The following is a 72,089-nucleotide window of genomic DNA, read 5'->3' as shown; positions in this document are numbered from 1 at the left end:
CTTATCTCTCAGAACTTACTATGTGGAAAGAATTTCTTTCATCTAAAACAAAGGGAATGGGTTGCAGGATAAACTTTTATTCTGGTTTCTCAGTGTGTTTCCTAGTGCCGGTTTGATGTTTCTGCAATTTTCACTGTAAAAATGAGTTGGAGCTAGTACCTCCCCATATATATGTATGAAGTGTTGTTTGCAACTGAAAAGAAACTTTGTGTTCCGAACAAGCTAGGTGAAGGAAGGCTTTCACACACACTTATCACTCGGAACACAGCATGTGGAGACAAGTTCGTTCATCTAGCACAAATGGAAATGGATGCAGGAGAAACTTTTACTCTGGCTTCTCAGTATGTTTCATAGTGTCGACTTGAAGTTCGTGCCGTTTTCACTATAAAACCGAGTTGGAGCAAGTACCACACCTTATATATGTATGGAGTGTAATTTGCAACTTAAAAGAAACTATGTGTTCCCAACAAGCTAGGTGAAGGACGGCTTTCACACACACATAACTCTCAGAACTGAGCATGTGGAGAGACGTTCTTTAATCTAGCAAAAAGGGAATGGGTTGCAGGAGAAACTCTTACTCTGGTTTCTCAGTCTGTTTCCTACTGACGGTTTGAAATTCCTGCTGTTATCACAGTAAAACGGTTTTAGAGCTAGTACCTACCCATATATATGTATGGGGTGTAGTTTGCAACTGAAAAGAAACTTTTTGTTCCCAACAAGCTAGGTGAAGGATGGCTTTCACACACACTTATTTCTCAGAACTGAGCATGTGGAGAGACGTTCGTTCATCTAGCACAAAGGGAACGGGTTGCAGGAGAAACTCTTTCTCTAGTTTCTCAGTCTGTTTCCTAGTGCCGGTTTGAAGTTCATGCAATTTTCAGTGTAACACCGAGTTGGAGCAACTAACAACCCATATATATATATAGGGGGCAGTTTGCAAATTAAAATAATTTTTGTGTTTCCTACAAGCTAGATGAAGGACGGCTTTCACACACACTCATTTCTTAGAACTGAGCATGTGGAGTGACGTTCGTTCATCTAGCACAAATGAAAAGGTTTGCTGGGGAAAATTTTACACTGGTTTCTCAGTCTGTTTCCTAGTGCCGGAAGGAATTTCCTGCAGTTTTCACAGTAAAAACGTGTTGGATCTAGAACATCCCCATGTAAATGTATGGAGTGTAGTTTGCAAATGAAAAGAAACTTTGTGTTCACAAAAAGCTATGTGAACGAAGGCTTTCATACACAATTATCACTCAGAACTGAGCATGTAGAGAGACGTTCATTCATCTAGCAGAAAGAAAACGGGTTGTAGGAGAAAATTTACTCTGGTTCCTCAGTCTGTTTCCTAGTGCCGGTTTGAAGTTTATGCTGATTTCACTGTAAAACCGAGTTGGAGCTAGTACTTCCCCATATATATGTAAGGAGAATAGATTGCTACTGAAAAGAAACTATGTGTTCCCTACAAGCTAGGTGAAGGACGGCTTCCACACAATATTATCTCTAAGAAATGAGCATGTGGAGAGACGTTCGTTCAACTAGCACAAAGTGAAGCGGTTGCATGAGAAACTTTTACTCTCGTTTCTCAGTCTGTTTCCTACTGCCGGTTTGATGTTCCTGCATTTTTCCCTTTAAATCCTTGTTGGAGCTAGTACTTCTCCTTATATATGTATGGATTCTAGTTAGCAACTTAAAAGAAACTTTGTGTTCCCAACAAGCTAGGTGAAGGATGGTATTAACACACAATTATCACTCAGAACTGAGCATGTGGAGAGACATTCCTTCATCTAGAACAAATGGAATGAGTTGCAGGAAACCCTTATTCTTGTTTCTCAGTATTTTTCCTAGTGCCGGTTCGTAATTCCTGCATTTATCACTGTAAAAACGAATTGGAGCTAGTAACTCCCCATATATATTTACGGAGTGTAGTTTGCAAATGAAAAGAAACTTTTTGTTCCTAACAAGCTAGGTAAAGAATGGCTTTAACACACATATCTCTCAGAACGAAGCATGTGGAGAGACGTTCGTTCATCTAGCACAAATGGAATGGGTTGCTGGGGAAAATATTACTGTGGTTTCTCATTCTGTTTCCTTGTGCAGTTTTGAAGTTCCTGCATATTTTTTCAAAACCGAGTTGGAGATTGTACCTCCCCATATATACGTATGGATTGTAGTTTGCAACTGAAAAGAAACTTTGTGTTCTAAACAAGCAAGGTGAAGGAAGGCTTTCACATACACTTATCTCTCAGAACTGAGCATGTGGAGAGACGTTCATTCATGTAGCCTAAACTGAACCGGTTACAGGAGAAACTTTTACTCTGGTTTCTGTGTGTTTCCTAGTGCCGGTTTCAAGTCCCTACAGTTATCACTGTAAAATCTAGTTGGAGCTATTTCCTCCCCATATATACATATGGAGATTAGTTTGCAACTGAAAAGAAACTATGTGTTCGTAACAAGCAAGATGAAGGAAGGCTTTCACACACACTTATCTCTCAGAACTTACTATGTGGAAAGAATTTCTTTCATCTAAACAAAGGGAATGGGTTGCAGGATAAACTTTTATTCTGGTTTCTCAGTGTGTTTCCTAGTGCCGGTTTGATGTTTCTGCAATTTTCACTGTAAAAATGAGTTGGAGCTAGTACCTCCCCATATATATGTATGAAGTGTTGTTTGTAACTGAAAAGAAACTTTGTGTTCCGAACAAGCTAGGTGAAGGAAGGCTTTCACACACACTTATCACTCGGAACACAGCATGTGGAGACAAGTTCGTTCATCTAGCACAAATGGAAATGGATGCAGGAGAAACTTTTACTCTGGCTTCTCAGTATGTTTCATAGTGTCGACTTGAAGTTCGTGCCGTTTTCACTATAAAACCGATTTGGAGCAAGTACCACGCCATATATATGTATGGAGTTTAATTTGCAACTTAAAAGATACTATGTGTTCCCAACCAGCTAGGTGAAGGACGGCTTTCACACACACATAACTCTCAGAACTGAGCATGTGGAGAGACGTTCTTTAATCTAGCAAAAAGGGAATGGGTTGCAGGAGAAACTCTTACTCTGGTTTCTCAGTCTGTTTCCTACTGACGGTTTGAAATTCCTGCTGTTATCACAGTAAAACGGTTTTAGAGCTAGTACCTACCCATATATATGTATGGGGTGTAGTTTGCAACTGAAAAGAAACTTTTTGTTCCCAACAAGCTAGGTGAAGGACGGCTTTCACACACACTTATTTCTCAGAACTGAGCATGTGGAGAGACGTTCGTTCATCTAGCACAAAGGGAACGGGTTGCAGGGTAAACTCTTTCTCTAGTTTCTCAGTCTGTTTCCTAGTGCCGGTTTGAAGTTCATGCAATTTTCAGTGTATTACCGAGTTGGAGCAACTAACAACCCATATATATATATAGGGGGCAGTTTGCAAATTAAAATAATTTTTGTGTTCCCTACAAGCTCGTTGAAGGACGGCTTACACACACTCATTTCTTAGAACTGAGCATGTGGAGTGACGTTCGTTCATCTAGCACAAATGAAAAGGTTTGCTGGGGAAAATTTTACACTGGTTTCTCAGTCTGTTTCCTAGTGCCGGATGGAATTTCCTGCAGTTTTCACAGTAAAAAGGTGTTGGATCTAGAACCTCCCCATGTAAATGTATGGAGTGTAGTTTGCAAATGAAAAGAAACTTTGTGTTCACAAAAAGCTATGTGAACGAAGGCTTTCATACACAATTATCACTCAGAACTGAGCATGTAGGGAGACGTTCATTCATCTAGCAGAAAGAAAACTGGTTGTAGGAGAAACTTTTACTCTGGTTTCTCAGTCTGTTTCCTAGTGCCGGTTTGAAGTTTATGCTGATTTCACTGTAAAACCGAGTTGGAGCTAGTACTTCCCCATATATATGTATGGAGAATAGATTGCTACTGAAAAGAAACTATGTGTTCCCAACAAGCTAGGTGAATGAAGGCTTCCACACAATATTATCTCTAAGAAATGAGCTTGTGGAGAGACGTTCGTTCATCTAGCAAAAAGTGAAGCGGTTGCAGGAGAAACATTTACTCTGGTTTCTCAGTCTGTTTCCTACTGCCAGTTTGATGTTCCTGCATTTTTCTCTTTAAATCATAGTTGGGGCTAGTACTTCTCCTTATTTATGTATGGATTGTAGTTAGCAACTTAAAAGAAACTTTGTGTTCCCAACAAGCTAGGTGAAGGATGGTATTAACACACAATTATCACTCAGAACTGAGCATGTGGAGAGACGTTCCTTCATCTAGAACAAATGGAATGAGTTGCAGGGAAACTCTTATACTTGTTTCTCAGTCTTTTTCCTAGTGCCGGTTTGAAATTCCTGCATTTATCACTGTAAAAACGAATTGGAACTAGTAACTCCCCATATATATTTACGGAGTGTAGTTTGCAAATGAAAAGTAACTTTTTGTTCCTAACAAGCTAGGTAAAGAATGGCTTTAACACACATATCTCTCAGAACGAAGCATGTGGAGAGACGTTCGTTCATCTAGCACAAAGGGAACGGTTTGCAGGGGAAATCAATTCTGGTTTCTCAGTCTGTTTCCTAGTGCCAGTGTAGATCCTGCAGTTTTCACTGTAAAACAGATTTGGAGCCAGTACCTCCCCATATAAATATATGGAGTGTAATTTGCAACTGAAAAGGAACTTTGGGTTCCCAAGAAGCAAGGTGAAGTACGGCTTTCACACACACATATCTCTCAGAACAGATCATGTGGAGAGATGTTCGTTTATCTAGCACAAAGGGAACGGGTGGCAGGGTAAACTTGTACTCTGGTATATCATTCTGTTTCCTAGTGCCGTTTTGAAGTTCCTGCAGTTTTCATTGTAAAACAGATTTGGGGCTTGTACCTCCCAATATATATTTATGGAGTGTTGTTTGCAAATGAAAAAAAACTTTGTGTTCCACACAAGATACGTGTAGGACGGCTTTCACACACACTTATCTCTCAGAACAGAGCATGTGGATACACGTTCGTTCATCTAGCACAAAGGGGACGGTTTTCAGGGGAAACTCTTACTCTCATTTCTCAGTCTATTTCCTAGTGCCGGTGGATGTTCCTTCAGTTTTCACTGTAATACCGAGTTGGAGATAGTACTTCCCCATATATATGTATGCAGTGTAGTTGGCAACTGAAAAGAAACTTTGTGTTCCAAACAAGATATGTGAAATACGTCTTCACACTCACTTATATCTCAGAACTGAGCATGTGGAGAGACGTTCGTTCATCTAGCACAAAGGGAACGGTTTGCAGGAGAAATTTTACTCTGGATTCTCAGTCTCTTTCCTAGTGTTGGTTGAAGTTCCTCCAGTTTTCATTGTAAACCCAGTTGGAGCTAGTACTTCCCCATATATATTTATGGAGTGTAGTTAGCAACTGAAAAGAAACTTTGTGTTCCCAACAACCTAGGTGAAGTACGACTTTCACACACACTTACCTCTCTGAAATGAGCATGTGGAGAGACGTTCGTTCATCTATCACAAATGACACGGGTGGCAGGGGGAAACATTTACTCTGGTTTCTTACTCTGTTTCGTAGTGACAGTTTGAAGTTCCTGCAGTTTTCACTGTAAAAACAAGTTGGAGCTAGAACCTCCCCATATATATGTATGGAGTGTAATTTGCTACTGAATAGAAACTTTGTTTTCCCAACAAGATAGGTGAAGGTCGGCTTTCACACACACTTATCTCTCAGAACTGAGCATGTGGAGAGACGTTCATTCATCTTGCACAAAGAGAACGGTTTGCAGGAGAAACTATTTTTCTGGTTTCTCAGTCTGTTTACTAGTGCGGTATTATGTTAACACAGTTTTCACTTTAAAAACGATTTGGAGCTATTATTTCAACATATATATTTATGGAGTGTAGTTTGCAACTGAAAAGAAATTTTGTGTTCCCAACAAGCTAGGTGAAGGACGGCTTTCACACACAATCATTTCTCAGAACTGAGCATGTGGAGTGACGTTCGTTCATCTAGCAAAAATGAAAATTTTGCTGGAGAAACTTTTACTCTGGTTTCTCAGTCTGTTTCCTAGTGCCTGATGGAATTTCCTGCAGTTTTCACAGTAAAAACTTGTTGGATCTTGAACTTAACCATGTAAATTTATGGAGTGTAGTTGGCAAATGAAAAGAAACTTTGTGTTCCCAACAAGCTAGGTGAAGGATGGTATTAACACACAATTATCACTCAGAACTGAGCATGTGGAGAGACGTTCCTTCATCTAGAACAAATGGAATGAGTTGCAGGGAAACTCTTATATTTGTTTCTCAGTCTTTTTCCTAGTGCCGGTTTGAAATTCCTGCATTTATCTCTGTAAAAACGAATTGGAACTAGTAACTCCCCATATATATTTACGGAGTGTAGTTTGCAAATGAAAAGTAACTTTTTGTTCCTAACAAGCTAGGTAAAGAATGGCTTTAACACACATATCTCTCAGAACGAAGCATGTGGAGAGACGTTCGTTCATCTAGCACAAAGGGAACGGTTTGCAGGGGAAATCAATTCTGGTTTCTCAGTCTGTTTCCTAGTGCCAGTGTAGATCCTGCAGTTTTCACTGTAAAACGGATTTGGAGCCAGTACCTCCCCATATAAATATATGGAGTGCAATTTGCAACTGAAAAGGAACTTTGTGTTCCCAAGAAGCAAGGTGAAGTACGGCTTTCACACACACATATCTCTCAGAACAGATCATGTGGAGAGATGTTCGTTTATCTAGCACAAAGGGAACGGGTGGCAGGGTAAACTTGTACTCTGGTATATCATTCTGTTTCCTAGTGCCGTTTTGAAGTTCCTGCAGTTTTCATTGTAAAACAGATTTGGGGCTTGTACCTCCCAATATATATTTATGGAGTGTTGTTTGCAAATGAAAAAAAACTTTGTGTTCCACACAAGATACGTGTAGGACGGCTTTCACACACACTTATCTCTCAGAACAGAGCATGTGGATACACGTTCGTTCATCTAGCACAAAGGGGACGGTTTTCAGGGGAAACTCTTACTCTCATTTCTCAGTCTATTTCCTAGTGCCGGTGGATGTTCCTTCAGTTTTCACTGTAATACCGAGTTGGAGATAGTACTTCCCCATATATATGTATGCAGTGTAGTCGGCAACTGAAAAGAAACTTTGTGTTCCAAACAAGATATGTGAAATACGTCTTCACACTCACTTATATCTCAGAACTGAGCATGTGGAGAGACGTTCGTTCATCTAGCACAAAGGGAACGGTTTGCAGGAGAAATTTTACTCTGGATTCTCAGTCTCTTTCCTAGTGTTGGTTGAAGTTCCTCCAGTTTTCATTGTAAACCCAGTTGGAGCTAGTACTTCCCCATATATATTTATGGAGTGTAGTTTGCAACTGAAAAGAAATTTTGTGTTCCCAACAAGCTAGGTGAAGGACGGCTTTCACACACAAACATTTCTCAGAACTGAGCATGTGGAGTGACGTTCGTTCATCTAGCAAAAATGAAAATTTTGCTGGAGAAACTTTTACTCTGGTTTCTCAGTCTGTTTCCTAGTGCCTGATGGAATTTCCTGCAGTTTTCACAGTAAAAACTTGTTGGATCTTGAACTTAACCATGTAAATTTATGGAGTGTAGTTGGCAAATGAAAAGAAACTTTGTGTTCACAAAAAGCTATGTGAACGACGGCTTTCATACACAATTATCACTCAGAACTGAGTATGTGGAGAGACGTTCCTTCATCTAGCAGAAAGGAAACGGGTTGTAGGAGAAAGTTTTACTCTGGTTTCTCAGTCTGTTTCCTAGTGCCGGTTTCAAGTTTCTGCTGATTTCACTGTAAACCCGTTTTGGAGCTAGTACTTTCCCTTATAGATGTGTGCAGAGTAGATTGCTACTGAAAAGAAACTATGTGTTCCCAACAAGCTAGGTGAAGACGGCTTCAAAACAATATTATCTCTAAGAAATGACCTTGTGGAGAGACGTTCGTTCATCTAGCACAAAGTGAAGCGGTTGCAGGAGAAACATTTACTCTCGTTTCTCACTCTGTTTCCTACTGCCGGTTTGATGTTCCTGCATTTTTCACTGTAAAACCGAGTAGGAGTTAGTACCTCTACTTATATACGTATGGATTGTATTTAGCAACTGAAAAGAAACTATGTGTTCCCAACAAGCTAGGAGAAGGACGGCTTTAACACACAATTATCACTCAGAACTGAGCATGTGGAGAGACGTTCCTTCATCTAGAACAAATGGAATGCGTTGCAGGAGAAACTCTCATTCTGGTTTCAGTGTTTTTCCTAGTGCCGGTTTGAAGATCCTGCAGTTATCACTGTAAAAACGAATTGGAGCCAAGTAATTCCCATATATATTACGTAGTGTAGTTTGCAAATGAAAAGAAACTTTGTGTTCAAAAAAGCTAGTTGAAGGCGGCTTTCACACACACTTATCCCTCAGAACTGAGCATGTGGAGAGACGTTCATTCATCTAGCACAAAGGGAACGGTTTGCTGGGGAAACTCTTACTCTAGTTTCTCAGTCTGTTTCCTAGTACCGGTTTGAAGTTCCTGCAGATTTCATTGTAAAACGAGTTGGAGCTTGTACATCCCCATATATATTTATGGAGTGTAGTTTGCATCTGAAAAGAAACTTTGTGTTCCCAACAAGCAAGTTGGAGAACGGCTTTCACACACAATTATCTCTCAGAACTGAGCATGTGGAGGGACGTTCGTTCATCTAGCACAAAGGGAACCGGTTGCAGGATAAACTATTTCTCTGGTTTCTCAGTCTGTTTCCTACTGCCTGTTTGAAGTTTCTGCTGATTTCACTGTAAACCCGATTTGGAGCTAGTACTTTCCCTTATATATGTATGGAGAGTAGATTGCTACTGAAAAGAAACTATGTGTTCCCAAAAAGCTAGGTGATGGACGGCTTCCACACAATATTATCTCTAAGAAATGAGCTTGTGGAGAGACGTTCGTTCATCTAGCAAAAAGTGAACCGGTTGCAGGGAAACTTTTACTCTCGTTTATCAGTCTGTTTCCTACTGCCGGTTTGATGTTCCTGCATTTTTCACTGTAAAACCGAGTTGGAGATAGTACCTCTACTTATATATGTATGGATTTTAGTTAGCAACTTAAAAGAAACTTTGTGTTCCCAACAAGCTAGGTGAAGGACGGCTTTAACACACAATTATCACTCAGAACTGAGCATGTAGAGAGACGTTCCTTCAACTAGAACAAATGGAATGAGTTGAAGGGAAACTCTTATTCTGGTTTCTCAGACTTTTTCCTAGTGCCTGTTTGAAGTTCCTGCATTTATCACTGTAAAAACGAATTGGAGCTAGTAACTCCCCATATATATTTACAGAGTGTAGTTTGCAAATGAAAAGAAACTTTGTGTTCCTAACAAGCTAGGTGAAAGATGGCTTTCACACCCACATATCTCTCAGAAGTAAGCATGTGGAGAGACGTTCGTTCATCTAGAACAAATGGAACGGGTTTTAGGGGAAAATATTACTCTGGTTTCTCATTCTGTTCCCTAGTGCAGGTTTAAAGTTCCTGCATATTTTTTCAAACCCGAGTTGGAGATTGTACCTCCCCATATAAACGTATGGATTGTAGTTTGCAACTGAAAAGAAACTTTGTGTTCTAAACAAGCAAGGTGAAGGACGGCTTTCACATACAATTATCTCTCAGAACTGAGCATGTGGAGAGACGTTCATTCATGTAGCAAAAACTGAACCGGTTACAGGAGAAACTTTTACTCTAGTTTCTGTGTGTTTCCTAGTGCCGGTTTGAAGTCCCTGCAGTTTTCACTGTAAAATCAAGTTGGAGCTATTACCTCCCCATATATATATATGGAGATTAGTTTGCAAGTGAAAAGAAACTATGTGTTCGTAACAAGCAAGATGAAGGAAGGCTTTCACACACACTTATCTCTCAGAACTGAGCATGTGGAAAGAATTTCTTTCATCTAAAACAAATGGAATGGGTTGCAGGATAAACTTTTACTCTGGTTTCTCAGTGTGTTTCCTAGTGCCGGTTTGAAGTTCCTGCAGTTTTCACTGTAAAAATGAGTTGGAGCTAGTACCTCCCCATATATATGTATGGAGTGTTGTTTGCAACTGAAAAGAAACTTTGTGTTCCGAACAACCTAGGTGAAGGAAGGCTTTCACACACACTTATCACTCGGAACACAGCATGTGGAGACAAGTTCGTTCATCTAGCACAAAGGGAAAGGGTTGCAGGAGAAACTATTACTCTGGTTTCTCAGTAATTTTCATAGTGTCGACTTGAAGTTCATGCCGTTTTCACTGTAAAACCGAGTTGGAGCTTGTACACCACGCCATATACATGTATGGAGTGTAATTTGCAACTTAAAAGAAACTATGTGTTCCCAACAAGCTAGGTGAAGGACGGCTTCCAAACAATATTATCTCTAAGAAATGAGCTTGTGGAGAGACGTTCGTTCATCTAGCACAAAGTGAAGCGGTTGCAGGAGAAACTTTTACTCTCGTTTCTCAGTCTGTTTCCTACTGCCGATTTGATGTTCCTGCATTTTTCACTGTAAAACTGAGTAGGAGTTAGTACCTCTACTTATATACGTATGGATTGTATTTAGCAACTGAAAAGAAACTATGTGTTCCCAACAAGCTAGGAGAAGGACGGCTTTAACACACAATTATCACTCAGAACTGAGCATGTGGAGAGACGTTCCTTCATCTAGAACAAATGGAATGCGTTGCAGGAGAAACTCTTATTCTGGTTTCTCAGTGTTTTTCCTAGTGCCGGTTTGAAGATCCTGCAGTTATCACTGTAAAAACGAATTGGAGCCAAGTAATTCCCATATATATTACGTAGTGTAGTTTGCAAATGAAAAGAAACTTTGTGTTCCAAAAAAGCTAGTTGAAGGCGGCTTTCACACACACTTATCCCTCAGAACTGAGCATGTGGAGAGACGTTCATTCATCTAGCACAAAGGGAACGGTTTGCTGGGGAAACTCTTACTCTAGTTTCTCAGTCTGTTTCCTAGTACCGATTTGAAGTTCCTGCAGATTTCATTGTAAAACGAGTTGGAGCTTGTACATCCCCATATATATTTATGGAGTGTAGTTTGCATCTGAAAAGAAACTTTGTGTTCCCAACAAGCAAGTTGGAGAACGGCTTTCACACACAATTATCTCTCAGAACTGAGCATGTGGAGAGACTTTCGTTCATCTAGCACAAAGGGAACCGGTTGCAAGTAAACTATTTCTCTGGTTTCTCAGTCTGTTTCCTACTGCCGGTTTGAAGTTTCTGCTGATTTCACTGTAAACCCGATTTGGAGCTAGTACTTTCCCTTATATATGTATGGAGAGTAGATTGCTACTGAAAAGAAACTATGTGTTCCCAACAAGCTAGGTGATGGACGGCTTCCACACAATATTATCTCTAAGAAATGAGCTTGTGGAGAGACGTTCGTTCATCTAGCAAAAAGTGAACCGGTTGCAGGGAAACTTTTACTCTCATTTATCAGTCTGTTTCCTACTGCCGGTTTGATGTTCCTGCATTTTTCACTGTAAAACCGAGTTGGAGATAGTACCTCTACTTATATATGTATGGATTTTAGTTAGCAACTTAAAAGAAACTTTGTGTTCCCAACAAGCTAGGTGAAGGACGGCTTTAACACACAATTATCACTCAGAACTGAGCATGTAGAGAGACGTTCCTTCAACTAGAACAAATGGAATGAGTTGAAGGGAAACTCTTATTCTGGTTTCTCAGTCTTTTTCCTAGTGCCTGTTTGAAGTTCCTGCATTTATCACTGTAAAAACGAATTGGAACTAGTAACTCCCCATATATATTTACGGAGTGTAGTTTGCAAATGAAAAGTAACTTTTTGTTCCTAACAAGCTAGGTAAAGAATGGCTTTAACACACATATCTCTCAGAACGAAGCATGTGGAGAGACGTTCGTTCATCTAGCACAAAGGGAACGGTTTGCAGGGGAAATCAATTCTGGTTTCTCAGTCTGTTTCCTAGTGCCAGTGTAGATCCTGCAGTTTTCACTGTAAAACAGATTTGGAGCCAGTACCTCCCCATATAAATATATGGAGTGTAGTTTGCAACTGAAAAGGAACTTTGTGTTCCCAAGAAGCAAGGTGAAGTACGGCTTTCACACACACATATCTCTCAGAACAGATCATGTGGAGAGATGTTCGTTTATCTAGCACAAAGGGAACGGGTGGCAGGGGAAACTTGTACTCTGGTATATCATTCTGTTTCCTAGTGCCGTTTTGAAGTTCCTGCAGTTTTCATTGTAAAACAGATTTGGGGCTTGTACCTCCCAATATATATTTATGGAGTGTTGTTTGCAAATGAAAAAAAACTTTGTGTTCCACACAAGATACGTGTAGGACGGCTTTCACACACACTTATCTCTCAGAACAGAGCATGTGGATACACGTTCGTTCATCTAGCACAAAGGGGACGGTTTTCAGGGGAAACTCTTACTCTCATTTCTCAGTCTATTTCCTAGTGCCGGTGGATGTTCCTTCAGTTTTCACTGTAATACCGAGTTGGAGATAGTACTTCCCCATATATATGTATGCAGTGTAGTTGGCAACTGAAAAGAAACTTTGTGTTCCAAACAAGATATGTGAAATACGTCTTCACACTCACTTATATCTCAGAACTGAGCATGTGGAGAGACGTTCGTTCATCTAGCACAAAGGGAACGGTTTGCAGGAGAAATTTTACTCTGGATTCTCAGTCTCTTTCCTAGTGTTGGTTGAAGTTCCTCCAGTTTTCATTGTAAACCCAGTTGGAGCTAGTACTTCCCCATATATATTTATGGAGTGTAGTTAGCAACTGAAAAGAAACTTTGTGTTCCCAACAACCTAGGTGAAGTACGACTTTCACACACACTTACCTCTCTGAAATGAGCATGTGGAGAGACGTTCGTTCATCTATCACAAATGACACGGGTGGCAGGGGAAACATTTACTCTGGTTTCTTACTCTGTTTCGTAGTGACAGTTTGAAGTTCCTGCAGTTTTCACTGTAAAAACAAGTTGGAGCTAGAACCTCCCCATATATATGTATGGAGTGTAATTTGCTACTGAATAGAAACTTTGTTTTCCCAACAAGATAGGTGAAGGTCGGCTTTCACACACACTTATCTCTCAGAACTGAGCATGTGGAGAGACGTTCATTCATCTTGCACAAAGAGAACGGTTTGCAGGAGAAACTATTTTTCTGGTTTCTCAGTCTGTTTACTAGTGCGGTATTATGTTAACACAGTTTTCACTTTAAAAACGATTTGGAGCTATTATTTCCCCATATATATTTATGGAGTGTAGTTTGCAACTGAAAAGAAATTTTGTGTTCCCAACAAGCTAGGTGAAGGACGGCTTTCACACACAATCATTTCTCAGAACTGAGCATGTGGAGTGACGTTCGTTCATCTAGCAAAAATGAAAATTTTGCTGGAGAAACTTTTACTCTGGTTTCTCAGTCTGTTTCCTAGTGCCTGATGGAATTTCCTGCAGTTTTCACAGTAAAAACTTGTTGGATCTTGAACTTAACCATGTAAATTTATGGAGTGTAGTTGGCAAATGAAAAGAAACTTTGTGTTCACAAAAAGCTATGTGAACGACGGCTTTCATACACAATTATCACTCAGAACTGAGTATGTGGAGAGACGTTCCTTCATCTAGCAGAAAGGAAACGGGTTGTAGGAGAAAGTTTTACTCTGGTTTCTCAGTCTGTTTCCTAGTGCCGGTTTCAAGTTTCTGCTGATTTCACTGTAAACCCGTTTTGGAGCTAGTACTTTCCCTTATAGATGTGTGCAGAGTAGATTGCTACTGAAAAGAAACTATGTGTTCCCAACAAGCTAGGTGAAGACGGCTTCCAAACAATATTATCTCTAAGAAATGACCTTGTGGAGAGACGTTCGTTCATCTAGCACAAAGTGAAGCGGTTGCAGGAGAAACATTTACTCTCGTTTCTCACTCTGTTTCCTACTGCCGGTTTGATGTTCCTGCATTTTTCACTGTAAAACCGAGTAGGAGTTAGTACCTCTACTTATATACGTATGGATTGTATTTAGCAACTGAAAAGAAACTATGTGTTCCCAACAAGCTAGGAGAAGGACGGCTTTAACACACAATTATCACTCAGAACTGAGCATGTGGAGAGACGTTCCTTCATCTAGAACAAATGGAATGCATTGCAGGAGAAACTCTCATTCTGGTTTCAGTGTTTTTCCTAGTGCCGGTTTGAAGATCCTGCAGTTATCACTGTAAAAACGAATTGGAGCCAAGTAATTCCCATATATATTACGTAGTGTAGTTTGCAAATGAAAAGAAACTTTGTGTTCAAAAAAGCTAGTTGAAGGCGGCTTTCACACACACTTATCCCTCAGAACTGAGCATGTGGAGAGACGTTCATTCATCTAGCACAAAGGGAACGGTTTGCTGGGGAAACTCTTACTCTAGTTTCTCAGTCTGTTTCCTAGTACCGTTTTGAAGTTCCTGCAGATTTCATTGTAAAACGAGTTGGAGCTTGTACATCCCCATATATATTTATGGAGTGTAGTTTGCATCTGAAAAGAAACTTTGTGTTCCCAACAAGCAAGTTGGAGAACGGCTTTCACACACAATTATCTCTCAGAACTGAGCATGTGGAGGGACGTTCGTTCATCTAGCACAAAGGGAACCGGTTGCAGGATAAACTATTTCTCTGGTTTCTCAGTCTGTTTCCTACTGCCGGTTTGAAGTTTCTGCTGATTTCACTGTAAACCCGATTTGGAGCTAGTACTTTCCCTTATATATGTATGGAGAGTAGATTGCTACTGAAAAGAAACTATGTGTTCCCAACAAGCTAGGTGATGGACGGCTTCCACACAATATTATCTCTAAGAAATGAGCTTGTGGAGAGACGTTCGTTCATCTAGCAAAAAGTGAACCGGTTGCAGGGAAAATTTTACTCTCGTTTATCAGTCTGTTTCCTACTGCCGGTTTGATGTTCCTGCATTTTTCACTGTAAAACCGAGTTGGAGATAGTACCTCTACTTATATATGTATGGATTTTAGTTAGCAACTTAAAAGAAACTTTGTGTTCCCAACAAGCTAGGTGAAGGATGGTATTAACACACAATTATCACTCAGAACTGAGCATGTGGAGAGACGTTCCTTCATCTAGAACAAATGGAATGAGTTGCAGGGAAACTCTTATACTTTTTTCTCAGTCTTTTTCCTAGTGCCGGTTTGAAATTCCTGCATTTATCACTGTAAAAACGAATTGGAACTAGTAACTCCCCATATATATTTACGGAGTGTAGTTTGCAAATGAAAAGTAACTTTTTGTTCCTAACAAGCTAGGTAAAGAATGGCTTTAACACACATATCTCTCAGAACGAAGCATGTGGAGAGACGTTCGTTCATCTAGCACAAAGGGAACGGTTTGCAGGGGAAATCAATTCTGGTTTCTCAGTCTGTTTCCTAGTGCCAGTGTAGATCCTGCAGTTTTCACTGTAAAACAGATTTGGAGCCAGTACCTCCCCATATAAATATATGGAGTGTAGTTTGCAACTGAAAAGGAACTTTGTGTTCCCAAGAAGCAAGGTGAAGTACGGCTTTCACACACACATATCTCTCAGAACAGATCATGTGGAGAGATGTTCGTTTATCTAGCACAAAGGGAACGGGTGGCAGGGGAAACTTGTACTCTGGTATATCATTCTGTTTCCTAGTGCCGTTTTGAAGTTCCTGCAGTTTTCATTGTAAAACAGATTTGGGGCTTGTACCTCCCAATATATATTTATGGAGTGTTGTTTGCAAATGAAAAAAAACTTTGTGTTCCACACAAGATACGTGTAGGACGGCTTTCACACACACTTATCTCTCAGAACAGAGCATGTGGATACACGTTCGTTCATCTAGCACAAAGGGGACGGTTTTCAGGGGAAACTCTTACTCTCATTTCTCAGTCTATTTCCTAGTGCCGGTGGATGTTCCTTCAGTTTTCACTGTAATACCGAGTTGGAGATAGTACTTCCCCATATATATGTATGCAGTGTAGTTGGCAACTGAAAAGAAACTTTGTGTTCCAAACAAGATATGTGAAATACGTCTTCACACTCACTTATATCTCAGAACTGAGCATGTGGAGAGACGTTCGTTCATCTAGCACAAAGGGAACGGTTTGCAGGAGAAATTTTACTCTGGATTCTCAGTCTCTTTCCTAGTGTTGGTTGAAGTTCCTCCAGTTTTCATTGTAAACCCAGTTGGAGCTAGTACTTCCCCATATATATTTATGGAGTGTAGTTAGCAACTGAAAAGAAACTTTGTGTTCCCAACAACCTAGGTGAAGTACGACTTTCACACACACTTACCTCTCTGAAATGAGCATGTGGAGAGACGTTCGTTCATCTATCACAAATGACACGGGTGGCAGGGGAAACATTTACTCTGGTTTCTTACTCTGTTTCGTAGTGACAGTTTGAAGTTCCTGCAGTTTTCACTGTAAAAACAAGTTGGAGCTAGAACCTCCCCATATATATGTATGGAGTGTAATTTGCTACTGAATAGAAACTTTGTTTTCCCAACAAGATAGGTGAAGGTCGGCTTTCACACACACTTATCTCTCAGAACTGAGCATGTGGAGAGACGTTCATTCATCTTGCACAAAGAGAACGGTTTGCAGGAGAAACTATTTTTCTGGTTTCTCAGTCTGTTTACTAGTGCGGTATTATGTTAACACAGTTTTCACTTTAAAAACGATTTGGAGCTATTATTTCCCCATATATATTTATGGAGTGTAGTTTGCAACTGAAAAGAAATTTTGTGTTCCCAACAAGCTAGGTGAAGGACGGCTTTCACACACAATCATTTCTCAGAACTGAGCATGTGGAGTGACGTTCGTTCATCTAGCAAAAATGAAAATTTTGCTGGAGAAACTTTTACTCTGGTTTCTCAGTCTGTTTCCTAGTGCCTGATGGAATTTCCTGCAGTTTTCACAGTAAAAACTTGTTGGATCTTGAACTTAACCATGTAAATTTATGGAGTGTAGTTGGCAAATGAAAAGAAACTTTGTGTTCACAAAAAGCTATGTGAACGACGGCTTTCATACACAATTATCACTCAGAACTGAGTATGTGGAGAGACGTTCCTTCATCTAGCAGAAAGGAAACGGGTTGTAGGAGAAAGTTTTACTCTGGTTTCTCAGTCTGTTTCCTAGTGCCGGTTTCAAGTTTCTGCTGATTTCACTGTAAACCCGTTTTGGAGCTAGTACTTTCCCTTATAGATGTGTGCAGAGTAGATTGCTACTGAAAAGAAACTATGTGTTCCCAACAAGCTAGGTGAAGACGGCTTCCAAACAATATTATCTCTAAGAAATGACCTTGTGGAGAGACGTTCGTTCATCTAGCACAAAGTGAAGCGGTTGCAGGAGAAACATTTACTCTCGTTTCTCACTCTGTTTCCTACTGCCGGTTTGATGTTCCTGCATTTTTCACTGTAAAACCGAGTAGGAGTTAGTACCTCTACTTATATACGTATGGATTGTATTTAGCAACTGAAAAGAAACTATGTGTTCCCAACAAGCTAGGAGAAGGACGGCTTTAACACACAATTATCACTCAGAACTGAGCATGTGGAGAGACGTTCCTTCATCTAGAACAAATGGAATGCATTGCAGGAGAAACTCTCATTCTGGTTTCAGTGTTTTTCCTAGTGCCGGTTTGAAGATCCTGCAGTTATCACTGTAAAAACGAATTGGAGCCAAGTAATTCCCATATATATTACGTAGTGTAGTTTGCAAATGAAAAGAAACTTTGTGTTCAAAAAAGCTAGTTGAAGGCGGCTTTCACACACACTTATCCCTCAGAACTGAGCATGTGGAGAGACGTTCATTCATCTAGCACAAAGGGAACGGTTTGCTGGGGAAACTCTTACTCTAGTTTCTCAGTCTGTTTCCTAGTACCGTTTTGAAGTTCCTGCAGATTTCATTGTAAAACGAGTTGGAGCTTGTACATCCCCATATATATTTATGGAGTGTAGTTTGCATCTGAAAAGAAACTTTGTGTTCCCAACAAGCAAGTTGGAGAACGGCTTTCACACACAATTATCTCTCAGAACTGAGCATGTGGAGGGACGTTCGTTCATCTAGCACAAAGGGAACCGGTTGCAGGATAAACTATTTCTCTGGTTTCTCAGTCTGTTTCCTACTGCCGGTTTGAAGTTTCTGCTGATTTCACTGTAAACCCGATTTGGAGCTAGTACTTTCCCTTATATATGTATGGAGAGTAGATTGCTACTGAAAAGAAACTATGTGTTCCCAACAAGCTAGGTGATGGACGGCTTCCACACAATATTATCTCTAAGAAATGAGCTTGTGGAGAGACGTTCGTTCATCTAGCAAAAAGTGAACCGGTTGCAGGGAAACTTTTACTCTCGTTTATCAGTCTGTTTCCTACTGCCGGTTTGATGTTCCTGCATTTTTCACTGTAAAACCGAGTTGGAGATAGTACCTCTACTTATATATGTATGGATTTTAGTTAGCAACTTAAAAGAAACTTTGTGTTCCCAACAAGCTAGGTGAAGGACGGCTTTAACACACAATTATCACTCAGAACTGAGCATGTAGAGAGACGTTCCTTCAACTAGAACAAATGGAATGAGTTGAAGGGAAACTCTTATTCTGGTTTCTCAGACTTTTTCCTAGTGCCTGTTTGAAGTTCCTGCATTTATCACTGTAAAAACGAATTGGAGCTAGTAAATCCCCATATATATTTACAGAGTGTAGTTTGCAAATGAAAAGAAACTTTGTGTTCCTAACAAGCTAGGTGAAAGATGGCTTTCACACCCACATATCTTTCAGAAGTAAGCATGTGGAGAGACGTTCGTTCATCTAGAACAAATGGAACGGGTTGTAGGGGAAAATATTTCTCTGGTTTCTCATTCTGTTCCTAGTGCAGGTTTAAAGTTCCTGCATATTTTTTCAAACCCGAGTTGGAGATTGTACCTCCCCATATAAACGTATGGATTGTAGTTTGCAACTGAAAAGAAACTTTGTGTTCTAAACAAGCAAGGTGAAGGACGGCTTTCACATACAATTATCTCTCAGAACTGAGCATGTGGAGAGACGTTCATTCATGTAGCAAAAACTGAACCGGTTACAGGAGAAACTTTTACTCTAGTTTCTGTGTGTTTCCTAGTGCCGGTTTGAAGTCCCTGCAGTTTTCACTGTAAAATCAAGTTGGAGCTATTACCTCCCCATATATATATATGGAGATTAGTTTGCAAGTGAAAAGAAACTATGTGTTCGTAACAAGCAAGATGAAGGAAGGCTTTCACACACACTTATCTCTCAGAACTGAGCATGTGGAAAGAATTTCTTTCATCTAAAACAAATGGAATGGGTTGCAGGATAAACTTTTACTCTGGTTTCTCAGTGTGTTTCCTAGTGCCGGTTTGAAGTTCCTGCAGTTTTCACTGTAAAAATGAGTTGGAGCTAGTACCTCCCCATATATATGTATGGAGTGTTGTTTGCAACTGAAAAGAAACTTTGTGTTCCGAACAACCTAGGTGAAGGAAGGCTTTCACACACACTTATCACTCGGAACACAGCATGTGGAGACAAGTTCGTTCATCTAGCACAAAGGGAAAGGGTTGCAGGAGAAACAATTACTCTGGTTTCTCAGTAATTTTCATAGTGTCGACTTGAAGTTCATGCCGTTTTCACTATAAAACCGAGTTGGAGCTTGTACACCACGCCATATACATGTATGGAGTGTAATTTGCAACTTAAAAGAAACTATGTGTTCCCAACAAGCTAGGTGAAGGACGGCTTCCAAACAATATTATCTCTAAGAAATGAGCTTGTGGAGAGACGTTCGTTCATCTAGCACAAAGTGAAGCGGTTGCAGGAGAAACTTTTACTCTCGTTTATCAGTCTGTTTCCTACTGCCGGTTTGATGTTCCTGCATTTTTCACTGTAAAACCGAGTTGGAGATAGTACCTCTACTTATATATGTATGGATTTTAGTTAGCAACTTAAAAGAAACTTTGTGTTCCCAACAAGCTAGGTGAAGGACGGCTTTAACACACAATTATCACTCAGAACTGAGCATGTAGAGAGACGTTCCTTCAACTAGAACAAATGGAATGAGTTGAAGGGAAACTCTTATTCTGGTTTCTCAGTCTTTTTCCTAGTGCCTGTTTGAAGTTCCTGCATTTATCACTGTAAAAACGAATTGGAACTAGTAACTCCCCATATATATTTACGGAGTGTAGTTTGCAAATGAAAAGTAACTTTTTGTTCCTAACAAGCTAGGTAAAGAATGGCTTTAACACACATATCTCTCAGAACGAAGCATGTGGAGAGACGTTCGTTCATCTAGCACAAAGGGAACGGTTTGCAGGGGAAATCAATTCTGGTTTCTCAGTCTGTTTCCTAGTGCCAGTGTAGATCCTGCAGTTTTCACTGTAAAACAGATTTGGAGCCAGTACCTCCCCATATAAATATATGGAGTGTAGTTTGCAACTGAAAAGGAACTTTGTGTTCCCAAGAAGCAAGGTGAAGTACGGCTTTCACACACACATATCTCTCAGAACAGATCATGTGGAGAGATGTTCGTTTATCTAGCACAAAGGGAACGGGTGGCAGGGGAAACATGTACTCTGGTATATCATTCTGTTTCCTAGTGCCGTTTTGAAGTTCCTGCAGTTTTCATTGTAAAACAGATTTGGGGCTTGTACCTCCCAATATATATTTATGGAGTGTTGTTTGCAAATGAAAAAAAACTTTGTGTTCCACACAAGATACGTGTAGGACGGCTTTCACACACACTTATCTCTCAGAACAGAGCATGTGGATACACGTTCGTTCATCTAGCACAAAGGGGACGGTTTTCAGGGGAAACTCTTACTCTCATTTCTCAGTCTATTTCCTAGTGCCGGTGGATGTTCCTTCAGTTTTCACTGTAATACCGAGTTGGAGATAGTACTTCCCCATATATATGTATGCAGTGTAGTTGGCAACTGAAAAGAAACTTTGTGTTCCAAACAAGATATGTGAAATACGTCTTCACACTCACTTATATCTCAGAACTGAGCATGTGGAGAGACGTTCGTTCATCTAGCACAAAGGGAACGGTTTGCAGGAGAAATTTTACTCTGGATTCTCAGTCTCTTTCCTAGTGTTGGTTGAAGTTCCTCCAGTTTTCATTGTAAACCCAGTTGGAGCTAGTACTTCCCCATATATATTTATGGAGTGTAGTTAGCAACTGAAAAGAAACTTTGTGTTCCCAACAACCTAGGTGAAGTACGACTTTCACACACACTTACCTCTCTGAAATGAGCATGTGGAGAGACGTTCGTTCATCTATCACAAATGACACGGGTGGCAGGGGAAACATTTACTCTGGTTTCTTACTCTGTTTCGTAGTGACAGTTTGAAGTTCCTGCAGTTTTCACTGTAAAAACAAGTTGGAGCTAGAACCTCCCCATATATATGTATGGAGTGTAATTTGCTACTGAATAGAAACTTTGTTTTCCCAACAAGATAGGTGAAGGTCGGCTTTCACACACACTTATCTCTCAGAACTGAGCATGTGGAGAGACGTTCATTCATCTTGCACAAAGAGAACGGTTTGCAGGAGAAACTATTTTTCTGGTTTCTCAGTCTGTTTACTAGTGCGGTATTATGTTAACACAGTTTTCACTTTAAAAACGATTTGGAGCTATTATTTCCCCATATATATTTATGGAGTGTAGTTTGCAACTGAAAAGAAATTTTGTGTTCCCAACAAGCTAGGTGAAGGACGGCTTTCACACACAATCATTTCTCAGAACTGAGCATGTGGAGTGACGTTCGTTCATCTAGCAAAAATGAAAATTTTGCTGGAGAAACTTTTACTCTGGTTTCTCAGTCTGTTTCCTAGTGCCTGATGGAATTTCCTGCAGTTTTCACAGTAAAAACTTGTTGGATCTTGAACTTAACCATGTAAATTTATGGAGTGTAGTTGGCAAATGAAAAGAAACTTTGTGTTCACAAAAAGCTATGTGAACGACGGCTTTCATACACAATTATCACTCAGAACTGAGTATGTGGAGAGACGTTCCTTCATCTAGCAGAAAGGAAACGGGTTGTAGGAGAAAGTTTTACTCTGGTTTCTCAGTCTGTTTCCTAGTGCCGGTTTCAAGTTTCTGCTGATTTCACTGTAAACCCGTTTTGGAGCTAGTACTTTCCCTTATAGATGTGTGCAGAGTAGATTGCTACTGAAAAGAAACTATGTGTTCCCAACAAGCTAGGTGAAGACGGCTTCCAAACAATATTATCTCTAAGAAATGACCTTGTGGAGAGACGTTCGTTCATCTAGCACAAAGTGAAGCGGTTGCAGGAGAAACATTTACTCTCGTTTCTCACTCTGTTTCCTACTGCCGGTTTGATGTTCCTGCATTTTTCACTGTAAAACCGAGTAGGAGTTAGTACCTCTACTTATATACGTATGGATTGTATTTAGCAACTGAAAAGAAACTATGTGTTCCCAACAAGCTAGGAGAAGGACGGCTTTAACACACAATTATCACTCCGAACTGAGCATGTGGAGAGACGTTCCTTCATCTAGAACAAATGGAATGCGTTGCAGGAGAAACTCTCATTCTGGTTTCAGTGTTTTTCCTAGTGCCGGTTTGAAGATCCTGCAGTTATCACTGTAAAAACGAATTGGAGCCAAGTAATTCCCATATATATTACGTAGTGTAGTTTGCAAATGAAAAGAAACTTTGTGTTCCAAAAAAGCTAGTTGAAGGCGGCTTTCACACACACTTATCCCTCAGAACTGAGCATGTGGAGAGACGTTCATTCATCTAGCACAAAGGGAACGGTTTGCTGGGGAAACTCTTACTCTAGTTTCTCAGTCTGTTTCCTAGTACCGGTTTGAAGTTCCTGCAGATTTCATTGTAAAACGAGTTGGAGCTTGTACATCCCCATATATATTTATGGAGTGTAGTTTGCATCTGAAAAGAAACTTTGTGTTCCCAACAAGCAAGTTGGAGAACGGCTTTCACACACAATTATCTCTCAGAACTGAGCATGTGGAGAGACGTTCGTTCATCTAGCACAAAGGGAACCGGTTGCAGGTAAACTATTTCTCTGGTTTCTCAGTCTGTTTCCTACTGCCGGTTTGAAGTTTCTGCTGATTTCACTGTAAACCCGATTTGGAGCTAGTACTTTCCCTTATATATGTATGGAGAGTAGATTGCTACTGAAAAGAAACTATGTGTTCCCAACAAGCTAGGTGATGGACGGCTTCCACACAATATTATCTCTAAGAAATGAGCTTGTGGAGAGACGTTCGTTCATCTAGCAAAAAGTGAACCGGTTGCAGGGAAACTTTTACTCTCGTTTATCAGTCTGTTTCCTACTGCCGGTTTGATGTTCCTGCATTTTTCACTGTAAAACCGAGTTGGAGATAGTACCTCTACTTATATATGTATGGATTTTAGTTAGCAACTTAAAAGAAACTTTGTGTTCCCAACAAGCTAGGTGAAGGACGGCTTTAACACACAATTATCACTCAGAACTGAGCATGTAGAGAGACGTTCCTTCAACTAGAACAAATGGAATGAGTTGAAGGGAAACTCTTATTCTGGTTTCTCAGTCTTTTTCCTAGTGCCTGTTTGAAGTTCCTGCATTTATCACTGTAAAAACGAATTGGAACTAGTAACTCCCCATATATATTTACGGAGTGTAGTTTGCAAATGAAAAGTAACTTTTTGTTCCTAACAAGCTAGGTAAAGAATGGCTTTAACACACATATCTCTCAGAACGAAGCATGTGGAGAGACGTTCGTTCATCTAGCACAAAGGGAACGGTTTGCAGGGGAAATCAATTCTGGTTTCTCAGTCTGTTTCCTAGTGCCAGTGTAGATCCTGCAGTTTTCACTGTAAAACAGATTTGGAGCCAGTACCTCCCCATATAAATATATGGAGTGTAGTTTGCAACTGAAAAGGAACTTTGTGTTCCCAAGAAGCAAGGTGAAGTACGGCTTTCACACACACATATCTCTCAGAACAGATCATGTGGAGAGATGTTCGTTTATCTAGCACAAAGGGAACGGGTGGCAGGGGAAACATGTACTCTGGTATATCATTCTGTTTCCTAGTGCCGTTTTGAAGTTCCTGCAGTTTTCATTGTAAAACAGATTTGGGGCTTGTACCTCCCAATATATATTTATGGAGTGTTGTTTGCAAATGAAAAAAAACTTTGTGTTCCACACAAGATACGTGTAGGACGGCTTTCACACACACTTATCTCTCAGAACAGAGCATGTGGATACACGTTCGTTCATCTAGCACAAAGGGGACGGTTTTCAGGGGAAACTCTTACTCTCATTTCTCAGTCTATTTCCTAGTGCCGGTGGATGTTCCTTCAGTTTTCACTGTAATACCGAGTTGGAGATAGTACTTCCCCATATATATGTATGCAGTGTAGTTGGCAACTGAAAAGAAACTTTGTGTTCCAAACAAGATATGTGAAATACGTCTTCACACTCACTTATATCTCAGAACTGAGCATGTGGAGAGACGTTCGTTCATCTAGCACAAAGGGAACGGTTTGCAGGAGAAATTTTACTCTGGATTCTCAGTCTCTTTCCTAGTGTTGGTTGAAGTTCCTCCAGTTTTCATTGTAAACCCAGTTGGAGCTAGTACTTCCCCATATATATTTATGGAGTGTAGTTAGCAACTGAAAAGAAACTTTGTGTTCCCAACAACCTAGGTGAAGTACGACTTTCACACACACTTACCTCTCTGAAATGAGCATGTGGAGAGACGTTCGTTCATCTATCACAAATGACACGGGTGGCAGGGGAAACATTTACTCTGGTTTCTTACTCTGTTTCGTAGTGACAGTTTGAAGTTCCTGCAGTTTTCACTGTAAAAACAAGTTGGAGCTAGAACCTCCCCATATATATGTATGGAGTGTAATTTGCTACTGAATAGAAACTTTGTTTTCCCAACAAGATAGGTGAAGGTCGGCTTTCACACACACTTATCTCTCAGAACTGAGCATGTGGAGAGACGTTCATTCATCTTGCACAAAGAGAACGGTTTGCAGGAGAAACTATTTTTCTGGTTTCTCAGTCTGTTTACTAGTGCGGTATTATGTTAACACAGTTTTCACTTTAAAAACGATTTGGAGCTATTATTTCCCCATATATATTTATGGAGTGTAGTTTGCAACTGAAAAGAAATTTTGTGTTCCCAACAAGCTAGGTGAAGGACGGCTTTCACACACAATCATTTCTCAGAACTGAGCATGTGGAGTGACGTTCGTTCATCTAGCAAAAATGAAAATTTTGCTGGAGAAACTTTTACTCTGGTTTCTCAGTCTGTTTCCTAGTGCCTGATGGAATTTCCTGCAGTTTTCACAGTAAAAACTTGTTGGATCTTGAACTTAACCATGTAAATTTATGGAGTGTAGTTGGCAAATGAAAAGAAACTTTGTGTTCACAAAAAGCTATGTGAACGACGGCTTTCATACACAATTATCACTCAGAACTGAGTATGTGGAGAGACGTTCCTTCATCTAGCAGAAAGGAAACGGGTTGTAGGAGAAAGTTTTACTCTGGTTTCTCAGTCTGTTTCCTAGTGCCGGTTTCAAGTTTCTGCTGATTTCACTGTAAACCCGTTTTGGAGCTAGTACTTTCCCTTATAGATGTGTGCAGAGTAGATTGCTACTGAAAAGAAACTATGTGTTCCCAACAAGCTAGGTGAAGACGGCTTCCAAACAATATTATCTCTAAGAAATGACCTTGTGGAGAGACGTTCGTTCATCTAGCACAAAGTGAAGCGGTTGCAGGAGAAACATTTACTCTCGTTTCTCACTCTGTTTCCTACTGCCGGTTTGATGTTCCTGCATTTTTCACTGTAAAACCGAGTAGGAGTTAGTACCTCTACTTATATACGTATGGATTGTATTTAGCAACTGAAAAGAAACTATGTGTTCCCAACAAGCTAGGAGAAGGACGGCTTTAACACACAATTATCACTCAGAACTGAGCATGTGGAGAGACGTTCCTTCATCTAGAACAAATGGAATGCGTTGCAGGAGAAACTCTCATTCTGGTTTCAGTGTTTTTCCTAGTGCCGGTTTGAAGATCCTGCAGTTATCACTGTAAAAACGAATTGGAGCCAAGTAATTCCCATATATATTACGTAGTGTAGTTTGCAAATGAAAAGAAACTTTGTGTTCCAAAAAAGCTAGTTGAAGGCGGCTTTCACACACACTTATCCCTCAGAACTGAGCATGTGGAGAGACGTTCATTCATCTAGCACAAAGGGAACGGTTTGCTGGGGAAACTCTTACTCTAGTTTCTCAGTCTGTTTCCTAGTACCGGTTTGAAGTTCCTGCAGATTTCATTGTAAAACGAGTTGGAGCTTGTACATCCCCATATATATTTATGGAGTGTAGTTTGCATCTGAAAAGAAACTTTGTGTTCCCAACAAGCAAGTTGGAGAACGGCTTTCACACACAATTATCTCTCAGAACTGAGCATGTGGAGAGACGTTCGTTCATCTAGCACAAAGGGAACCGGTTGCAGGTAAACTATTTCTCTGGTTTCTCAGTCTGTTTCCTACTGCCGGTTTGAAGTTTCTGCTGATTTCACTGTAAACTCGATTTGGAGCTAGTACTTTCCCTTATATATGTATGGAGAGTAGATTGCTACTGAAAAGAAACTATGTGTTCCCAACAAGCTAGGTGATGGACGGCTTCCACACAATATTATCTCTAAAAATGAGCTTGTGGAGAGACGTTCGTTCATCTAGCAAAAAGTGAACCGGTTGCAGTGAAACTTTTACTCTCGTTTATCAGTCTGTTTCCTACTGCCGGTTTGATGTTCCTGCATTTTTCACTGTAAAACCGAGTTGGAGATAGTACCTCTACTTATATATGTATGGATTTTAGTTAGCAACTTAAAAGAAACTTTGTGTTCCCAACAAGCTAGGTGAAGGACGGCTTTAACACACAATTATCACTCAGAACTGAGCATGTAGAGAGACGTTCCTTCAACTAGAACAAATGGAATGAGTTGAAGGGAAACTCTTATTCTGGTTTCTCAGTCTTTTTCCTAGTGCCTTTTTGAAGTTCCTGCATTTATCACTGTAAAAACGAATTGGAACTAGTAACTCCCCATATATATTTACGGAGTGTAGTTTGCAAATGAAAAGTAACTTTTTGTTCCTAACAAGCTAGGTAAAGAATGGCTTTAACACACATATCTCTCAGAACGAAGCATGTGGAGAGACGTTCGTTCATCTAGCACAAAGGGAACGGTTTGCAGGGGAAATCAATTCTGGTTTCTCAGTCTGTTTCCTAGTGCCAGTGTAGATCCTGCAGTTTTCACTGTAAAACAGATTTGGAGCCAGTACCTCCCCATATAAATATATGGAGTGTAGTTTGCAACTGAAAAGGAACTTTGTGTTCCCAAGAAGCAAGGTGAAGTACGGCTTTCACACACACATATCTCTCAGAACAGATCATGTGGAGAGATGTTCGTTTATCTAGCACAAAGGGAACGGGTGGCAGGGGAAACATGTACTCTGGTATATCATTCTGTTTCCTAGTGCCGTTTTGAAGTTCCTGCAGTTTTCATTGTAAAACAGATTTGGGGCTTGTACCTCCCAATATATATTTATGGAGTGTTGTTTGCAAATGAAAAAAAACTTTGTGTTCCACACAAGATACGTGTAGGACGGCTTTCACACACACTTATCTCTCAGAACAGAGCATGTGGATACACGTTCGTTCATCTAGCACAAAGGGGACGGTTTTCAGGGGAAACTCTTACTCTCATTTCTCAGTCTATTTCCTAGTGCCGGTGGATGTTCCTTCAGTTTTCACTGTAATACCGAGTTGGAGATAGTACTTCCCCATATATATGTATGCAGTGTAGTTGGCAACTGAAAAGAAACTTTGTGTTCCAAACAAGATATGTGAAATACGTCTTCACACTCACTTATATCTCAGAACTGAGCATGTGGAGAGACGTTCGTTCATCTAGCACAAAGGGAACGGTTTGCAGGAGAAATTTTACTCTGGATTCTCAGTCTCTTTCCTAGTGTTGGTTGAAGTTCCTCCAGTTTTCATTGTAAACCCAGTTGGAGCTAGTACTTCCCCATATATATTTATGGAGTGTAGTTAGCAACTGAAAAGAAACTTTGTGTTCCCAACAACCTAGGTGAAGTACGACTTTCACACACACTTACCTCTCTGAAATGAGCATGTGGAGAGACGTTCGTTCATCTATCACAAATGACACGGGTGGCAGGGGAAACATTTACTCTGGTTTCTTACTCTGTTTCGTAGTGACAGTTTGAAGTTCCTGCAGTTTTCACTGTAAAAACAAGTTGGAGCTAGAACCTCCCCATATATATGTATGGAGTGTAATTTGCTACTGAATAGAAACTTTGTTTTCCCAACAAGATAGGTGAAGGTCGGCTTTCACACACACTTATCTCTCAGAACTGAGCATGTGGAGAGACGTTCATTCATCTTGCACAAAGAGAACGGTTTGCAGGAGAAACTATTTTTCTGGTTTCTCAGTCTGTTTACTAGTGCGGTATTATGTTAACACAGTTTTCACTTTAAAAACGATTTGGAGCTATTATTTCCCCATATATATTTATGGAGTGTAGTTTGCAACTGAAAAGAAATTTTGTGTTCCCAACAAGCTAGGTGAAGGACGGCTTTCACACACAATCATTTCTCAGAACTGAGCATGTGGAGTGACGTTCGTTCATCTAGCAAAAATGAAAATTTTGCTGGAGAAACTTTTACTCTGGTTTCTCAGTCTGTTTCCTAGTGCCTGATGGAATTTCCTGCAGTTTTCACAGTAAAAACTTGTTGGATCTTGAACTTAACCATGTAAATTTATGGAGTGTAGTTGGCAAATGAAAAGAAACTTTGTGTTCACAAAAAGCTATGTGAACGACGGCTTTCATACACAATTATCACTCAGAACTGAGTATGTGGAGAGACGTTCCTTCATCTAGCAGAAAGGAAACGGGTTGTAGGAGAAAGTTTTACTCTGGTTTCTCAGTCTGTTTCCTAGTGCCGGTTTCAAGTTTCTGCTGATTTCACTGTAAACCCGTTTTGGAGCTAGTACTTTCCCTTATAGATGTGTGCAGAGTAGATTGCTACTGAAAAGAAACTATGTGTTCCCAACAAGCTAGGTGAAGACGGCTTCCAAACAATATTATCTCTAAGAAATGACCTTGTGGAGAGACGTTCGTTCATCTAGCACAAAGTGAAGCGGTTGCAGGAGAAACATTTACTCTCGTTTCTCACTCTGTTTCCTACTGCCGGTTTGATGTTCCTGCATTTTTCACTGTAAAACCGAGTAGGAGTTAGTACCTCTACTTATATACGTATGGATTGTATTTAGCAACTGAAAAGAAACTATGTGTTCCCAACAAGCTAGGAGAAGGACGGCTTTAACACACAATTATCACTCAGAACTGAGCATGTGGAGAGACGTTCCTTCATCTAGAACAAATGGAATGCGTTGCAGGAGAAACTCTCATTCTGGTTTCAGTGTTTTTCCTAGTGCCGGTTTGAAGATCCTGCAGTTATCACTGTAAAAACGAATTGGAGCCAAGTAATTCCCATATATATTACGTAGTGTAGTTTGCAAATGAAAAGAAACTTTGTGTTCCAAAAAAGCTAGTTGAAGGCGGCTTTCACACACACTTATCCCTCAGAACTGAGCATGTGGAGAGACGTTCATTCATCTAGCACAAAGGGAACGGTTTGCTGGGGAAACTCTTACTCTAGTTTCTCAGTCTGTTTCCTAGTACCGGTTTGAAGTTCCTGCAGATTTCATTGTAAAACGAGTTGGAGCTTGTACATCCCCATATATATTTATGGAGTGTAGTTTGCATCTGAAAAGAAACTTTGTGTTCCCAACAAGCAAGTTGGAGAACGGCTTTCACACACAATTATCTCTCAGAACTGAGCATGTGGAGAGACGTTCGTTCATCTAGTACAAAGGGAACCGGTTGCAGGTAAACTATTTCTCTGGTTTCTCAGTCTGTTTCCTACTGCCGGTTTGAAGTTTCTGCTGATTTCACTGTAAACCCGATTTGGAGCTAGTACTTTCCCTTATATATGTATGGAGAGTAGATTGCTACTGAAAAGAAACTATGTGTTCCCAACAAGCTAGGTGATGGACGGCTTCCACACAATATTATCTCTAAGAAATGAGCTTGTGGAGAGACGTTCGTTCATCTAGCAAAAAGTGAACCGGTTGCAGGGAAACTTTTACTCTCGTTTATCAGTCTGTTTCCTACTGCCGGTTTGATGTTCCTGCATTTTTCACTGTAAAACCGAGTTGGAGATAGTACCTCTACTTATATATGTATGGATTTTAGTTAGCAACTTAAAAGAAACTTTGTGTTCCCAACAAGCTAGGTGAAGGACGGCTTTAACACACAATTATCACTCAGAACTGAGCATGTAGAGAGACGTTCCTTCAACTAGAACAAATGGAATGAGTTGAAGGGAAACTCTTATTCTGGTTTCTCAGTCTTTTTCCTAGTGCCTGTTTGAAGTTCCTGCATTTATCACTGTAAAAACGAATTGGAACTAGTAACTCCCCATATATATTTACGGAGTGTAGTTTGCAAATGAAAAGTAACTTTTTGTTCCTAACAAGCTAGGTAAAGAATGGCTTTAACACACATATCTCTCAGAACGAAGCATGTGGAGAGACGTTCGTTCATCTAGCACAAAGGGAACGGTTTGCAGGGGAAATCAATTCTGGTTTCTCAGTCTGTTTCCTAGTGCCAGTGTAGATCCTGCAGTTTTCACTGTAAAACAGATTTGGAGCCAGTACCTCCCCATATAAATATATGGAGTGTAGTTTGCAACTGAAAAGGAACTTTGTGTTCCCAAGAAGCAAGGTGAAGTACGGCTTTCACACACACATATCTCTCAGAACAGATCATGTGGAGAGATGTTCGTTTATCTAGCACAAAGGGAACGGGTGGCAGGGGAAACTTGTACTCTGGTATATCATTCTGTTTCCTAGTGCCGTTTTGAAGTTCCTGCAGTTTTCATTGTAAAACAGATTTGGGGCTTGTACCTCCCAATATATATTTATGGAGTGTTGTTTGCAAATGAAAAAAAACTTTGTGTTCCACACAAGATACGTGTAGGACGGCTTTCACACACACTTATCTCTCAGAACAGAGCATGTGGATACACGTTCGTTCATCTAGCACAAAGGGGACGGTTTTCAGGGGAAACTCTTACTCTCATTTCTCAGTCTATTTCCTAGTGCCGGTGGATGTTCCTTCAGTTTTCACTGTAATACCGAGTTGGAGATAGTACTTCCCCATATATATGTATGCAGTGTAGTTGGCAACTGAAAAGAAACTTTGTGTTCCAAACAAGATATGTGAAATACGTCTTCACACTCACTTATATCTCAGAACTGAGCATGTGGAGAGACGTTCGTTCATCTAGCACAAAGGGAACGGTTTGCAGGAGAAATTTTACTCTGGATTCTCAGTCTCTTTCCTAGTGTTGGTTGAAGTTCCTCCAGTTTTCATTGTAAACCCAGTTGGAGCTAGTACTTCCCCATATATATTTATGGAGTGTAGTTAGCAACTGAAAAGAAACTTTGTGTTCCCAACAACCTAGGTGAAGTACGACTTTCACACACACTTACCTCTCTGAAATGAGCATGTGGAGAGACGTTCGTTCATCTATCACAAATGACACGGGTGGCAGGGGAAACATTTACTCTGGTTTCTTACTCTGTTTCGTAGTGACAGTTTGAAGTTCCTGCAGTTTTCACTGTAAAAACAAGTTGGAGCTAGAACCTCCCCATATATATGTATGGAGTGTAATTTGCTACTGAATAGAAACTTTGTTTTCCCAACAAGATAGGTGAAGGTCGGCTTTCACACACACTTATCTCTCAGAACTGAGCATGTGGAGAGACGTTCATTCATCTTGCACAAAGAGAACGGTTTGCAGGAGAAACTATTTTTCTGGTTTCTCAGTCTGTTTACTAGTGCGGTATTATGTTAACACAGTTTTCACTTTAAAAACGATTTGGAGCTATTATTTCCCCATATATATTTATGGAGTGTAGTTTGCAACTGAAAAGAAATTTTGTGTTCCCAACAAGCTAGGTGAAGGACGGCTTTCACACACAATCATTTCTCAGAACTGAGCATGTGGAGTGACGTTCGTTCATCTAGCAAAAATGAAAATTTTGCTGGAGAAACTTTTACTCTGGTTTCTCAGTCTGTTTCCTAGTGCCTGATGGAATTTCCTGCAGTTTTCACAGTAAAAACTTGTTGGATCTTGAACTTAACCATGTAAATTTATGGAGTGTAGTTGGCAAATGAAAAGAAACTTTGTGTTCACAAAAAGCTATGTGAACGACGGCTTTCATACACAATTATCACTCAGAACTGAGTATGTGGAGAGACGTTCCTTCATCTAGCAGAAAGGAAACGGGTTGTAGGAGAAAGTTTTACTCTGGTTTCTCAGTCTGTTTCCTAGTGCCGGTTTCAAGTTTCTGCTGATTTCACTGTAAACCCGTTTTGGAGCTAGTACTTTCCCTTATAGATGTGTGCAGAGTAGATTGCTACTGAAAAGAAACTATGTGTTCCCAACAAGCTAGGTGAAGACGGCTTCCAAACAATATTATCTCTAAGAAATGACCTTGTGGAGAGACGTTCGTTCATCTAGCACAAAGTGAAGCGGTTGCAGGAGAAACATTTACTCTCGTTTCTCACTCTGTTTCCTACTGCCGGTTTGATGTTCCTGCATTTTTCACTGTAAAACCGAGTAGGAGTTAGTACCTCTACTTATATACGTATGGATTGTATTTAGCAACTGAAAAGAAACTATGTGTTCCCAACAAGCTAGGAGAAGGACGGCTTTAACACACAATTATCACTCAGAACTGAGCATGTGGAGAGACGTTCCTTCATCTAGAACAAATGGAATGCATTGCAGGAGAAACTCTCATTCTGGTTTCAGTGTTTTTCCTAGTGCCGGTTTGAAGATCCTGCAGTTATCACTGTAAAAACGAATTGGAGCCAAGTAATTCCCATATATATTACGTAGTGTAGTTTGCAAATGAAAAGAAACATTGTGTTCAAAAAAGCTAGTTGAAGGCGGCTTTCACACACACTTATCCCTCAGAACTGAGCATGTGGAGAGACGTTCATTCACCTAGCAAAAAGGGAACGGTTTGCTGGGGAAACTCTTACTGTAGTTTCTCAGTCTGTTTCCTAGTACCGGTTTGAAGTTCCTGCAGATTTCATTGTAAAACGAGTTGGAGCTTGTACATCCCCATATATATTTATGGAGTGTAGTTTGCATCTGAAAAGAAACTTTGTGTTCTAAACAAGCAAGGTGAAGTACGGCTTTCACATACACTTAACTCTCAGAACTGAGCATGTGGAGAGACGTTCATTCATGTAGCCTAAACTGAACCGGTTACAGGAAAATCTTTTACTCTGGTTTCTGTGTGTTTCCTAGTGCCGGTTTCAAGTCCCTACAGTTATCACTGTAAAATCAAGTTGGAGCTATTTCCTCCCCATATATACATATGGAGATTAGTTTGCAACTGAGAAGAAACTATGTGTTCGTAACAAGCAAGATGAAGGAAGGCTTTCACACACACTTATCTCTCAGAATTTTAGCATGTGGAAAGAATTTCTTTCATCTAAAACAAAGGGAATGGGTTGCAGGATAAACTTTTACTCTGGTTTCTCAGTGTGTTTCCTAGTGCTGGTTTGAAGTTCATGCAATTTTCACTGGAAAACCGAGTTGGAGCAACTAACTAACCATAAATATATATGGAGGGCAGTTTGCAAATTAAAATAATTTTTGTGTTCCCAACAAGCTAGGTGAAGGACGGCTTTAACACACAATTATCACTCAGAACTGAGCATTTGGAGAGACGTTCCTTCATCTAGAATAAATGGAATGAGTTTCAGGGAAACTCTTATTCTTGTTTCTCAGCCTTTTTCCTAGTGCCGGTTTGAAGTTATTGCATTTATCACTGTAAAAAACAATTAGGGCTAGTAACTCCAAATATATATTTACGGAGTGTAGTTTGCAAATGAAAAGAAACTTTGTGTTTCTATCAAGCTAGGTGAAGGATGGCTTTCACACACACATATCTCTCAGAACTAAGCATGTGGAGAGACGTTCGTTCATCTAGCACAATAGGATCCGGTTGCAGGAGAAAATATTACTGTGGTTTCTCATTCTGTTTCCTAGTGCAGGTTTGAAGTTCCTGCATATTTTTTCAAAACCGAGTTGGAGATTGTACCTCCCCATATATACGTATGGACTGTAGTTTGCAACTGAAAAGAAACTTTGTGTTCTAAACAAGCAAGGTGAAGGACGGCTTTCACATACATTTATCTCTCAGAACTGAGCATGTGGAGAGACGTTCATTCATGTAGCAAAATGTGAACCGGTTACAGGAGAAAATTTTACTCTGGTTTCTGTGTGTTTCCTAGTGCCGGTTTGAAGTCCCTGCAGTTTTCACTGTAAAAACATGTTTTAGCTACTACCTCCTCATATATAGTTATGGATGGTAGTTTGCGAATGAAAAGAAACTTTGTGTTCCACAGAAGCTAGTTGAAGTACTGCTTTCACACACACTTATCTCTCAGAACTGAGCATGGTGAGAGACGTTCGTTCATCTAGTCCAAAGGGAATGGGTTGCAGGAGAAACTTTTACTCTGGTTTCTCAGTATGTTTCCTAGTGCCGGTTGGAATTTCCTGCAGTTTTCACTGTAAAACCGAGTTGGAGATAGTACTTCCCCATGTATAAGTATGGATTGTTGTTTGCAACTGAAAATAAAATTTCTGTTCCAAACAAGCTTGTAGAAGGACGGCTTTCACACACATTTTTCCTCAGAACTGAGCATGTGGAGAGACGTTCGTTCATCTAGCACAAAGGGAAAGGTTTGCTGGGGAAACTCTTACTCTGATTTCTCAGTCTGTTTCCTAGTACCGGTTTGAAGTTCCTGCAGATTTCATTGTAAAACGAGTTGGAGCTTGTACAACCCCATATATATTTATGGCGTGTAGTTTGCATCTGAATAGAAACTTTGTGTTCCCAACAAGCAAGGTAAAGTACGGCTTTCACACACACTTATCTCTCAGACCTGAGCATGAGGAGAGACTTTCGTTCATCTAGCACAAAGGGAACACAGTTGCAGTATAAACATTTACTCTGGTTTATCAGTCTGTTTCCTACTGACAGTTTAATGTTCCTGCATTTTTCACTATAAAACCGAGTTGGAGCTAGTACCTTTCCTTATAAATATATGGATTGTAGTTAGCAACTGAAAAGAATCTTTGTGTTCCCAACAAGCTAGGTGAAGGACGGCTTTAACACACAATTATCACTCAGAACTGAGCATGTGGAGAGACGTTCCTTCATCTAGAATAAATGGAATGAGTTGCAGGGAAACTCTTATTCTTGTTTCTCAGCCTTTTTCCTAGTGCCTGTTTGAAGTTATTGCATTTATCACTGTAAAAAAGAATTAGGGCTAGTAAAACCCCATATATATTTACGGAGTGTAGTTTGCAAATGAAAAGAAACTTTGTGTTCCTATCAAGCTAGGTGAAGGTGGCTTTCACACACACATATCTCTCAGAACTAAGCATGTGGAGAGACGTTCGTTCATCTAGCACAATAGGATCCGGTTGCAGGAGAAAATCTTACTGTGGTTTCTCATTGTGTTTCCTTGTGCAGGTTTGAAGTTCCTGCATATGTTTTCAAAACCGAGTTGGAGATTGTACCTCCCCATATATACGTATGGACTGTAGTTTGCAACTGAAAAGAAACTTTGTGTTCTAAATCAGCAAGGTGAAGAACGGCTTTCACATACACTTATCTCTCAGAACTGAGCATGTGGAGAGACGTTCATTCATGTAGCAAAATGTGAACCGGTTACAGGAGAAAATTTTACTCTGGTTTCTGTGTGTTTCCTAGTGCCAGTTTGAAGTCCCTGCAGTTTTCACTGTAAAAACATGTTTTAGCTACTACCTCCTCATATATAGGTATGGATGGTAGTTTGCAAATGAAAAGAAACTTTGTGTTCCACAGAAGCTAGTTGAAGTACTGCTTTCACACACACTTATATCTCAGAACTGAGCATGGTGAGAGACGTTCGTTCATCTAGCCCAAAGGGAACAGGTTGCAGGAGAAACTCTTTCTCTAGTTTCTCAGACTGTTTCCTAGTGCCGGTTTGACGTTCATGCAATTTTCACTGTAAAACAGAGTTGGAGCAACTACCTACCCATATATAAATATGAAGGGCAGTTTGCAAATTAAAATAATTTTTGTGTTCCCTACAAGCTAGGTGAAGGACGGCTTTCACACACACTCATTTCTCAGAACTGAGCATGTGGAGTGACGTTCGTTCATCTAGCACAAATGAAAATGTTTGCTGGAGAATCTTTTACTCTGGTTTCTCAGTCTGTGTCCTAGTGCCGGATGGATGTTCCTGCAGTTATCACAGTAAAAACGTGTTGGAACTAGAACCTCCCCATGTAAATGTACGGAGTGTAATTTGCAACTGAAAAGACACTTTGTGTTCCAAACAAGTTAGGTGAAAGACGTATTCACACACAATTACCTCTCAGATATGAGCATGTGGATAGACGTTCGTTCATCTAGCACAAAGGGAATAGGTTGCAGGAGAAATTTTACTCTGGATTCTCAGTCTGTTTCCTAGTGTTGGTTTGAAGTTCCTCCAGTTTTCATTGTAAACCCAGTTGGAGCTAGTACTTCCCCATATATATTTATGGAGTGTAGTTTGCAACTGAATAGAAAATTTGTGTTCCCAACAATCTAGGTGAAGCACGACTTTCACACAAACGTACCTCTCAGAAATGAGCATGTTGAGAGACGTTCGTTCATCTATCACAAATGGCACGGGTGGCAGGGGAAACATTTACTCTGGTTTCTTAGTCTGTTTCATAGTGCCAGTTTGAAGTTCCTGCAGTTTTCACTGTAAAAACTAGTTGGAGCTAGTACCTCCCCATATATATGTATGGAGTGTAATTTACTACTGAATAGAAACTTTGTTTTCCCAACAAGATAGGTGAAGTTCGGCTTTCACACACACTTATCTCTCAGAACTGAGCATGTGGAGAGACGTTCATTCATCTTGCACAAAGAGAACGGTTTGTAGGAGAAACTATTTTTCTGGTTTCTCAGTCTGTTTACTAGTGGCGGTTTGATGTTAATGCAGTTTTCACTTTAAAAATGATTTGGAGATATTACCTCCCCATATATATCTATGGAGTGTAGATAGAAAATGAAAATAATCTTTGTGTTCCCAAAAAACTAAGTGAAGTACGGCATTCACACACAATTATCTGTCAGAACTTAGCATGTTGAGAGACGTCTTTTCATCTAGCACAAAGGGAATGGGTTGCGGGAGAAACTTTTACACTGGTTTCTCAGTATGTTTCCTAGTGTCGGTTTGAAGTTCCTGCAGTTTTCACAGTAAAATCGAGTTGGAGCTCTTACCTCCCCATATATATGTATGCAGTGTAGTTTGCAACAGAAAAGAAACTGGTGTTCCAAACTAGCTAGGTGAAGGACGGCTTTCACACACACCTATCTCTCAGAACTGAGCATTTGGGAGACGTTCTTTAATCTAGCACAAAGGGAATGGTTTGCAGGAGAAACTTTTTCTCTGGTTTCTCAGTCTGTTTCCTAGTGCCGGTTGGAAGTTCCTGCAGTTTTCACTGTAAAACCGAGTTGGAGATAGTACTTCCCCATGTATAAGTATGGATTGTTGTTTGCAACTGAAAATAAAATTTCTGTTCCAAACAGGCTTCTTAAAGGACGGCTTTCACACACATTTTTCTCTCAGAACTGTGCATGTGGAGAGACGTTTGTTCATCTAGCACAAAGGGAACGGGTTGCAGGAGAAACTCTTTCTCTAGTTTCTCAGTCTTTTTCCTATTGCCGGTTTGAAGTTCATGAAATTTTCACTGTAAAACCGAGTTGAAGTTAGTCACTCTCCTTATATATATGTGGATTGTAGTTAGCAACTTAAAAGAAACTATGTGTTCCCAACAAGCTAGGAGAAGGACGGCTTTAACTCACAATTATCACTCAGAACTGAGCATGTGGAGAGATGTTCCTTCATCTAGAACAAATGGAATGCGTTGCAGGAGAAACTCTTATTCTGGTTTCTCAGTGTTTTTCCTAGTGCCGGTTTGAAGTTCCTGCAGCTATCACTGTAAAAACGAACTGGAGCTAGTAACTCCCATATATATTAACGGAGTGTAGTTTGCAAATGAAAAGAAACTTTTTGTTCCAAAAAAGCTAGGTGAAGTCGGCTTTCACACACACTTATCCCTCAGAACTGAGTATGTGGAGTGACGTTCGTTATCTAGCACAAAGGGAACTGTTTGCTGGGGAAACTCTTACTCTGGTTTCTCATTCTGTTTCCTAGTACCGGTTTGAAGTTCCTGCAGATTTCATTGTAAAACGAGTTGGAGCTTGTACATCCCCATATATATTTATGGAGTGTAGTTTGCATCTAAAAAGAAACTTTGTGTTCCCAACAAGCAAGGTGAAGAACGGCTTTCACACACACATATCTCTCAGACCTAAGCATGTGGAGAGATGTTCGTTCATCTAGCACAAAGGGAACTGGTTGCAGGATAAACTTTTACTCTGGTATCACAGTCTGTTTACTTGTACCGGCTTGAAGTTCCTGCAGATTTCATTTTAAAACGAGTTGGAGCTTGTACATCCCCATATATATATATAGATTGTAGTTAGCAACTAAAAAGAAACTTTGTGTTCCCAACAAGCTAGGTGAAGGACGGCTTTAACACACACTTATCTCTCAGAACTGAGCATGTGGAGAGACGTTCATTCATGTAGCCTAAACTGAACCGGTTACAGGAGAAACTTTTACTCTGGTTTCTGTGTGTTTCCTAGTGCCGGTTTCAAGTCCCTACAGTTATCACTGTAAAATCTAGTTGGAGCTATTTCCTCCCCATATATACATATGGAGATTAGTTTGCAACTGAAAAGAAACTATGTGTTCGTAACAAGCAAGATGAAGGAAGGCTTTCACACACACTTATCTCTCAGAACTTACTATGTGGAAAGAATTTCTTTCATCTAAACAAAGGGAATGGGTTGCAGGATAAACTTTTATTCTGGTTTCTCAGTGTGTTTCCTAGTGCCGGTTTGATGTTTCTGCAATTTTCACTGTAAAAATGAGTTGAAGCTAGTACCTCCCCATATATATGTATGAAGTGTTGTTTGCAACTGAAAAGAAACTTTGTGTTCCGAACAAGCTAGGTGAAGGAAGGCTTTCACACACACTTATCACTCGGAACACAGCATGTGGAGACAAGTTCGTTCATCTAGCACAAATGGAAATGGATGCAGGAGAAACTTTTACTCTGGCTTCTCAGTATGTTTCATAGTGTCGACTTGAGTTCGTGCCGTTTTCACTATAAAACCGATTTGGAGCAAGTACCACGCCATATATATGTATGGAGTTTAATTAGCAACTTAAAAGATACTATGTGTTCCCAACAAGCTAGGTGAAGGACGGCTTTCACACACACATAACTCTCAGAACTGAGCATGTGGAGAGACGTTCTTTAATCTAGCAAAAAGGGAATGGGTTGCAGGAGAAACTCTTACTCTGGTTTCTCAGTCTGTTTCCTACTGACGGTTTGAAATTCCTGCTGTTATCACAGTAAAACGGTTTTAGAGCTAGTACCTACCCATATATATGTATGGGGTGTAGTTTGCAACTGAAAAGAAACTTTTTGTTCCCAACAAGCTAGGTGAAGGACGGCTTTCACACACACTTATTTCTCAGAACTGAGCATGTGGAGAGACGTTCGTTCATCTAGCACAAAGGGAACGGGTTGCAGGGTAAACTCTTTCTCTAGTTTCTCAGTCTGTTTCCTAGTGCCGGTTTGAAGTTCATGCAATTTTCAGTGTATTACCGAGTTGGAGCAACTAACAACCCATATATATATATAGGGGGCAGTTTGCAAATTAAAATAATTTTTGTGTTCCCTACAAGCTCGTTGAAGGACGGCTTTCACACACACTCATTTCTTAGAACTGAGCATGTGGAGTGACGTTCGTTCATCTAGCACAAATGAAAAGGTTTGCTGGGGAAAATTTTACACTGGTTTCTCAGTCTGTTTCCTCGTGCCGGATGGAATTTCCTTCAGTTTTCACAGTAAAAAGGTGTTCGATCTAGAACCTCCCCATGTAAATGTATGGAGTGTAGTTTGCAAATGAAAAGAAACTTTGTGTTCACAAAAAGCTATGTGAACGAAGGCTTTCATACACAATTATCACTCAGAACTGAGCATGTAGGGAGACGTTCATTCATCTAGCAGAAAGAAAACTGGTTGTAGGAGAAACTTTTACTCTGGTTTCTCAGTCTGTTTCCTAGTGCCGGTTTGAAGTTTATGCTGATTTCAATGTAAAACAGAGTTGGAGCTAGTACTTCCCCATATATATGTATGGAGAATAGATTGCTACTGAAAAGAAACTATGTGTTCCCAACAAGCTAGGTGAATGAAGGCTTCCACACAATATTATCTCTAAGAAATGAGCTTGTGGAGAGACGTTCGTTCATCTAGGACAAAGTGAAGCGGTTGCAGGAGAAACATTTACTCTCGTTTCTCACTCTGTTTCCTACTGCCGGTTTGATGTTCCTGCATTTTTCCCTTTAAATCCTAGTTGGGGCTAGTACTTCTCCTTATTTATGTATGGATTGTAGTTAGCAACTTAAAAGAAACTTTGTGTTCCCAACAAGCTAGGTGAAGGATGGTATTAACACACAATTATCACTCAGAACTGAGCATGTGGAGAGACGTTCCTTCATCTAGAACAAATGGAATGAGTTGCAGGGAAACTCTTATACTTGTTTCTCAGTCTTTTTCCTAGTGCCGGTTTGAAATTCCTGCATTTATCACTGTAAAAACGAATTGGAACTAGTAACTCCCCATATATATTTACGGAGTGTAGTTTGCAAATGAAAAGTAACTTTTTGTTCCTAACAAGCTAGGTAAAGAATGGCTTTAACACACATATCTCTCAGAACGAAGCATGTGGAGAGACGTTCGTTCATCTAGCACAAAGGGAACGGTTTGCAGGGGAAATCAATTCTGGTTTCTCAGTCTGTTTCCTAGTGCCAGTGTAGATCCTGCAGTTTTCACTGTAAAACAGATTTGGAGCCAGTACCTCCCCATATAAATATATGGAGTGTAGTTTGCAACTGAAAAGGAACTTTGTGTTCCCAAGAAGCAAGGTGAAGTACGGCTTTCACACACACATATCTCTCAGAACAGATCATGTGGAGAGATGTTCGTTTATCTAGCACAAAGGGAACGGGTGGCAGGGGAAACTTGTACTCTGGTATATCATTCTGTTTCCTAGTGCCGTTTTGAAGTTCCTGCAGTTTTCATTGTAAAACAGATTTGGGGCTTGTACCTCCCAATATATATTTATGGAGTGTTGTTTGCAAATGAAAAAAAACTGTGTTCCACACAAGATACGTGTAGGACGGCTTTCACACACACTTATCTCTCAGAACAGAGCATGTGGATACACGTTCGTTCATCTAGCACAAAGGGGACGGTTTTCAGGGGAAACTCTTACTCTCATTTCTCAGTCTATTTCCTAGTGCCGGTGGATGTTCCTTCAGTTTTCACTGTAATACCGAGTTGGAGATAGTACTTCCCCATATATATGTATGCAGTGTAGTTGGCAACTGAAAAGAAACTTTGTGTTCCAAACAAGATATGTGAAATACGTCTTCACACTCACTTATATCTCAGAACTGAGCATGTGGAGAGACGTTCGTTCATCTAGCACAAAGGGAACGGTTTGCAGGAGAAATTTTACTCTGGATTCTCAGTCTCTTTCCTAGTGTTGGTTGAAGTTCCTCCAGTTTTCATTGTAAACCCAGTTGGAGCTAGTACTTCCCCATATATATTTATGGAGTGTAGTTAGCAACTGAAAAGAAACTTTGTGTTCCCAACAACCTAGGTGAAGTACGACTTTCACACACACTTACCTCTCTGAAATGAGCATGTGGAGAGACGTTCGTTCATCTATCACAAATGACACGGGTGGCAGGGGAAACATTTACTCTGGTTTCTTACTCTGTTTCGTAGTGACAGTTTGAAGTTCCTGCAGTTTTCACTGTAAAAACAAGTTGGAGCTAGAACCTCCCCATATATATGTATGGAGTGTAATTTGCTACTGAATAGAAACTTTGTTTTCCCAACAAGATAGGTGAAGGTCGGCTTTCACACACACTTATCTCTCAGAACTGAGCATGTGGAGAGACGTTCATTCATCTTGCACAAAGAGAACGGTTTGCAGGAGAAACTATTTTTCTGGTTTCTCAGTCTGTTTACTAGTGCGGTATTATGTTAACACAGTTTTCACTTTAAAAACGATTTGGAGCTATTATTTCCCCATATATATTTATGGAGTGTAGTTTGCAACTGAAAAGAAATTTTGTGTTCCCAACAAGCTAGGTGAAGGACGGCTTTCACACACAATCATTTCTCAGAACTGAGCATGTGGAGTGACGTTCGTTCATCTAGCAAAAATGAAAATTTTGCTGGAGAAACTTTTACTCTGGTTTCTCAGTCTGTTTCCTAGTGCCTGATGGAATTTCCTGCAGTTTTCACAGTAAAAACTTGTTGGATCTTGAACTTAACCATGTAAATTTATGGAGTGTAGTTGGCAAATGAAAAGAAACTTTGTGTTCACAAAAAGCTATGTGAACGACGGCTTTCATACACAATTATCACTCAGAACTGAGTATGTGGAGAGACGTTCCTTCATCTAGCAGAAAGGAAACGGGTTGTAGGAGAAAGTTTTACTCTGGTTTCTCAGTCTGTTTCCTAGTGCCGGTTTCAAGTTTCTGCTGATTTCACTGTAAACCCGTTTTGGAGCTAGTACTTTCCCTTATAGATGTGTGCAGAGTAGATTGCTACTGAAAAGAAACTATGTGTTCCCAACAAGCTAGGTGAAGACGGCTTCCAAACAATATTATCTCTAAGAAATGACCTTGTGGAGAGACGTTCGTTCATCTAGCACAAAGTGAAGCGGTTGCAGGAGAAACATTTACTCTCGTTTCTCACTCTGTTTCCTACTGCCGGTTTGATGTTCCTGCATTTTTCACTGTAAAACCGAGTAGGAGTTAGTACCTCTACTTATATACGTATGGATTGTATTTAGCAACTGAAAAGAAACTATGTGTTCCCAACAAGCTAGGAGAAGGACGGCTTTAACACACAATTATCACTCAGAACTGAGCATGTGGAGAGACGGTCCTTCATCTAGAACAAATGGAATGCGTTGCAGGAGAAACTCTCATTCTGGTTTCAGTGTTTTTCCTAGTGCCGGTTTGAAGATCCTGCAGTTATCACTGTAAAAACGAATTGGAGCCAAGTAATTCCCATATATATTACGTAGTGTAGTTTCCAAATGAAAAGAAACTTTCTGTTCAAAAAAGCTAGTTGAAGGCGGCTTTCACACACACTTATCCCTCAGAACTGAGCATGTGGAGAGACGTTCATTCATCTAGCACAAAGGGAACGGTTTGCTGGGGAAATTCTTACTCTAGTTTCTCAGTCTGTTTCCTAGTACCGGTTTGAAGTTCCTGCAGATTTCATTGTAAAACGAGTTGGAGCTTGTACATCCCCATATATATTTATGGAGTGTAGTTTGCATCTGAAAAGAAACTTTGTGTTCCCAACAAGCAAGTTGGAGAACGGCTTTCACACACAATTATCTCTCAGAACTGAGCATGTGGAGGGACGTTCGTTCATCTAGCAAAAAGTGAACCGGTTGCAGGGAAACTTTTACTCTCGTTTATCAGTCTGTTTCCTACTGCCGGTTTGATGTTCCTGCATTTTTCACTGTAAAACCGAGTTGGAGATAGTACCTCTACTTATATATGTATGGATTTTAGTTAGCAACTTAAAAGAAACTTTGTGTTCCCAACAAGCTAGGTGAAGGACGGCTTTAACACACAATTATCACTCAGAACTGAGCATGTAGAGAGACGTTCCTTCAACTAGAACAAATGGAATGAGTTGAAGGGAAACTCTTATTCTGGTTTCTCAGACTTTTTCCTAGTGCCTGTTTGAAGTTCCTGCATTTATCACTGTAAAAACGAATTGGAGCTAGTAAATCCCCATATATATTTACAGAGTGTAGTTTGCAAATGAAAAGAAACTTTGTGTTCCTAACAAGCTAGGTGAAAGATGGCTTTCACACCCACATATCTCTCAGAAGAAAGCATGTGGAGAGACGTTCGTTCATCTAGAGCAAATGGAACGGGTTGTAGGGGAAAATATTACTCTGGTTTCTCATTCTGTTCCCTAGTGCAGGTTTAAAGTTCCTGCATATTTTTTCAAACCCGAGTTGGAGATTGTACCTCCCCATATAAACGTATGGATTGTAGTTTGCAACTGAAAAGAAACTTTGTGTTCTAAACAAGCAAGGTGAAGGACGGCTTTCACATACAATTATCTCTCAGAACTGAGCATGTGGAGAGACGTTCATTCATGTAGCAAAAACTGAACCGGTTACAGGAGAAACTTTTACTCTAGTTTCTGTGTGTTTCCTAGTGCCGGTTTGAAGTCCCTGCAGTTTTCACTGTAAAATCAAGTTGGAGCTATTACCTCCCCATATATATATATGGAGATTAGTTTGCAAGTGAAAAGAAACTATGTGTTCGTAACAAGCAAGATGAAGGAAGGCTTTCACACACACTTATCTCTCAGAACTGAGCATGTGGAAAGAATTTCTTTCATCTAAATCAAATGGAATGGGTTGCAGGATAAACTTTTACTCTGGTTTCTCAGTGTGTTTCCTAGTGCCGGTTTGAAGTTCCTGCAGTTTTCACTGTAAAAATGAGTTGGAGCTAGTACCTCCCCATATATATGTATGGAGTGTTGTTTGCAACTGAAAAGAAACTTTGTGTTCCGAACAACCTAGGTGAAGGAAGGCTTTCACACACACTTATCACTCGGAACACAGCATGTGGAGACAAGTTCGTTCATCTAGCACAAAGGGAAAGGGTTGCAGGAGAAACTATTACTCTGGTTTCTCAGTAATTTTCATAGTGTCGACTTGAAGTTCATGCCGTTTTCACTATAAAACCGAGTTGGAGCTTGTACACCACGCCATATACATGTATGGAGTGTAATTTGCAACTTAAAAGAAACTATGTGTTCCCAACAAGCTAGGTGAAGGACGGCTTCCAAACAATATTATCTCTAAGAAATGAGCTTGTGGAGAGACGTTCGTTCATCTAGCACAAAGTGAAGCGGTTGCAGGAGAAACTTTTACTCTCGTTTCTCAGTCTGTTTCCTACTGCCGATTTGATGTTCCTGCATTTTTCACTGTAAAACTGAGTAGGAGTTAGTACCTCTACTTATATACGTATGGATTGTATTTAGCAACTGAAAAGAAACTATGTGTTCCCAACAAGCTAGGAGAAGGACGGCTTTAACACACAATTATCACTCAGAACTGAGCATGTGGAGAGACGTTCCTTCATCTAGAACAAATGGAATGCGTTGCAGGAGAAACTCTTATTCTGGTTTCTCAGTGTTTTTCCTAGTGCCGGTTTGAAAATCCTGCAGTTATCACTGTAAAAACGAATTGGAGCCAAGTAATTCCCATATATATTACGTAGTGTAGTTTGCAAATGAAAAGAAACTTTGTGTTCCAAAAAAGCTAGTTGAAGGCGGCTTTCACACACACTTATCCCTCAGAACTGAGCATGTGGAGAGACGTTCATTCATCTAGCACAAAGGGAACGGTTTGCTGGGGAAACTCTTACTCTAGTTTCTCAGTCTGTTTCCTAGTACCGGTTTGAAGTTCCTGCAGATTTCATTGTAAAACGAGTTGGAGCTTGTACATCCCCATATATATTTATGGAGTGTAGTTTGCATCTGAAAAGAAACTTTGTGTTCCCAACAAGCAAGTTGGAGAACGGCTTTCACACACAATTATCTCTCAGAACTGAGCATGTGGAGGGACGTTCGTTCATCTTGCACAAAGGGAACCGGTTGCAGGTAAACTATTTCTCTGGTTTCTCAGTCTGTTTCCTACTGCCGGTTTGAAGTTTCTGCTGATTTCACTGTAAACCCGATTTGGAGCTAGTACTTTCCCTTATATATGTATGGAGAGTAGATTGCTACTGAAAAGAAACTATGTGTTCCCAACAAGCTAGGTGATGGACGGCTTCCACACAATATTATCTCTAAGAAATGAGCTTGTGGAGAGACGTTCGTTCATCTAGCAAAAAGTGAACCGGTTGCAGGGAAACTTTTACTCTCGTTTATCAGTCTGTTTCCTACTGCCGGTTTGATGTTCCTGCATTTTTCACTGTAAAACCGAGTTGGAGATAGTACCTCTACTTATATATGTATGGATTTTAGTTAGCAACTTAAAAGAAACTTTGTGTTCCCAACAAGCTAGGTGAAGGACGGCTTTAACACACAATTATCACTCAGAACTGAGCATGTAGAGAGACGTTCCTTCAACTAGAACAAATGGAATGAGTTGAAGGGAAACTCTTATTCTGGTTTCTCAGTCTTTTTCCTAGTGCCTGTTTGAAGTTCCTGCATTTATCACTGTAAAAACGAATTGGAACTAGTAACTCCCCATATATATTTACGGAGTGTAGTTTGCAAATGAAAAGTAACTTTTTGTTCCTAACAAGCTAGGTAAAGAATGGCTTTAACACACATATCTCTCAGAACGAAGCATGTGGAGAGACGTTCGTTCATCTAGCACAAAGGGAACGGTTTGCAGGGGAAATCAATTCTGGTTTCTCAGTCTGTTTCCTAGTGCCAGTGTAGATCCTGCAGTTTTCACTGTAAAACAGATTGGAGCCAGTACCTCCCCATATAAATATATGGAGTGTAGTTTGCAACTGAAAAGGAACTTTGTGTTCCCAAGAAGCAAGGTGAAGTACGGCTTTCACACACACATATCTCTCAGAACAGATCATGTGGAGAGATGTTCGTTTATCTAGCACAAAGGGAACGGGTGGCAGGGGAAACTTGTACTCTGGTATATCATTCTGTTTCCTAGTGCCGTTTTGAAGTTCCTGCAGTTTTCATTGTAAAACAGATTTGGGGCTTGTACCTCCCAATATATATTTATGGAGTGTTGTTTGCAAATGAAAAAAAACTTTGTGTTCCACACAAGATACGTGTAGGACGGCTTTCACACACACTTATCTCTCAGAACAGAGCATGTGGATACACGTTCGTTCATCTAGCACAAAGGGGACGGTTTTCAGGGGAAACTCTTACTCTCATTTCTCAGTCTATTTCCTAGTGCCGGTGGATGTTCCTTCAGTTTTCACTGTAATACCGAGTTGGAGATAGTACTTCCCCATATATATGTATGCAGTGTAGTTGGCAACTGAAAAGAAACTTTGTGTTCCAAACAAGATATGTGAAATACGTCTTCACACTCACTTATATCTCAGAACTGAGCATGTGGAGAGACGTTCGTTCATCTAGCACAAAGGGAACGGTTTGCAGGAGAAATTTTACTCTGGATTCTCAGTCTCTTTCCTAGTGTTGGTTGAAGTTCCTCCAGTTTTCATTGTAAACCCAGTTGGAGCTAGTACTTCCCCATATATATTTATGGAGTGTAGTTAGCAACTGAAAAGAAACTTTGTGTTCCCAACAACCTAGGTGAAGTACGACTTTCACACACACTTACCTCTCTGAAATGAGCATGTGGAGAGACGTTCGTTCATCTATCACAAATGACACGGGTGGCAGGGGAAACATTTACTCTGGTTTCTTACTCTGTTTCGTAGTGACAGTTTGAAGTTCCTGCAGTTTTCACTGTAAAAACAAGTTGGAGCTAGAACCTCCCCATATATATGTATGGAGTGTAATTTGCTACTGAATAGAAACTTTGTTTTCCCAACAAGATAGGTGAAGGTCGGCTTTCACACACACTTATCTCTCAGAACTGAGCATGTGGAGAGACGTTCATTCATCTTGCACAAAGAGAACGGTTTGCAGGAGAAACTATTTTTCTGGTTTCTCAGTCTGTTTACTAGTGCGGTATTATGTTAACACAGTTTTCACTTTAAAAACGATTTGGAGCTATTATTTCCCCATATATATTTATGGAGTGTAGTTTGCAACTGAAAAGAAATTTTGTGTTCCCAACAAGCTAGGTGAAGGACGGCTTTCACACACAATCATTTCTCAGAACTGAGCATGTGGAGTGACGTTCGTTCATCTAGCAAAAATGAAAATTTTGCTGGAGAAACTTTTACTCTGGTTTCTCAGTCTGTTTCCTAGTGCCTGATGGAATTTCCTGCAGTTTTCACAGTAAAAACTTGTTGGATCTTGAACTTAACCATGTAAATTTATGGAGTGTAGTTGGCAAATGAAAAGAAACTTTGTGTTCACAAAAAGCTATGTGAACGACGGCTTTCATACACAATTATCACTCAGAACTGAGTATGTGGAGAGACGTTCCTTCATCTAGCAGAAAGGAAACGGGTTGTAGGAGAAAGTTTTACTCTGGTTTCTCAGTCTGTTTCCTAGTGCCGGTTTCAAGTTTCTGCTGATTTCACTGTAAACCCGTTTTGGAGCTAGTACTTTCCCTTATAGATGTGTGCAGAGTAGATTGCTACTGAAAAGAAACTATGTGTTCCCAACAAGCTAGGTGAAGACGGCTTCCAAACAATATTATCTCTAAGAAATGACCTTGTGGAGAGACGTTCGTTCATCTAGCACAAAGTGAAGCGGTTGCAGGAGAAACATTTACTCTCGTTTCTCACTCTGTTTCCTACTGCCGGTTTGATGTTCCTGCATTTTTCACTGTAAAACCGAGTAGGAGTTAGTACCTCTACTTATATACGTATGGATTGTATTTAGCAACTGAAAAGAAACTATGTGTTCCCAACAAGCTAGGAGAAGGACGGCTTTAACACACAATTATCACTCAGAACTGAGCATGTGGAGAGACGTTCCTTCATCTAGAACAAATGGAATGCATTGCAGGAGAAACTCTCATTCTGGTTTCAGTGTTTTTCCTAGTGCCGGTTTGAAGATCCTGCAGTTATCACTGTAAAAACGAATTGGAGCCAAGTAATCCCATATATATTACGTAGTGTAGTTTGCAAATGAAAAGAAACTTTGTGTTCAAAAAAGCTAGTTGAAGGCGGCTTTCACACACACTTATCCCTCAGAACTGAGCATGTGGAGAGACGTTCATTCATCTAGCACAAAGGGAACGGTTTGCTGGGGAAACTCTTACTGTAGTTTCTCAGTCTGTTTCCTAGTACCGGTTTGAAGTTCCTGCAGATTTCATTGTAAAACGAGTTGGAGCTTGTACATCCCCATATATATTTATGGAGTGTAGTTTGCATCTGAAAAGAAACTTTGTGTTCCCAACAAGCAAGTTGGAGAACGGCTTTCACACACAATTATCTCTCAGAATTGAGCATGTGGAGGGACGTTCGTTCATCTAGCACAAAGGGAACCGGTTGCAGGATAAACTATTTCTCTGGTTTCTCAGTCTGTTTCCTACTGCCGGTTTGAAGTTTCTGCTGATTTCACTGTAAACCCGATTTGGAGCTAGTACTTTCCCTTATATATGTATGGAGAGTAGATTGCTACTGAAAAGAAACTATGTGTTCCCAACAAGCTAGGTGATGGACGGCTTCCACACAATATTATCTCTAAGAAATGAGCTTGTGGAGAGACGTTCGTTCATCTAGCAAAATGTGAACCGGTTGCAGGGAAACTTTTACTCTCGTTTATCAGTCTGTTTCCTACTGCCGGTTTGATGTTCCTGCATTTTTCACTGTAAAACCGAGTTGGAGATAGTACCTCTACTTATATATGTATGGATTTTAGTTAGCAACTTAAAAGAAACTTTGTGTTCCCAACAAGCTAGGTGAAGGACGGCTTTAACACACAATTATCACTCAGAACTGAGCATGTAGAGAGACGTTCCTTCAACTAGAACAAATGGAATGAGTTGAAGGGAAACTCTTATTCTGGTTTCTCAGTCTTTTTCCTAGTGCCTGTTTGAAGTTCCTGCATTTATCACTGTAAAAACGAATTGGAGCTAGTAAATCCCCATATATATTTACAGAGTGTAGTTTGCAAATGAAAAGAAACTTTGTGTTCCTAACAAGCTAGGTGAAAGATGGCTTTCACACCCACATATCTCTCAGAAGTAAGCATGTGGAGAGACGTTCGTTCATCTAGAACAAATGGAACGGGTTGTAGGGGAAAATATTACTCTGGTTTCTCATTCTGTTCCCTAGTGCAGGTTTAAAGTTCCTGCATATTTTTTCAAACCCGAGTTGGAGATTGTACCTCCCCATATAAACGTATGGATTGTAGTTTGCAACTGAAAAGAAACTTTGTGTTCTAAACAAGCAAGGTGAAGGACGGCTTTCACATACAATTATCTCTCAGAACTGAGCATGTGGAGAGACGTTCATTCATGTAGCAAAAACTGAACCGGTTACAGGAGAAACTTTTACTCTAGTTTCTGTGTGTTTCCTAGTGCCGGTTTGAAGTCCCTGCAGTTTTCACTGTAAAATCAAGTTGGAGCTATTACCTCCCCATATATATATATGGAGATTAGTTTGCAAGTGAAAAGAAACTATGTGTCGTAACAAGCAAGATGAAGGAAGGCTTTCACACACACTTATCTCTCAGAACTGAGCATGTGGAAAGAATTTCTTTCATCTAAAACAAATGGAATGGGTTGCAGGATAAACTTTTACTCTGGTTTCTCAGTGTGTTTCCTAGTGCCGGTTTGAAGTTCCTGCAGTTTTCACTGTAAAAATGAGTTGGAGCTAGTACCTCCCCATATATATGTATGGAGTGTTGTTTGCAACTGAAAAGAAACTTTGTGTTCCGAACAACCTAGGTGAAGGAAGGCTTTCACACACACTTATCACTCGGAACACAGCATGTGGAGACAAGTTCGTTCATCTAGCACAAAGGGAAAGGGTTGCAGGAGAAACTATTACACTGGTTTCTCAGTAATTTTCATAGTGTCGACTTGAAGTTCATGCCGTTTTCACTATAAAACCGAGTTGGAGCTTGTACACCACGCCATATACATGTATGGAGTGTAATTTGCAACTTAAAAGAAACTATGTGTTCCCAACAAGCTAGGTGAAGGACGGCTTCCAAACAATATTATCTCTAAGAAATGAGCTTGTGGAGAGACGTTCGTTCATCTAGCACAAAGTGAAGCGGTTGCAGGAGAAACTTTTACTCTCGTTTCTCAGTCTGTTTCCTACTGCCGATTTGATGTTCCTGCATTTTTCACTGTAAAACTGAGTAGGAGTTAGTACCTCTACTTATATACGTATGGATTGTATTTAGCAACTGAAAAGAAACTATGTGTTCCCAACAAGCTAGGAGAAGGACGGCTTTAACACACAATTATCACTCAGAACTGAGCATGTGGAGAGACGTTCCTTCATCTAGAACAAATGGAATGCGTTGCAGGAGAAACTCTTATTCTGGTTTCTCAGTGTTTTTCCTAGTGCCGGTTTGAATATCCTGCAGTTATCACTGTAAAAACGAATTGGAGCCAAGTAATTCCCATATATATTACGTAGTGTAGTTTGCAAATGAAAAGAAACTTTGTGTTCCAAAAAAGCTAGTTGAAGGCGGCTTTCACACACACTTATCCCTCAGAACTGAGCATGTGGAGAGACGTTCATTCATCTAGCACAAAGGGAACGGTTTGCTGGGGAAACTCTTACTCTAGTTTCTCAGTCTGTTTCCTAGTACCGGTTTGAAGTTCCTGCAGATTTCATTGTAAAACGAGTTGGAGCTTGTACATCCCCATATATATTTATGGAGTGTAGTTTGCATCTGAAAAGAAACTTTGTGTTCCCAACAAGCAAGTTGGAGAACGGCTTTCACACACAATTATCTCTCAGAACTGAGCATGTGGAGAGACGTTCGTTCATCTAGCACAAAGGGAACCGGTTGCAGGTAAACTATTTCTCTGGTTTCTCAGTCTGTTTCCTACTGTCGGTTTGAAGTTTCTGCTGATTTCACTGTAAACCCGATTTGGAGCTAGTACTTTCCCTTATATATGTATGGAGAGTAGATTGCTACTGAAAAGAAACTATGTGTTCCCAACAAGCTAGGTGATGGACGGCTTCCACACAATATTATCTCTAAGAAATGAGCTTGTGGAGAGACGTTCGTTCATCTAGCAAAAAGTGAACCGGTTGCAGGGAAACTTTTACTCTCGTTTATCAGTCTGTTTCCTACTGCCGGTTTGATGTTCCTGCATTTTTCACTGTAAAACCGAGTTGGAGATAGTACCTCTACTTATATATGTATGGATTTTAGTTAGCAACTTAAAAGAAACTTTGTGTTCCCAACAAGCTAGGTGAAGGACGGCTTTAACACACAATTATCACTCAGAACTGAGCATGTAGAGAGACGTTCCTTCAACTAGAACAAATGGAATGAGTTGAAGGGAAACTCTTATTCTGGTTTCTCAGTCTTTTTCCTAGTGCCTGTTTGAAGTTCCTGCATTTATCACTGTAAAAACGAATTGGAACTAGTAACTCCCCATATATATTTACGGAGTGTAGTTTGCAAATGAAAAGTAACTTTTTGTTCCTAACAAGCTAGGTAAAGAATGGCTTTAACACACATATCTCTCAGAACGAAGCATGTGGAGAGACGTTCGTTCATCTAGCACAAAGGGAACGGTTTGCAGGGGAAATCAATTCTGGTTTCTCAGTCTGTTTCCTAGTGCCAGTGTAGATCCTGCAGTTTTCACTGTAAAACAGATTTGGAGCCAGTACCTCCCCATATAAATATATGGAGTGTAGTTGGCAACTGAAAAGGAACTTTGTGTTCCCAAGAAGCAAGGTGAAGTACGGCTTTCACACACACATATCTCTCAGAACAGATCATGTGGAGAGATGTTCGTTTATCTAGCACAAAGGGAACGGGTGGCAGGGGAAACATGTACTCTGGTATATCATTCTGTTTCCTAGTGCCGTTTTGAAGTTCCTGCAGTTTTCATTGTAAAACAGATTTGGGGCTTGTACCTCCCAATATATATTTATGGAGTGTTGTTTGCAAATGAAAAAAAACTTTGTGTTCCACACAAAATACGTGTAGGACGGCTTTCACACACACTTATCTCTCAGAACAGAGCATGTGGATACACGTTCGTTCATCTAGCACAAAGGGGACGGTTTTCAGGGGAAACTCTTACTCTCATTTCTCAGTCTATTTCCTAGTGCCGGTGGATGTTCCTTCAGTTTTCACTGTAATACCGAGTTGGAGATAGTACTTCCCCATATATATGTATGCAGTGTAGTTGGCAACTGAAAAGAAACTTTGTGTTCCAAACAAGATATGTGAAATACGTCTTCACACTCACTTATATCTCAGAACTGAGCATGTGGAGAGACGTTCGTTCATCTAGCACAAAGGGAACGGTTTGCAGGAGAAATTTTACTCTGGATTCTCAGTCTCTTTCCTAGTGTTGGTTGAAGTTCCTCCAGTTTTCATTGTAAACCCAGTTGGAGCTAGTACTTCCCCATATATATTTATGGAGTGTAGTTAGCAACTGAAAAGAAACTTTGTGTTCCCAACAACCTAGGTGAAGTACGACTTTCACACACACTTACCTCTCTGAAATGAGCATGTGGAGAGACGTTCGTTCATCTATCACAAATGACACGGGTGGCAGGGGAAACATTTACTCTGGTTTCTTACTCTGTTTCGTAGTGACAGTTTGAAGTTCCTGCAGTTTTCACTGTAAAAACAAGTTGGAGCTAGAACCTCCCCATATATATGTATGGAGTGTAATTTGCTACTGAATAGAAACTTTGTTTTCCCAACAAGATAGGTGAAGGTCGGCTTTCACACACACTTATCTCTCAGAACTGAGCATGTGGAGAGACGTTCATTCATCTTGCACAAAGAGAACGGTTTGCAGGAGAAACTATTTTTCTGGTTTCTCAGTCTGTTTACTAGTGCGGTATTATGTTAACACAGTTTTCACTTTAAAAACGATTTGGAGCTATTATTTCCCCATATATATTTATGGAGTGTAGTTTGCAACTGAAAAGAAATTTTGTGTTCCCAACAAGCTAGGTGAAGGACGGCTTTCACACACAATCATTTCTCAGAACTGAGCATGTGGAGTGACGTTCGTTCATCTAGCAAAAATGAAAATTTTGCTGGAGAAACTTTTACTCTGGTTTCTCAGTCTGTTTCCTAGTGCCTGATGGAATTTCCTGCAGTTTTCACAGTAAAAACTTGTTGGATCTTGAACTTAACCATGTAAATTTATGGAGTGTAGTTGGCAAATGAAAAGAAACTTTGTGTTCACAAAAAGCTATGTGAACGACGGCTTTCATACACAATTATCACTCAGAACTGAGTATGTGGAGAGACGTTCCTTCATCTAGCAGAAAGGAAACGGGTTGTAGGAGAAAGTTTTACTCTGGTTTCTCAGTCTGTTTCCTAGTGCCGGTTTCAAGTTTCTGCTGATTTCACTGTAAACCCGTTTTGGAGCTAGTACTTTCCCTTATAGATGTGTGCAGAGTAGATTGCTACTGAAAAGAAACTATGTGTTCCCAACAAGCTAGGTGAAGACGGCTTCAAAACAATATTATCTCTAAGAAATGACCTTGTGGAGAGACGTTCGTTCATCTAGCACAAAGTGAAGCGGTTGCAGGAGAAACATTTACTCTCGTTTCTCACTCTGTTTCCTACTGCCGGTTTGATGTTCCTGCATTTTTCACTGTAAAACCGAGTAGGAGTTAGTACCTCTACTTATATACGTATGGATTGTATTTAGCAACTGAAAAGAAACTATGTGTTCCCAACAAGCTAGGAGAAGGACGGCTTTAACACACAATTATCACTCAGAACTGAGCATGTGGAGAGACGTTCCTTCATCTAGAACAAATGGAATGCGTTGCAGGAGAAACTCTCATTCTGGTTTCAGTGTTTTTCCTAGTGCCGGTTTGAAGATCCTGCAGTTATCACTGTAAAAACGAATTGGAGCCAAGTAATTCCCATATATATTACGTAGTGTAGTTTGCAAATGAAAAGAAACTTTGTGTTCCAAAAAAGCTAGTTGAAGGCGGCTTTCACACACACTTATCCCTCAGAACTGAGCATGTGGAGAGACGTTCATTCATCTAGCACAAAGGGAACGGTTTGCTGAGGAAACTCTTACTCTAGTTTCTCAGTCTGTTTCCTAGTACCGGTTTGATGTTCCTGCATTTTTCACTGTAAAACCGAGTTGGAGATAGTACCTCTACTTATATATGTATGGATTTTAGTTAGCAACTTAAAAGAAACTTTGTGTTCCCAACAAGCTAGGTGAAGGACGGCTTTAACACACAATTATCACTCAGAACTGAGCATGTAGAGAGACGTTCCTTCAACTAGAACAAATGGAATGAGTTGAAGGGAAACTCTTATTCTGGTTTCTCAGTCTTTTTCCTAGTGCCTGTTTGAAGTTCCTGCATTTATCACTGTAAAAACGAATTGGAACTAGTAACTCCCCATATATATTTACGGAGTGTAGTTTGCAAATGAAAAGTAACTTTTTGTTCCTAACAAGCTAGGTAAAGAATGGCTTTAACACACATATCTCTCAGAACGAAGCATGTGGAGAGACGTTCGTTCATCTAGCACAAAGGGAACGGTTTGCAGGGGAAATCAATTCTGGTTTCTCAGTCTGTTTCCTAGTGCCAGTGTAGATCCTGCAGTTTTCACTGTAAAACAGATTTGGAGCCAGTACCTCCCCATATAAATATATGGAGTGTAGTTTGCAACTGAAAAGGAACTTTGTGTTCCCAAGAAGCAAGGTGAAGTACGGCTTTCACACACACATATCTCTCAGAACAGATCATGTGGAGAGATGTTCGTTTATCTAGCACAAAGGGAACGGGTGGCAGGGGAAACTTGTACTCTGGTATATCATTCTGTTTCCTAGTGCCGTTTTGAAGTTCCTGCAGTTTTCATTGTAAAACAGATTTGGGGCTTGTACCTCCCAATATATATTTATGGAGTGTTGTTTGCAAATGAAAAAAAACTTTGTGTTCCACACAAGATACGTGTAGGACGGCTTTCACACACACTTATCTCTCAGAACAGAGCATGTGGATACACGTTCGTTCATCTAGCACAAAGGGGACGGTTTTCAGGGGAAACTCTTACTCTCATTTCTCAGTCTATTTCCTAGTGCCGGTGGATGTTCCTTCAGTTTTCACTGTAATACCGAGTTGGAGATAGTACTTCCCCATATATATGTATGCAGTGTAGTTGGCAACTGAAAAGAAACTTTGTGTTCCAAACAAGATATGTGAAATACGTCTTCACACTCACTTATATCTCAGAACTGAGCATGTGGAGAGACGTTCGTTCATCTAGCACAAAGGGAACGGTTTGCAGGAGAAATTTTACTCTGGATTCTCAGTCTCTTTCCTAGTGTTGGTTGAAGTTCCTCCAGTTTTCATTGTAAACCCAGTTGGAGCTAGTACTTCCCCATATATATTTATGGAGTGTAGTTAGCAACTGAAAAGAAACTTTGTGTTCCCAACAACCTAGGTGAAGTACGACTTTCACACACACTTACCTCTCTGAAATGAGCATGTGGAGAGACGTTCGTTCATCTATCACAAATGACACGGGTGGCAGGGGAAACATTTACTCTGGTTTCTTACTCTGTTTCGTAGTGACAGTTTGAAGTTCCTGCAGTTTTCACTGTAAAAACAAGTTGGAGCTAGAACCTCCCCATATATATGTATGGAGTGTAATTTGCTACTGAATAGAAACTTTGTTTTCCCAACAAGATAGGTGAAGGTCGGCTTTCACACACACTTATCTCTCAGAACTGAGCATGTGGAGAGACGTTCATTCATCTTGCACAAAGAGAACGGTTTGCAGGAGAAACTATTTTTCTGGTTTCTCAGTCTGTTTACTAGTGCGGTATTATGTTAACACAGTTTTCACTTTAAAAACGATTTGGAGCTATTATTTCCCCATATATATTTATGGAGTGTAGTTTGCAACTGAAAAGAAATTTTGTGTTCCCAACAAGCTAGGTGAAGGACGGCTTTCACACACAATCATTTCTCAGAACTGAGCATGTGGAGTGACGTTCGTTCATCTAGCAAAAATGAAAATTTTGCTGGAGAAACTTTTACTCTGGTTTCTCAGTCTGTTTCCTAGTGCCTGATGGAATTTCCTGCAGTTTTCACAGTAAAAACTTGTTGGATCTTGAACTTAACCATGTAAATTTATGGAGTGTAGTTGGCAAATGAAAAGAAACTTTGTGTTCACAAAAAGCTATGTGAACGACGGCTTTCATACACAATTATCACTCAGAACTGAGTATGTGGAGAGACGTTCCTTCATCTAGCAGAAAGGAAACGGGTTGTAGGAGAAAGTTTTACTCTGGTTTCTCAGTCTGTTTCCTAGTGCCGGTTTCAAGTTTCTGCTGATTTCACTGTAAACCCGTTTTGGAGCTAGTACTTTCCCTTATAGATGTGTGCAGAGTAGATTGCTACTGAAAAGAAACTATGTGTTCCCAACAAGCTAGGTGAAGACGGCTTCAAAACAATATTATCTCTAAGAAATGACCTTGTGGAGAGACGTTCGTTCATCTAGCACAAAGTGAAGCGGTTGCAGGAGAAACATTTACTCTCGTTTCTCACTCTGTTTCCTACTGCCGGTTTGATGTTCCTGCATTTTTCACTGTAAAACCGAGTAGGAGTTAGTACCTCTACTTATATACGTATGGATTGTATTTAGCAACTGAAAAGAAACTATGTGTTCCCAACAAGCTAGGAGAAGGACGGCTTTAACACACAATTATCACTCAGAACTGAGCATGTGGAGAGACGTTCCTTCATCTAGAACAAATGGAATGCGTTGCAGGAGAAACTCTCATTCTGGTTTCAGTGTTTTTCCTAGTGCCGGTTTGAAGATCCTGCAGTTATCACTGTAAAAACGAATTGGAGCCAAGTAATTCCCATATATATTACGTAGTGTAGTTTGCAAATGAAAAGAAACTTTGTGTTCCAAAAAAGCTAGTTGAAGGCGGCTTTCACACACACTTATCCCTCAGAACTGAGCATGTGGAGAGACGTTCATTCATCTAGCACAAAGGGAACGGTTTGCTGAGGAAACTCTTACTCTAGTTTCTCAGTCTGTTTCCTAGTACCGGTTTGAAGTTCCTGCAGATTTCATTGTAAAACGAGTTGGAGCTTGTACATCCCCATATATATTTATGGAGTGTAGTTTGCATCTGAAAAGAAACTTTGTGTTCCCAACAAGCAAGTTGGAGAACGGCTTTCACACACAATTTTCTCTCAGAACTGAGCATGTGGAGGGACGTTCGTTCATCTAGCACAAAGGGAACCGGTTGCAGGATAAACTATTTCTCTGGTTTCTCAGTCTGTTTCCTACTGCCGGTTTGAAGTTTCTGCTGATTTCACTGTAAACCCGATTTGGAGCTAGTACTTTCCCTTATATATGTATGGAGAGTAGATTGCTACTGAAAAGAAACTATGTGTTCCCAACAAGCTAGGTGATGGACGGCTTCCACACAATATTATCTCTAAGAAATGAGCTTGTGGAGAGACGTTCGTTCATCTAGCAAAAAGTGAACCGGTTGCAGGGAAACTTTTACTCTCGTTTATCAGTCTGTTTCCTACTGCCGGTTTGATGTTCCTGCATTTTTCACTGTAAAACCGAGTTGGAGATAGTACCTCTACTTATATATGTATGGATTTTAGTTAGCAACTTAAAAGAAACTTTGTGTTCCCAACAAGCTAGGTGAAGGACGGCTTTAACACACAATTATCACTCAGAACTGAGCATGTAGAGAGACGTTCCTTCAACTAGAACAAATGGAATGAGTTGAAGGGAAACTCTTATTCTGGTTTCTCAGACTTTTTCCTAGTGCCTGTTTGAAGTTCCTGCATTTATCACTGTAAAAACGAATTGGAGCTAGTAAATCCCCATATATATTTACAGAGTGTAGTTTGCAAATGAAAAGAAACTTTGTGTTCCTAACAAGCTAGGTGAAAGATGGCTTTCACACCCACATATCTCTCAGAAGTAAGCATGTGGAGAGACGTTCGTTCATCTAGAACAAATGGAACGGGTTGTAGGGGAAAATATTACTCTGGTTTCTCATTCTGTTCCCTAGTGCAGGTTTAAAGTTCCTGCATATTTTTTCAAACCCGAGTTGGAGATTGTACCTCCCCATATAAACGTATGGATTGTAGTTTGCAACTGAAAAGAAACTTTGTGTTCTAAACAAGCAAGGTGAAGGACGGCTTTCACATACAATTATCTCTCAGAACTGAGCATGTGGAGAGACGTTCATTCATGTAGCAAAAACTGAACCGGTTACAGGAGAAACTTTTACTCTAGTTTCTGTGTGTTTCCTAGTGCCGGTTTGAAGTCCCTGCAGTTTTCACTGTAAAATCAAGTTGGAGCTATTACCTCCCCATATATATATATGGAGATTAGTTTGCAAGTGAAAAGAAACTATGTGTTCGTAACAAGCAAGATGAAGGAAGGCTTTCACACACACTTATCTCTCAGAACTGAGCATGTGGAAAGAATTTCTTTCATCTAAAACAAATGGAATGGGTTGCAGGATAAACTTTTACTCTGGTTTCTCAGTGTGTTTCCTAGTGCCGGTTTGAAGATCCTGCAGTTTTCACTGTAAAAATGAGTTGGAGCTAGTACCTCCCCATATATATGTATGGAGTGTTGTTTGCAACTGAAAAGAAACTTTGTGTTCCGAACAACCTAGGTGAAGGAAGGCTTTCACACACACTTATCACTCGGAACACAGCATGTGGAGACAAGTTCGTTCATCTAGCACAAAGGGAAAGGGTTGCAGGAGAAACTATTACTCTGGTTTCTCAGTAATTTTCATAGTGTCGACTTGAAGTTCATGCCGTTTTCACTATAAAACCGAGTTGGAGCTTGTACACCACGCCATATACATGTATGGAGTGTAATTTGCAACTTAAAAGAAACTATGTGTTCCCAACAAGCTAGGTGAAGGACGGCTTCCAAACAATATTATCTCTAAGAAATGAGCTTGTGGAGAGACGTTCGTTCATCTAGCACAAAGTGAAGCGGTTGCAGGAGAAACTTTTACTCTCGTTTCTCAGTCTGTTTCCTACTGCCGATTTGATGTTCCTGCATTTTTCACTGTAAAACTGAGTAGGAGTTAGTACCTCTACTTATATACGTATGGATTGTATTTAGCAACTGAAAAGAAACTATGTGTTCCCAACAAGCTAGGAGAAGGACGGCTTTAACACACAATTATCACTCAGAACTGAGCATGTGGAGAGACGTTCCTTCATCTAGAACAAATGGAATGCGTTGCAGGAGAAACTCTTATTCTGGTTTCTCAGTGTTTTTCCTAGTGCCGGTTTGAAGATCCTGCAGTTATCACTGTAAAAACGAATTGGAGCCAAGTAATTCCCATATATATTACGTAGTGTAGTTTGCAAATGAAAAGAAACTTTGTGTTCCAAAAAAGCTAGTTGAAGGCGGCTTTCACACACACTTATCCCTCAGAACTGAGCATGTGGAGAGACGTTCATTCATCTAGCACAAAGGGAACGGTTTGCTGGGGAAACTCTTACTCTAGTTTCTCAGTCTGTTTCCTAGTACCGGTTTGAAGTTCCTGCAGATTTCATTGTAAAACGAGTTGGAGCTTGTACATCCCCATATATATTTATGGAGTGTAGTTTGCATCTGAAAAGAAACTTTGTGTTCCCAACAAGCAAGTTGGAGAACGGCTTTCACACACAATTATCTCTCAGAACTGAGCATGTGGAGAGACGTTCGTTCATCTAGCACAAAGGGAACCGGTTGCAGGTAAACTATTTCTCTGGTTTCTCAGTCTGTTTCCTACTGCCGGTTTGAAGTTTCTGCTGATTTCACTGTAAACCCGATTTGGAGCTAGTACTTTCCCTTATATATGTATGGAGAGTAGATTGCTACTGAAAAGAAACTATGTGTTCCCAACAAGCTAGGTGATGGACGGCTTCCACACAATATTATCTCTAAGAAATGAGCTTGTGGAGAGACGTTCGTTCATCTAGCAAAAAGTGAACCGGTTGCAGGGAAACTTTTACTCTCGTTTATCAGTCTGTTTCCTACTGCCGGTTTGATGTTCCTGCATTTTTCACTGTAAAACCGAGTTGGAGATAGTACCTCTACTTATATATGTATGGATTTTAGTTAGCAACTTAAAAGAAACTTTGTGTTCCCAACAAGCTAGGTGAAGGACGGCTTTAACACACAATTATCACTCAGAACTGAGCATGTAGAGAGACGTTCCTTCAACTAGAACAAATGGAATGAGTTGAAGGGAAACTCTTATTCTGGTTTCTCAGTCTTTTTCCTAGTGCCTGTTTGAAGTTCCTGCATTTATCACTGTAAAAACGAATTGGAACTAGTAACTCCCCATATATATTTACGGAGTGTAGTTTGCAAATGAAAAGTAACTTTTTGTTCCTAACAAGCTAGGTAAAGAATGGCTTTAACACACATATCTCTCAGAACGAAGCATGTGGAGAGACGTTCGTTCATCTAGCACAAAGGGAACGGTTTGCAGGGGAAATCAATTCTGGTTTCTCAGTCTGTTTCCTAGTGCCAGTGTAGATCCTGCAGTTTTCACTGTAAAACAGATTTGGAGCCAGTACCTCCCCATATAAATATATGGAGTGTAGTTTGCAACTGAAAAGGAACTTTGTGTTCCCAAGAAGCAAGGTGAAGTACGGCTTTCACACACACATATCTCTCAGAACAGATCATGTGGAGAGATGTTCGTTTATCTAGCACAAAGGGAACGGGTGGCAGGGGAAACTTGTACTCTGGTATATCATTCTGTTTCCTAGTGCCGTTTTGAAGTTCCTGCAGTTTTCATTGTAAAACAGATTTGGGGCTTGTACCTCCCAATATATATTTATGGAGTGTTGTTTGCAAATGAAAAAAAACTTTGTGTTCCACACAAGATACGTGTAGGACGGCTTTCACACACACTTATCTCTCAGAACAGAGCATGTGGATACACGTTCGTTCATCTAGCACAAAGGGGACGGTTTTCAGGGGAAACTCTTACTCTCATTTCTCAGTCTATTTCCTAGTGCCGGTGGATGTTCCTTCAGTTTTCACTGTAATACCGAGTTGGAGATAGTACTTCCCCATATATATGTATGCAGTGTAGTTGGCAACTGAAAAGAAACTTTGTGTTCCAAACAAGATATGTGAAATACGTCTTCACACTCACTTATATCTCAGAACTGAGCATGTGGAGAGACGTTCGTTCATCTAGCACAAAGGGAACGGTTTGCAGGAGAAATTTTACTCTGGATTCTCAGTCTCTTTCCTAGTGTTGGTTGAAGTTCCTCCAGTTTTCATTGTAAACCCAGTTGGAGCTAGTACTTCCCCATATATATTTATGGAGTGTAGTTAGCAACTGAAAAGAAACTTTGTGTTCCCAACAACCTAGGTGAAGTACGACTTTCACACACACTTACCTCTCTGAAATGAGCATGTGGAGAGACGTTCGTTCATCTATCACAAATGACACGGGTGGCAGGGGAAACATTTACTCTGGTTTCTTACTCTGTTTCGTAGTGACAGTTTGAAGTTCCTGCAGTTTTCACTGTAAAAACAAGTTGGAGCTAGAACCTCCCCATATATATGTATGGAGTGTAATTTGCTACTGAATAGAAACTTTGTTTTCCCAACAAGATAGGTGAAGGTCGGCTTTCACACACACTTATCTCTCAGAACTGAGCATGTGGAGAGACGTTCATTCATCTTGCACAAAGAGAACGGTTTGCAGGAGAAACTATTTTTCTGGTTTCTCAGTCTGTTTACTAGTGCGGTATTATGTTAACACAGTTTTCACTTTAAAAACGATTTGGAGCTATTATTTCCCCATATATATTTATGGAGTGTAGTTTGCAACTGAAAAGAAATTTTGTGTTCCCAACAAGCTAGGTGAAGGACGGCTTTCACACACAATCATTTCTCAGAACTGAGCATGTGGAGTGACGTTCGTTCATCTAGCAAAAATGAAAATTTTGCTGGAGAAACTTTTACTCTGGTTTCTCAGTCTGTTTCCTAGTGCCTGATGGAATTTCCTGCAGTTTTCACAGTAAAAACTTGTTGGATCTTGAACTTAACCATGTAAATTTATGGAGTGTAGTTGGCAAATGAAAAGAAACTTTGTGTTCACAAAAAGCTATGTGAACGACGGCTTTCATACACAATTATCACTCAGAACTGAGTATGTGGAGAGACGTTCCTTCATCTAGCAGAAAGGAAACGGGTTGTAGGAGAAAGTTTTACTCTGGTTTCTCAGTCTGTTTCCTAGTGCCGGTTTCAAGTTTCTGCTGATTTCACTGTAAACCCGTTTTGGAGCTAGTACTTTCCCTTATAGATGTGTGCAGAGTAGATTGCTACTGAAAAGAAACTATGTGTTCCCAACAAGCTAGGTGAAGACGGCTTCAAAACAATATTATCTCTAAGAAATGACCTTGTGGAGAGACGTTCGTTCATCTAGCACAAAGTGAAGCGGTTGCAGGAGAAACATTTACTCTCGTTTCTCACTCTGTTTCCTACTGCCGGTTTGATGTTCCTGCATTTTTCACTGTAAAACCGAGTAGGAGTTAGTACCTCTACTTATATACGTATGGATTGTATTTAGCAACTGAAAAGAAACTATGTGTTCCCAACAAGCTAGGAGAAGGACGGCTTTAACACACAATTATCACTCAGAACTGAGCATGTGGAGAGACGTTCCTTCATCTAGAACAAATGGAATGCGTTGCAGGAGAAACTCTTATTCTGGATTCTCAGTGTTTTTCCTAGTGCCGGTTTGAAGATCCTGCAGTTATCACTGTAAAAACGAATTGGAGCCAAGTAATTCCCATATATATTACGTAGTGTAGTTTGCAAATGAAAAGAAACTTTGTGTTCCAAAAAAGCTAGTTGAAGGCGGCTTTCACACACACTTATCCCTCAGAACTGAGCATGTGGAGAGACGTTCATTCATCTAGCACAAAGGGAACGGTTTGCTGGGGAAACTCTTACTGTAGTTTCTCAGTCTGTTTCCTAGTACCGGTTTGAAGTTCCTGCAGATTTCATTGTAAAACGAGTTGGAGCTTGTACATCCCCATATATATTTATGGAGTGTAGTTTGCATCTGAAAAGAAACTTTGTGTTCCCAACAAGCAAGTTGGAGAACGGCTTTCACACACAATTATCTCTCAGAACTGAGCATGTGGAGAGACGTTCGTTCATCTAGCACAAAGGGAACCGGTTGCAGGTAAACTATTTCTCTGGTTTCTCAGTCTGTTTCCTACTGCCGGTTTGAAGTTTCTGCTGATTTCACTGTAAACCCGATTTGGAGCTAGTACTTTCCCTTATATATGTATGGAGAGTAGATTGCTACTGAAAAGAAACTATGTGTTCCCAACAAGCTAGGTGATGGACGGCTTCCACACAATATTATCTCTAAGAAATGAGCTTGTGGAGAGACGTTCGTTCATCTAGCAAAAAGTGAACCGGTTGCAGGGAAACTTTTACTCTCGTTTATCAGTCTGTTTCCTACTGCCGGTTTGATGTTCCTGCATTTTTCACTGTAAAACCGAGTTGGAGATAGTACCTCTACTTATATATGTATGGATTTTAGTTAGCAACTTAAAAGAAACTTTGTGTTCCCAACAAGCTAGGTGAAGGACGGCTTTAACACACAATTATCACTCAGAACTGAGCATGTAGAGAGACGTTCCTTCAACTAGAACAAATGGAATGAGTTGAAGGGAAACTCTTATTCTGGTTTCTCAGTCTTTTTCCTAGTGCCTGTTTGAAGTTCCTGCATTTATCACTGTAAAAACGAATTGGAACTAGTAACTCCCCATATATATTTACGGAGTGTAGTTTGCAAATGAAAAGTAACTTTTTGTTCCTAACAAGCTAGGTAAAGAATGGCTTTAACACACATATCTCTCAGAACGAAGCATGTGGAGAGACGTTCGTTCATCTAGCACAAAGGGAACGGTTTGCAGGGGAAATCAATTCTGGTTTCTCAGTCTGTTTCCTAGTGCCAGTGTAGATCCTGCAGTTTTCACTGTAAAACAGATTTGGAGCCAGTACCTCCCCATATAAATATATGGAGTGTAGTTTGCAACTGAAAAGGAACTTTGTGTTCCCAAGAAGCAAGGTGAAGTACGGCTTTCACACACACATATCTCTCAGAACAGATCATGTGGAGAGATGTTCGTTTATCTAGCACAAAGGGAACGGGTGGCAGGGGAAACATGTACTCTGGTATATCATTCTGTTTCCTAGTGCCGTTTTGAAGTTCCTGCAGTTTTCATTGTAAAACAGATTTGGGGCTTGTACCTCCCAATATATATTTATGGAGTGTTGTTTGCAAATGAAAAAAAACTTTGTGTTCCACACAAGATACGTGTAGGACGGCTTTCACACACACTTATCTCTCAGAACAGAGCATGTGGATACACGTTCGTTCATCTAGCACAAAGGGGACGGTTTTCAGGGGAAACTCTTACTCTCATTTCTCAGTCTATTTCCTAGTGCCGGTGGATGTTCCTTCAGTTTTCACTGTAATACCGAGTTGGAGATAGTACTTCCCCATATATATGTATGCAGTGTAGTTGGCAACTGAAAAGAAACTTTGTGTTCCAAACAAGATATGTGAAATACGTCTTCACACTCACTTATATCTCAGAACTGAGCATGTGGAGAGACGTTCGTTCATCTAGCACAAAGGGAACGGTTTGCAGGAGAAATTTTACTCTGGATTCTCAGTCTCTTTCCTAGTGTTGGTTGAAGTTCCTCCAGTTTTCATTGTAAACCCAGTTGGAGCTAGTACTTCCCCATATATATTTATGGAGTGTAGTTAGCAACTGAAAAGAAACTTTGTGTTCCCAACAACCTAGGTGAAGTACGACTTTCACACACACTTACCTCTCTGAAATGAGCATGTGGAGAGACGTTCGTTCATCTATCACAAATGACACGGGTGGCAGGGGAAACATTTACTCTGGTTTCTTACTCTGTTTCGTAGTGACAGTTTGAAGTTCCTGCAGTTTTCACTGTAAAAACAAGTTGGAGCTAGAACCTCCCCATATATATGTATGGAGTGTAATTTGCTACTGAATAGAAACTTTGTTTTCCCAACAAGATAGGTGAAGGTCGGCTTTCACACACACTTATCTCTCAGAACTGAGCATGTGGAGAGACGTTCATTCATCTTGCACAAAGAGAACGGTTTGCAGGAGAAACTATTTTTCTGGTTTCTCAGTCTGTTTACTAGTGCGGTATTATGTTAACACAGTTTTCACTTTAAAAACGATTTGGAGCTATTATTTCCCCATATATATTTATGGAGTGTAGTTTGCAACTGAAAAGAAATTTTGTGTTCCCAACAAGCTAGGTGAAGGACGGCTTTCACACACAATCATTTCTCAGAACTGAGCATGTGGAGTGACGTTCGTTCATCTAGCAAAAATGAAAATTTTGCTGGAGAAACTTTTACTCTGGTTTCTCAGTCTGTTTCCTAGTGCCTGATGGAATTTCCTGCAGTTTTCACAGTAAAAACTTGTTGGATCTTGAACTTAACCATGTAAATTTATGGAGTGTAGTTGGCAAATGAAAAGAAACTTTGTGTTCACAAAAAGCTATGTGAACGACGGCTTTCATACACAATTATCACTCAGAACTGAGTATGTGGAGAGACGTTCCTTCATCTAGCAGAAAGGAAACGGGTTGTAGGAGAAAGTTTTACTCTGGTTTCTCAGTCTGTTTCCTAGTGCCGGTTTCAAGTTTCTGCTGATTTCACTGTAAACCCGTTTTGGAGCTAGTACTTTCCCTTATAGATGTGTGCAGAGTAGATTGCTACTGAAAAGAAACTATGTGTTCCCAACAAGCTAGGTGAAGACGGCTTCAAAACAATATTATCTCTAAGAAATGACCTTGTGGAGAGACGTTCGTTCATCTAGCACAAAGTGAAGCGGTTGCAGGAGAAACATTTACTCTCGTTTCTCACTCTGTTTCCTACTGCCGGTTTGATGTTCCTGCATTTTTCACTGTAAAACCGAGTAGGAGTTAGTACCTCTACTTATATACGTATGGATTGTATTTAGCAACTGAAAAGAAACTATGTGTTCCCAACAAGCTAGGAGAAGGACGGCTTTAACACACAATTATCACTCAGAACTGAGCATGTGGAGAGACGTTCCTTCATCTAGAACAAATGGAATGCGTTGCAGGAGAAACTCTCATTCTGGTTTCAGTGTTTTTCCTAGTGCCGGTTTGAAGATCCTGCAGTTATCACTGTAAAAACGAATTGGAGCCAAGTAATTCCCATATATATTACGTAGTGTAGTTTGCAAATGAAAAGAAACTTTGTGTTCAAAAAAGCTAGTTGAAGGCGGCTTTCACACACACTTATCCCTCAGAACTGAGCATGTGGAGAGACGTTCATTCATCTAGCACAAAGGGAACGGTTTGCTGGGGAAACTCTTACTGTAGTTTCTCAGTCTGTTTCCTAGTACCGGTTTGAAGTTCCTGCAGATTTCATTGTAAAACGAGTTGGAGCTTGTACATCCCCATATATATTTATGGAGTGTAGTTTGCATCTGAAAAGAAACTTTGTGTTCCCAACAAGCAAGTTGGAGAACGGCTTTCACACACAATTATCTCTCAGAACTGAGCATGTGGAGGGACGTTCGTTCATCTAGCACAAAGGGAACCGGTTGCAGGATAAACTATTTCTCTGGTTTCTCAGTCTGTTTCCTACTGCCGGTTTGAAGTTTCTGCTGATTTCACTGTAAACCCGATTTGGAGCTAGTACTTTCCCTTATATATGTATGGAGAGTAGATTGCTACTGAAAAGAAACTATGTGTTCCCAACAAGCTAGGTGATGGACGGCTTCCACACAATATTATCTCTAAGAAATGAGCTTGTGGAGAGACGTTCGTTCATCTAACAAAAAGTGAACCGGTTGCAGGGAAACTTTTACTCTCGTTTATCAGTCTGTTTCCTACTGCCGGTTTGATGTTCCTGCATTTTTCACTGTAAAACCGAGTTGGAGATAGTACCTCTACTTATATATGTATGGATTTTAGTTAGCAACTTAAAAGAAACTTTGTGTTCCCAACAAGCTAGGTGAAGGATGGCTTTAACACACAATTATCACTCAGAACTGAGCATGTAGAGAGACGTTCCTTCAACTAGAACAAATGGAATGAGTTGAAGGGAAACTCTTATTCTGGTTTCTCAGACTTTTTCCTAGTGCCTGTTTGAAGTTCCTGCATTTATCACTGTAAAAACGAATTGGAGCTAGTAAATCCCCATATATATTTACAGAGTGTAGTTTGCAAATGAAAAGAAACTTTGTGTTCCTAACAAGCTAGGTGAAAGATGGCTTTCACACCCACATATCTCTCAGAAGTAAGCATGTGGAGAGACGTTCGTTCATCTAGAACAAATGGAACGGGTTGTAGGGGAAAATATTACTCTGGTTTCTCATTCTGTTCCCTAGTGCAGGTTTAAAGTTCCTGCATATTTTTTCAAACCCGAGTTGGAGATTGTACCTCCCCATATAAACGTATGGATTGTAGTTTGCAACTGAAAAGAAACTTTGTGTTCTAAACAAGCAAGGTGAAGGACGGCTTTCACATACAATTATCTCTCAGAACTGAGCATGTGGAGAGACGTTCATTCATGTAGCAAAAACTGAACCGGTTACAGGAGAAACTTTTACTCTAGTTTCTGTGTGTTTCCTAGTGCCGGTTTGAAGTCCCTGCAGTTTTCACTGTAAAATCAAGTTGGAGCTATTACCTCCCCATATATATATATGGAGATTAGTTTGCAAGTGAAAAGAAACTATGTGTTCGTAACAAGCAAGATGAAGGAAGGCTTTCACACACACTTATCTCTCAGAACTGAGCATGTGGAAAGAATTTCTTTCATCTAAAACAAATGGAATGGGTTGCAGGATAAACTTTTACTCTGGTTTCTCAGTGTGTTTCCTAGTGCCGGTTTGAAGTTCCTGCAGTTTTCACTGTAAAAATGAGTTGGAGCTAGTACCTCCCCATATATATGTATGGAGTGTTGTTTGCAACTGAAAAGAAACTTTGTGTTCCGAACAACCTAGGTGAAGGAAGGCTTTCACACACACTTATCACTCGGAACACAGCATGTGGAGACAAGTTCGTTCATCTAGCACAAAGGGAAAGGGTTGCAGGAGAAACTATTACTCTGGTTTCTCAGTAATTTTCATAGTGTCGACTTGAAGTTCATGCCGTTTTCACTATAAAACCGAGTTGGAGCTTGTACACCACGCCATATACATGTATGGAGTGTAATTTGCAACTTAAAAGAAACTATGTGTTCCCAACAAGCTAGGTGAAGGACGGCTTCCAAACAATATTATCTCTAAGAACTGAGCTTGTGGAGAGACGTTCGTTCATCTAGCACAAAGTGAAGCGGTTGCAGGAGAAACTTTTACTCTCGTTTCTCAGTCTGTTTCCTACTGCCGATTTGATGTTCCTGCATTTTTCACTGTAAAACTGAGCAGGAGTTAGTACCTCTACTTATATACGTATGGATTGTATTTAGCAACTGAAAAGAAACTATGTGTTCCCAACAAGCTAGGAGAAGGACGGCTTTAACACACAATTATCACTCAGAACTGAGCATGTGGAGAGACGTTCCTTCATCTAGAACAAATGGAATGCGTTGCAGGAGAAACTCTTATTCTGGTTTCTCAGTGTTTTTCCTAGTGCCGGTTTGAAGATCCTGCAGTTATCACTGTAAAAACGAATTGGAGCCAAGTAATTCCCATATATATTACGTAGTGTAGTTTGCAAATGAAAAGAAACTTTGTGTTCCAAAAAAGCTAGTTGAAGGCGGCTTTCACACACACTTATCCCTCAGAACTGAGCATGTGGAGAGACGTTCATTCATCTAGCACAAAGGGAACGGTTTGCTGGGGAAACTCTTACTCTAGTTTCTCAGTCTGTTTCCTAGTACCGGTTTGAAGTTCCTGCAGATTTCATTGTAAAACGAGTTGGAGCTTGTACATCCCCATATATATTTATGGAGTGTAGTTTGCATCTGAAAAGAAACTTTGTGTTCCCAACAAGCAAGTTGGAGAACGGCTTTCACACACAATTATCTCTCAGAACTGAGCATGTGGAGAGACGTTCGTTCATCTAGCACAAAGGGAACCGGTTGCAGGTAAACTATTTCTCTGGTTTCTCAGTCTGTTTCCTACTGCCGGTTTGAAGTTTCTGCTGATTTCACTGTAAACCCGATTTGGAGCTAGTACTTTCCCTTATATATGTATGGAGAGTAGATTGCTACTGAAAAGAAACTATGTGTTCCCAACAAGCTAGGTGATGGACGGCTTCCACACAATATTATCTCTAAGAAATGAGCTTGTGGAGAGACGTTCGTTCATCTAGCAAAAAGTGAACCGGTTGCAGGGAAACTTTTACTCTCGTTTATCAGTCTGTTTCCTACTGCCGGTTTGATGTTCCTGCATTTTTCACTGTAAAACCGAGTTGGAGATAGTACCTCTACTTATATATGTATGGATTTTAGTTAGCAACTTAAAAGAAACTTTGTGTTCCCAACAAGCTAGGTGAAGGACGGCTTTAACACACAATTATCACTCAGAACTGAGCATGTAGAGAGACGTTCCTTCAACTAGAACAAATGGAATGAGTTGAAGGGAAACTCTTATTCTGGTTTCTCAGTCTTTTTCCTAGTGCCTGTTTGAAGTTCCTGCATTTATCACTGTAAAAACGAATTGGAACTAGTAACTCCCCATATATATTTACGGAGTGTAGTTTGCAAATGAAAAGTAACTTTTTGTTCCTAACAAGCTAGGTAAAGAATGGCTTTAACACACATATCTCTCAGAACGAAGCATGTGGAGAGACGTTCGTTCATCTAGCACAAAGGGAACGGGTTGCAGGAGAAACTCTTTCTCTAGATTTTCAGTCTGTTTCCTAGTGCCGGTTTGAAGTTCATGCAATTTTCAGTGTAACACCGAGTTGGAGCAACTAACAACCCATATATATATATAGGGGGCAGTTTGCAAATTAAAATAATTTTTGTGTTCCCTACAAGCTAGATGAAGGACGGCTTTCACACACACTCATTTCTTAGAACTGAGCATGTGGAGTGACGTTCGTTCATCTAGCACAAATGAAAAGGTTTGCTGGGGAAAATTTTACACTGGTTTCTCAGTCTGTTTCCTAGTGCCGGAAGGAATTTCCTGCAGTTTTCACAGTAAAAACGTGTTGGATCTAGAACATCCCCATCTAAATGTATGGAGTGTAGTTTGCAAATGAAAAGAAACTTTGTGTTCACAAAAAGCTATGTGAACGAAGGCTTTCATTCACAATTATCACTCAGAACTGAGCATGTAGAGAGACGTTCATTCATCTAGCAGAAAGAAAACGGGTTGTAGGAGAAACTTTACTCTGGTTCCTCAGTCTGTTTCCTAGTGCCGGTTTGAAGTTCCTGCAGTTTTCTCTGTAAAACTGAGTTGGAGCTAGTACCTCCCCATATATAAGTGTGGAGGGTTGTTTACAACTGAAAAGAAACTTTGTGTTCCCAACAAGCTAGGTGAAGCACGGCATACACACACATTTATCTCTCAGAACAGAGCAAGTGGAGAGACATTCGTTCATCTAGCATAAAAGGAACGGTTTGCAGGATAAAATTTTACTCTGGTTCTAAGTGTCATTCCTAGTGCCGTTTTGAAGTCCCTGTAGTTTTCACTGTAAAACTGAGCTGCATCTTGTACCTCACCATATATATGTATGGATTGTAGTTTGCATCTGAAAAGAATCTTTGTGTTCCCAACTTGCTTTGTAAAGGACGGATTTCTCACACACTTATCTCTCAGATA

The 72,089-nt window shown here is 40.2% G+C and overlaps 1 long non-coding RNA gene across 2 annotated transcripts; it reads right to left on the bottom strand.

Annotated features, from left to right (window-relative positions):
- Positions 1-12,694: 12,694 nt before the first annotated feature.
- Positions 12,695-66,617, bottom strand: LOC135322409 (uncharacterized). 2 transcript variants are annotated; one of them, XR_010382970.1, is made up of 12 exons: positions 66,127-66,617; positions 62,661-62,788; positions 56,714-56,841; positions 53,745-53,872; positions 47,801-47,928; positions 42,105-42,232; positions 31,697-31,824; positions 28,233-28,360; positions 24,770-24,897; positions 21,306-21,433; positions 16,352-16,479; positions 12,695-13,015 (listed from the first exon to the last, which is right to left on the bottom strand). It is a non-coding gene; the product is annotated as an uncharacterized LOC135322409 (long non-coding RNA). The 2 variants fall into 2 exon arrangements; XR_010382969.1 differs by lacking the exon at positions 66,127-66,617 and having other exon boundaries at positions 62,661-63,151.
- Positions 66,618-72,089: the final 5,472 nt, after the last annotated feature.

Source organism: Camelus dromedarius, chromosome 11 (assembly GCF_036321535.1).
Source record: "Camelus dromedarius isolate mCamDro1 chromosome 11, mCamDro1.pat, whole genome shotgun sequence".
NCBI classification, from domain to species: domain Eukaryota; kingdom Metazoa; phylum Chordata; class Mammalia; order Artiodactyla; family Camelidae; genus Camelus; species Camelus dromedarius.
The sequence above is the reverse complement of the archived record's forward strand: the minus strand, read 5'-3'. Positions and strand labels throughout refer to the sequence as shown.